Source organism: Antennarius striatus, chromosome 20, assembly GCF_040054535.1.
Source record: "Antennarius striatus isolate MH-2024 chromosome 20, ASM4005453v1, whole genome shotgun sequence".
Taxonomy (NCBI): Eukaryota; Metazoa; Chordata; class Actinopteri; order Lophiiformes; family Antennariidae; genus Antennarius; species Antennarius striatus.
The window spans coordinates 12,646,644-12,718,732 of record NC_090795.1 but is presented as its reverse complement, the minus strand read 5'-3'; the positions used below and the strand labels follow the sequence as shown (position 1 = coordinate 12,718,732).

The window sequence follows — 72,089 nt, the reverse complement described above, 5'->3', positions numbered from 1 at the left end:
TGAGTGTGTGTGCGTGTGTGTGTATGTGTGTGTGTGTGCGTGCGCATGTGTGCATGTGTGGTGGTTGTGTATTGACTGAGTTCATTTCTTGTGAATTTATTGCATGTGTCTCCGCTGCTGCATGCATTTGATCCCATGTGTTTATACTGTTTGTGGTGAGGTGAGCGCTTACGCATGTGTGTGTATTAGTAACTGTGTGTAAATATGTTGGGGAGCAACTACTAAAGAGCTTCTGTTTTATGTTTGAATTTCCATTGCCTGTTTCCCGATCTCGTAAATGAGGTTTATTCACAAAAAGGGCATCATTAAGTTGTATCCTATTTTACGTCACAGACGCTTGAAGGGGCAAATTTACTCCAGAAACACAAACTGTTGCTGTAAAATCGATAAACGTTCTTAAATCTAGAATTGCCGAGCTGACTTGCACCTACACACATTATATTAATTAGATGTCCTACTAGGTGTGAGATAAGCCCAGTCAAAGACATGGCTCAGCATCTGTGTGTGACTTGCTGCCTTGTTTTTCACATGATGTATTTGTTGCCTGCACGCAAACTGAATGTCATTTCCTCACTTATTGTCACGCATCTGGTGAGGCTGCAACAGCAAAACCACAGACACCAGTCTGTATTTGTGGAGGTATCTGTCACGTAACACATTAGGCTCAAAAACAAAAGATTGGTTGAATGAAGGGTGGGCAAAATCCCAACACCAAAAAAGAGGCAGAATCGATGGCAACATCCTTAACCAGATACATGACATATGAGTCAAAGTAGAAGTCTACAGTATATTTAATATATTTAAACTCAGGATTAGGTTTTTAATCACCAATCACCGAGGAGATGATATCTTCACCGTGGTTACATCGTCTGTTTGCATGACTAAACAAAAACTGGTTGACAGATTTTCCTAAAAGTTGTGAAAGAACCACTGAAATGGATCCCACGAGATTCAGGATTGGTTTCTCTGTGTATAAACACTGCAGGATAGGGCTTTTTTGATTTATTTATTTCTGCTGTGATGCTACTTGAAACGACAGTCAACATGAAACTGGTTCAAAATGCATGGTAGTGTGTAGGATGACTGTGGTGGTGAGGAAGATGAGGAGGGCAAAGGCAGAGCAGAGGACGAAATGGTGGAAGCTGAAATGGGAAGACTGTTAAATGACTTTTAAGAAGGAGTTAAGACAGGCTCTGGGTGGTCAGGAGGTACTTCCAGATGACTGGACAACTACAGAGTAGACAGGAGTACAGGGAGAAGCAGCATAAGCTGAAAGTGGAGGTAGCAAAGGCCGAACAAGGGGTTTATGATGACTTGTATAGTAGATTGGACAGTAAGGAGGGAGAGACTGATCTATACAGGTTGGAAAGACAGAGAGACAGAGATGGGAAGGACGTGCAGCAGGTTAGGGTGATTAAGGATAGGGATGGAAGAGTATTGACAGGTGCCAGTAGTGTGATGGGAAGATGGAAAGAGTACTTTGAAGAGTTTATAGAAGACGAAAATGAGAGAGAACAAAGACTAGAAGAGGTGACTGTTGTGGACCAGGATGTAGCAAAGATTAGTCAGGATGAAGTGAGGAGCGCATTGAAGAGGATGAAGAGTGGAAAGGCACTCGGTCCTGATGATATACCTGTAGAGGTATGGAAGTTTCTAGGAGAGGTGGCAGTAGAGTTTCTGACTGGGTTGTTTGACAGGATCTTTGATAGTGAGAAGATGTCTGAGGAATGGAGGAGAAGTGTGCTGGTGCCCATTTCTAAGAACAAGGAAGATGAAGGTAGCAGAGATGAAGATGCTGAGGTTCTCTTTGTGAGCAACCAGGATGGATAGGATCAGGAATGAGTACCTGTTGGCTAGAACACGGGAATTTTTTTTGACATTGAAGGTTGAATAAAGAGACAAGACGGATGGAGGTAAACAGAGTGTCAGTCAATGGATGTCCATTATGTCAATGGATGGTTTGGAGCCTCCTCAGAGTCTCATCGTGTGTGTCTCATAACTTTTTTTGTAATGAATGCGGAGCTGTATTTCTTATGTAATAATGTAATGATGGTCTGAATTGCATACCTTACTTACTCAGTACTAATACATTCGGCTCGTTTTGCCTTTCCAAAATGTGACGCAGTAAGTTTTCTGTAAAATTTTAGCTGCATGTGGCCTATGGACTTCATCCATCTCTGCACACCTCAGAGAGAGTTCTACAAAAGTTGCATCAACAAGTGCCTTTATCAGGCCAAACATAGCAATGTTGTTTATCTTCTGAGTACAGAGGTATGCAGAGATCGCAAGTTCTTGTTGATCTCATCTAGCGATGCATGAATACGTGTTTGAGCTTGTGCATCTTCCTCAGTTGGGGTGCACTCTAACATTGTTGGCTTCAATGCTACAGTTTAAGTACAGCATTAAAAAGGATGTAAAGGGTTTTTATTGAAATTTCAGAGTTTCTGTAGATTTGCATTGCGTTGTGGAGATTGTTGTTTTTCACACTTTAATTTTGGGATGTGTTCCCATAAGTAGATGACAATTTCCCTGATGGAACCTTCTTATGGGATTAATAAAGTTACCTACTACTACTACTAGTAATTTCACGGAAGGCTTCATTGCTGTTTTGCTGTGAAGCTATAAAGAAGATGACTTTCCATCAGCATGGGTAGGAGAGAAATTACTGAATCTTCATTTTCTGGACATTGCTGAACAAACTCTTACAAAGCATGATTTAGCTCGGCCATGAGATATACCAGATATTTTCTTAGAAAGGGATGATGACTCTACAAGGCCCAGAATCAATCAGCACTGAAATGAAGTGAAGCATAGATGTAAATGTAGTGTTTCAAAAGAAGTGGATTTGGTCTCGAGTTACTTGAGTTGCGTGTTCTGCTGTTGATAAGTTTAAGAAATGCTGTTTTGCTTCGTTCATTGTTACAGTGTCCTTCGACACAACCACACAGCCTGTTTCCTTATGAATGAACCGTTATTGTAATACTTCAGAGGGAGAGACAGAGGACGTACCATAGAGGAGACAGGAGAGGGGGGCCAGTGGTGGACTTTATCATGAAGAACAGAGTGTTGTGTGATGATAAGATCATATGCCTAATTCCATAACAAATGCTCTGGCTACTGCAATATTTCATTTCATAAGAGGGCCTGTGTGGGACAGGAAGTGCACGTTACTTTTGGGTGATGCTGTTGCACTATTAATAGTCTGTGCAGTTGTTGGGCTGTGGATCGCTCTCCTGCTGATAGGCCTGGGTGTATTCCTCAGCCAGGACAGAGCAACACTTGTGGAAACTAATGTGAAACATTAACAATATCCGGAGTCAACAGTCTTCTGTTCTGTTTGGATATCCCATTACCCTGGCAACTACATATATTGTCAAGGGTACACTGGATCCTGGTGGAAGGTAAAAGCGGCGCACTTCCTTGGTAATTAGTTTACAGAGAGAGAGAGAGACCACCAGTGGAGCCTGAAAGTTAATGTGATGCGTAGGTAAATAGAGTTGCATAGATGGGAAGGAGGCCAGGCTGTTATTGTTTGCACAGATGAGAGGAAGGTGGCACACAAGATGGAGTAAAGTACCGGACATCAACTCATACCGTTTGCTCCAACATGTTTGTGTAATTCTAAAATTCCCCTTTTATCTTCACAGGTTGCAGAGGCAAAGGACACTTGCCCATCGCATGCTTGAGGCTTAAACAAGACTTGAGCAGCTGTTCCCACTGACTCATTCAGAGGAATATTCTACCAACAGAAAACAAGAGCCAGGAACTTCACAGGACAGGCATGCAGAGCATAATTCTGTCATTTAGTTTCCAGTGAGAGGAGAGGGTGGTGACGGTTTTGAGATATTTTCATTTGCAATGGGGTGAGAGGAAATGAGGGAGTTGGAGAAAATGGGGTTTGGTTTACAAGGTTCACTTGTTTATCCAATACTTTGTCTTGCATAATCACCTTGGTGAGCCATCTACTGCATAAGCTTGTAATGTGATAGATTTCGCATAAAGATTGCTGGAAACTGTATCTCAAGCTCATTACAGGTAATCAAGCAGTTATTTTAGTTATACAAGCCAGTCCAAGAAAAGTATCATGAGCCATTTACTTTTGATTAAAAGCTATTTAATTTGAAATCAAAGCAAATTATGCTCAAATTTCTCCTTTGGTGGAAATTATACATTATATGTCATTACATATTGATACATACACACTACTGTAAATGCCATTGCTTCTTCCGTAATATAACGTGGATAAAGTCCATCATTTGTACAGCTATGATATTTTCACTGTACTTCCAGTATCATAATAGTTCCTTTGTACATCCAGGCACATTAATTGGTTTTTTTCTCCATAGATGAAAAAGTTTGCTTGGAACTGCCCTTTTATAGTGGAATCATTGCAGAACTAAGAACATCCCGATGTATAATAGACAACGTGAACACAGTGTGTTGGGAAAAAGAGCAATGACTCACAAAAAGAGTTTGTAGCCACTTAAGAATATCAGGAAAAGTAAAGAAAATATGAATAGATTATTATTTCTCTCTATAGAATATAGAGGTTCACTAAAGGACTGTAAGATAAACAGTACAATGACATTTGGCTGTTATTTTTTGAGCTTCTAATCTTTTAATACCAAAGTTCCGATAGAAAGATATTTTCAAGAAATAAAGGTCTCGTGGGTTTGTTTTGCGTAGTTTCCTGTCTCTGGAGATAGAAGGAAATCGCTATGATCTGCTGACCGTCTGGGTCACGTCATGACAAATCTGATATCAAGATATCATCCAGACTGCATAAAACCTCTTGATATTTGTATCAGTAAGGAAAAACAGCTGCTCTGCACTTAACACTTTTAAGTATTTCCCTTTTACATGTCAAATATTGGTGAGTCAAGCCATATTATACTTAACAAGCAGTCTATCCTACTGAAGGGACGCGCTGCCAGAAAAAACAACTAAACACACATTTCAGCCAATAGAAAATTCGCCTATTTATAATAATTTTAGTGGGGAGGGCAGCTGAAGCAACTAGAGGGAACAGTACAGACACAGGGAGAACATCTACACCAGCTACACCTCTTTTACACACCCTACTCAAGACAGGACTGTTGCATCTTCATTTAGCTTCGTTGTTTAGTGTAAGTTCTGCAAAATGGTGGTGCGAGATGAGGATCTCTAACATAACCAAATCAGCACAGGGTCAGTATTGGACAGGATGGGAATATGAAGCTTTGACAATGAATTATGTGTGCGCCTAGAATGTAAGAAAAAAAAGCATCTAGCATCAGTTAGCAGCAGCCTCATCAGTTATTAGAAGATATCAACCGAACACATCTTCAGATTGTGTGGTCTGGCAGCCAATAATTTCCCTTCAAACAGACAATGAGGTCTACTGTTGTCTAGGGGTGAAAGAGCATGATCGCTTTTGCCATGTATTTACATTGTAAACAAAGCACTTCTTGGTGCATATTAAAAACATCACACTACACCTTGATGATGCTGTGTTGTAACGCACGTCGTGGATTTTTGTCTGAAAAACACAGTGAATGGTTTGATCAGTGCCAACAAACAAAAGAATAACAGAAGTGTCTTTGTTGCAATGTGTTGTGAGAAATGTGTGTAAAAAGACAGACAGACAGGCTGCAGGTCTGGATTCACACAGAGACCCTTCTTGTAATGAGGCACATTGTTGTCACTGCTCACCCTTAGTTCATGATTTAATCCAGGATGGCAACATTCTGCATGTCATAAGGATCTGTACCTTACCTCATACACTACATTAGTGTGTATCCAGTGTGATTTGACACTGTCTCCATTCTGCAGTTTGTAGCCTAACTTCATTCGAGCTGCAGCTCATATAGTGTGTGACTGAGTCCACTCAGCGCTGACACAGCATCTGAGTGATGGAAAAGACAACTAAGTGGACGGGCGCCATATGCAATGAAAAGCAGTGGCCTCAATCAGAAGCCATTCATTTTCGACTGCTGCACTGCATTTATTTCATTTCCTGTCTCACTTTGTCTTCGCAGTAGGAATAATGTGCCGGGTAATAAGAAGGGAAAGGGATAATGGGAGACTCTGGCCCCTCTCTCTGTAATGAGACTGTGGGATCTCTGCTCGAGAAAACGGAGAGACGTTTTCCAAATGCTGGAAAAACCACAAATATAGGGATATTGAGAGCTGTCAGATTTTGGTGTTGGTTTCTTGTAGCTGCGCAGACAAAGAAAATGAAGACTGACACTAAGGTACCGTGTTTTGTATGACTACAATATTCCTTTTTTTTCCGTTCAGCACGTGGTACGGATTTTGGGACAAAATCCTAATGAAAAGAAAATCCTGTCGTGTACATTTGACCTTTTGCTAGAATGTTTGTCATGTGTTTGAGCACATGAGCGACTCCATTAATAGATGCGAAGCACACACTCGTTTATTACATACTCTATTGCTCATCATCAGTCCAGAGTGAGCTCAGCAATTCACTGATGTGTTTTTATGAATGGATATTGGAAATTGAATGGTGACATGGATTTGTTTTTTTTAAATTGAATCAAATAGATGACTGCCCTGAGAGTGATGGTTTTCGAAGCACATAGCAAAATCGCTTCACATGGCACAGTGAGTCTTTGTCCAGCAAACAAGGCAGGAAGGGATATTTTCCACAACTTGAAGTCATTTTGCCCTTTAATAAATCAACTTTCGTCCTAGTGGGGAGCTGTGGCCTTGCAGGGCTGTATCCTGTTTCACTGCTTGTTATTGTATAAACAGACTTTTTTGAGGCACATACATTTCTCAAGAGGCAACCATTTTTGCTGAAAACCCACCGTGTTTAGATGGATAGGCCATAAATGTATAGGTTTTCAAAAGTTCCTGTGCAATTACAGAGGTATGGACTGCTTCTCTGTTTAAAAGTATAGATGATGTGACCTTCAGTTGCCTCGCCTATGTGAATCCCTACATATGTATGGATGTATAAATGAGAAAATCTGGCCACAAATTGTCTCCATGTGGGTCTGATTAATGTGAGTAGGGGTAAAAGCAAAGACCCAGAGTCCTGTGGAAAGTGTCCCACAGTGGGTCCCCTCTCAGCCACCACAGGCCTCAGAGAGAAGGGAACACCCAAGATGACACCTTCCTGGAGTGTACAGTCTTAAACAGGATATATCCTTTCTGCCGCTAAAAGTAAATCCAATCCAAACAATGTAAACAAAGGATACCATGTGATAACCTAAGAAACTGCTAAACAAACAACGGTAAAGACAAAAGTCTAACGACGGAAATGACTTCTCCTCTCTGACTCTCCTGTGATGTCATAGTGGCAGGTGACCAAATGAAACACACTATATCTTTAAGTGAAACAGATTTTCTGGGTGTTAGCTTTATTAGAAACATTAGTTATAATGTTAAAGTCAAAGCAAAGCTGCAGATTTGAGCAGGAAAGTGAATCGTTCCAAAATACACAGCTACTCCACTGAATCTCTGACTAATGCATTCCTGAAATCTGTCCTGTATTCAAGTCATTTCTGCCATTAAGACACTTATGGCACAATAGCAACACTAAGACTGTTCTTTATGCCCCATTAGTTTCTTTGCACTGAAAAAACCAATGGAGTCATTTCAGACCAGAGTTCCCAGACGTTGCTTTCTTTTCAATCTGAGACATTTTTGGTTGATTTACATCTTCTGTCTTTAAAGTGCTAACTACCTTTTTTGAAATCTCCCAGTTGTGGTTTGCACATATTCGTCATCAAAATATCAAACACTCGAATTAACACAAGTATAAAACAGGTTTGTGACTCTACAGTTCCTACAGTCATACATGTTTCCTGTAGACACGGAGCTTGCAAACAAAACCATGTCCAACAAGGCCTCCCACTAAGTTCACATAACTTAATAGGTTACTTATATAGCCTGCCAAGTAGCCAGCACAACTGAAATACCAGAACATGTTTTAATCCTGCATGGGTTCACGTGCCTTTGACTAATCCTTGTGTGTTTGCTTGAAGAATCTAAACCTGGCCATAGCGTGACAGCGCCTCTGCAGATACTCCGATATCTCTAGATTTGTCTTCCTCCTCCTTTCTCTTGGACGATGCTGGTTTCTTGAACATGTAATCAAATTCCACAGCAGGATTAAACACATTTGTTCTACTTTGTATTTTCATCTGCATTCACAGACATCTAGATGTGGCATCTGATTGATAAAAATGTTTCTGTCTCTCGCAAGAGTTTCATGTCGTCTGTGTGCTTCTGATCCTCCGAGTATCCGAGGGAAAAGGATGGCAGAGGAGACGATGGTGGTAGGGCTGATATGAAGAGGAAGACAAGGAAGGAGGGGACAAGAATGCGTGAAGGCCACATGTTTTGACAAATATTGTGTGCTGGTGTGTGTCATACCAGATACGATCAGGACAGCTGAGCCTCAGCCAACTTCACATTGATAGTAAATCAGAGTTAAGACTCACAGGATTAGACGAACAAACACCCCATAAGTCCAGTACAGGGTGATAACGTGTGTTAGAAAGAGTAAAATAATTCATTACATCCCAAACTCTGATTTCATTTCCAACAGCTCATTATCGCAAGATCTTTCTTTCTTTACTTGTAATTGCATTTGGGAGGGACTGGAAAAAAAGGAAAGGGCAGACTGATCATTTGCATAAATCAAGCAAATATCCGGATTAAGAGACAAGACGTATACAGCAAAAAAAAAAAAAAAAAATCATCTGGGGAAACTCAAAAAAGTCTGAAGGTTTGTGCGGAGTGGGGGGCTGGAGGTGAGGTGGTTTCCACAGAAATGAATCCATATCTGATTCTCCCTGCTGACAAACATTCTGCCAGGTCGAGGCCTGTTCTTAGGAAAGACCCACAGAAGCCACATCTCTCCTTCTCTCTCTCCGTTGTTATTTGAGGCTTTCCTTGGCAGTGTTCAAGCACAGGATGCAGGCCATTTGCTGCAGCAAAGTATAACCGCATTGTCTGAGCTTGGACGGCCTAATTGCCCCACAACAAACAAAGTGTAAACTGAGGCTGATTATAATTTGAGCCCTGAGCCTGCTGATTGTAGAGGGGCCCTCCAGCTTATATTTCATTAAGTCCTCAGGGCAAGCACACTATAGGGAAGGAGCTCTTATGGATATATATTTACCCGCATTTCTTGTGGTGAGTGGTCAAGCAAGCTTAGAACTAAAATGAAGGTCTTTTTCCATTTCTACTAGCAGCAAATAAGTATATAAGAGCAGCGCCGGCGCACAGACTGTTATAGGAAAGCCACAGCGTTATGAGCGACTGTGAGGCTGAATTCAGAGGTGACACATTGAAGGAGAACAGTTTGTGACCCAGTTTCAACCCACTGCAGTCACCCAGACCAGTTGAAGCCCTTGGCTTCAGCTGCGAGGCTTGATCGCTTCCTCATGTCTTCTGCTATTAATAAACAACATCCTGGACGTCAGGGAAACACTTCACACATCTTTTCTTTGTTTCTTTCCAACAAGGCCTGGTTTAATGATGTCCTAATGTGTTTGCACAGTGTCCCAAAAAAAGCAAACACGTTCCCCCTTCGTGGCTCCCGTTTTCAGCCAATCATGATCTCCGTGTTGGCCTTGGACTGCAAAGCAGGCAGAGAAAACAAACTGCGCATCCCATATATGTTTGCATCCAAGATGTATTTGCAGATGAAAATTGATGAATAGATCTACTTCACATACATTAATTTGCTATTTCAGTACATGAAGGTTTTTTTCAAGACAAGAGAGATGATTCTGTCATCGCTTTAAACAATGCGGAGCGTATTTAGAGAAACAATGCATCGGATATGCATCTTCAGGCGCTCCTATGACAACCAAGACGGAGACTGTAATCACATTCCTAATCAAATTGTATCAGTAAAACCATTTTGTCTTGACGCCAGTTAGAAGTAGCATCAAAATCCTCAATATCATTCCCAAGTTTCTGATATTTTTCCTGTCTTTATTCTTTTGTCTTCCGTAAAATGTCAATTTTACTGTCTGTCTGCTGGTGGGCCACCATAACACGAGTAAGAATACTGTTAATTCCCTTACAGGTGTAGTCCTTTATAAACAAATAGAGTCAGAAGAAAAAATATTTAATCCGCGCTGTTTATTGTGTTAATTGGCAAAATACACTATTTATCAGCTGTTTGCAATAACAGAATCCAACATCTTAAAACAATAAACAACATTTTAAGTAGCTCAATAAACAGATATAATGAATTTCTCCCAAATATTATACAAGAATAAATTTACTCCTACTCAGTCTCAGAATGATTCAAGCTCTTGATTTCCAGTACTTTCAGACCCGTCGGCCGCTGCGACCTGCTGCAACGTGACTCTTTCAGGAGAAAAAAAAGCATTCAGATAATCTAGAATGCTCTGAAAACAAGCCCCTGGTGGACTTTTAAAGCACATTTGTGATCATTTTACATCGTTTGAAAATGTCAAATGATTTCCAAACAGCCACAGATTTCCAATGCTTATATCATGATGTTTTTTAGGGGGTTGAATGATGGAAAAATACTTAAATCAAAGATGCTAAAACCACATAAGATGTTCTTGTGTATATCCTTACAAAGAGCTGATAAATAATATATTTTACCAGTAAACCTCATGTACAATGAGATTGAATAACTGTGCTTCCAGCTGTATTAGAATAAGTATTGGCCATTGGGACATAGGCAGAAATTAAATATTCATCTGGAATTTCTTTAATCCATATAAATACTAATTATTTGAGAAGTGTGTGTAATACTGGACTCGCAGGAGATCACAAGATAATTTTAAAGAGGAGAAATAAATGATTGATGTAAATGAGGGATACAGTTTGCTATTATTGGAACAACTAAACATAATGTAGGAGGTTAATGTAACATTATACCAGTTAGCATTAAGCCTAAATGTTTACAGCCGTATCAGTTACAAACACACGTGTTCACAAGGAGACTGAAAAAAATATCAAAACGACGTGTCGGTTCTTCATGATACAGAACCATGTTGTAGTGGTGCAGCAGTCTGCACTCCTGACCTGTGGAGGACACGTACCAGCCAGTGCGGTGTTCCTGGTCTGGGGAGGGATGATGTTTGTACGTCACGTCACACAAACTGTCACATTTAGAAGAAATGCAGAGAGAGAATTTAAGTGACAATGAGAGAAGAGAAAACGAGACTGCAGAGCAGAAAGCAGCAGCTCAAAGAACTCTTCTCCCAGAAGCTTGCTGTTGTCTCTATTATCCTGCTGCCCCCCTCCCATTCTCTGGGGGGGTTATTATTGTTAATCATCTTATTACTGAAGCCTGAGTCAATCCCAGGTTCTGGGCCAGATGAAAGGTCGGCCACTGAGCCCCGCAGACACGGAGCCGTCAACAGATCAGACCTGATGCTCCGTGTGGCTTTGATACTGTAGCACACAAAGGAGGGAAGGCCCTGGATGGATGACAAAGTTTGATCGCACTTTTCAACCGATACCTTGACCCTTTCTTTTCAAAGTCACACAGTGGGCTCACTAGATGATGCATCTCTTTGTGACCTGACGTTTTGTGTTGCGTGAGCATGTTGGTGCACTTCACCAATCCTACTGTCATGAGAGGGTTCCATAAATATGCATGTATATAACCTGACAGACTGGGTTGTGAAGTGCGGTTTGTAGCATTGTGAAGTGTGAGATCAGTACTGTAAATAAATTCAACAACGTCCTTCAGTGATGATGAATGACTTCATATATATATATATATATATATATATATATATATATATATATATATATATATATATATATATATGTTTAACTTAATAAAGAGCAATGCCATAGAGACACGTTTCCCATCTGAGTCTTATTTTTAGATAGGATGTTTGTCTCAGTTAGTTGTGTGCACCACCAATACACCAATGTAATAATGCTGCTAAGCTAAACTAAGGTAAAAATAGACAACATTGTTCATGGTAAACATAACTATAATTCAACACAACTAGTTTTGCTGTCAAATCTTATTCTTGTTGTCCATCTGAAGAAATCAACCAGAACATTATCAGAAAAACCAAACGCCTGGAATACATTTGATGCTTAGATTTTTATCCCGTACAAGCAAAATGTAAACAAAAACTGTTTTTATTGAAGAAACAACATGCCAAAATAATGTTTCCAAAGTACACATCTATATTAATATTTAGTATTTGTCCCCTATTAAATGATGAGCCATCAATGATGCCGTCTCGTTCCTCAAAATAGCAACACACCAACATGGACTCACAGATTGATGCAACAAAAATTGATGCTACTAACAAACATGATGGGTGTGAAAATAACTGCATTGGTTGTGTTCCCACCACACACTGTTCATGTCAGTGAGAACAGACATTTCTTACAGCATAAATACTTCTCCTTTATAAAACTAGACTGACAACACTTTTTTTCTCATTGTCGTCAATCTACTGAGGGGTGCAGATGTAGGGGTCAGATGTAACCCATGGATACTGTCGAAGTAGGTTGCAGTGCATCTTGTGTCTCCTTTGTTTGTTTTCAAAGTTCTTTGATAAAATCTCATATCACATTTCTTCTTTACAAGATTTTTTTCTTTTTTTTTTAGCTCTGTTGGTCTTCACAAATAACATTAGCATTACTAGATAACACATCAACCCAGATCGAGTTCTTAAAGGCACATACTTCACTGTCTAGACTGCAGACAAACTTGATATCTTCTATGATACTGCCTGGAACCAGTCTGCTTTCTCACACAGCGGCTGTTTGGTTACCGGACTCTTGCAGACACCCAGCAGGAGACCCCCTTCCCCTGTGGCGCGACGCTGTGAGGTGTGAATGAGTTTCCGTTACGACCCCCTGACCTCTCCCTGTCTCAGGTCCTGCAGTCAGTTCAGGGTCAGAGGTCATCTCTTCCTTCATGAACTCCCATAGCGCTTGGTAGTGTCACACAGCCTGGGACTGGACACGGAGTGAGGATTAGCCTGCATTTGATTGATCAAAGGAGCGACAGGCCTGATGCTGATTAGATAAATTATGCTGTAACTTCTGTTCCATATCTGTAAATATGGTTAGAATCTACTGACATAAAGCAGATTTTAACAGCTGATTTTTGTGACTTGATAACAGTTGAGAATTGAAGGATGTAGAAATGAAATCGGGTTGAATGAAGACGAAACAGGAACACGCAGGATATGTGCTCTCTGCCACAGAGGAGAATCTGATATGAGAGGCAGCAGTCAGCCAAACAGACGTCTGGCCTGTCAAATCAAACTGAAAAGCTGCTGGCGCTCTATTTTGTACACATTCTCCAGAGCTGATATGGAGGCTGAGAAAGCCCCTTTCCTTTCTAGCAGCCTCTGACACAGGACCTACTCATGATCGCCACCATTAGGACAGAGACGTGAACTGCATGTGTGTGTGTGTGTGTGTGTGTGTGTGTGTGTGTGTGTGTGTGCATGAGGGGAAACCACAAGTCTGGTTGTGATTATCTTTTCACCAGCAGGATCATTCATATCCTTATGGTTTTAGGGTGTGCAGGTTTATTTGGTCGGGTCATTAACTGTCAATCGATGGCGCGCTCTTTTACAGGAAAACAGCAGGGCATGAATCAAAGATAGTTTGTTGAGTATATAACAGTTTTTCTTTCTTAGAGAGCAAAAAAGAAATAAATTTAAAAAAAAAAAAATCAGCTCTACATGTATGTGATTTGGCATTTAACACATACATGTTAGATGCCAAGTCACAACGTCAGCCTTTGGCTTGCTGACATGTCATCTCTGTACACTCAGAGACAGAAAAGTATTTCATATCTAAAATGACTGGATGGTGTTGACTGTTACGACCTCTGTCCACTCTCCAGGCTATTTCTAACCAAGCTCCAGTAAATGCTGACTGGATGGGACTGTGTTCATGCATTTTTCAGATATGACACAAGTTCTTGGAAGATAAATTGATGGAGAGATGCAATAGTAGTGATGACAGTATGTGAGATACTCTCAGAATAAATCTAAAATCTTACAGAAATTAGAAAAATAACACTGTTATGAATTACTTCATAAGACTGTATTTATTATTTCTTCAAAATTTCAATGAGTTTCATGAAACAATAAAATCACATTAGACATACAAAGTTTCTAAAATGAGGACTCATTTTCCTGACAGACACGGCAGAATAAGAGAATGATGTGTCAAAAATGAAGAATGTTTATGATCACTGCAAATTTGTTTCTGGATAACAGATGATGGCATTTATAGGTACTAACTTAAAATTTAAATAAACATGTTGAACACAGAACACAGTAGCACAGTTCAGCGTGCCAGTGCTCTTCTTGGTGGGGGGATTTGATTTGATCAACGCTGAATAGTGGAAAAGCAAAGAATACTTTATTCATATTGGAACATCAGAGTGTCTCAAAATCTGTCATCACATTCAATTCTTTAAGTTTAAGTCCTGGTGGCTGGAAATATGTGACATCACTATTTTTTCCACAAAATCCTGCCTGGTTCCAATTAATTAAGGCGCGAGCTTGGAAAACAAACAAGCAGAAGTTTGTCATACCAAAGAGAAACTGAAAAGGAAGCTGAAAATAAGAAATTTCACATCTCAGACAGACTTGAGCTGTGATCAGAGCTAATTACCATCAGCTTAGTTTAGTTAGGTTAGGTTAGCTTATCAGGCTGTTTATCATCCGAATTTTCCATGACTGTGTCCACCAATTTGTTCCTAATGAAATAATTTTACATTTTTAAGTATATAAACAAACGCTGGTTTCTCTCTCTGTTTTAATGGTGCTTTGGTGATGTGAGATCACAATCACTCCGTTAAGTGTGTGTTCATGATTTTGGCTCTAAACAAGTAAAACACACACAAGACTCTGTTTCAGTAATAAAAACTCTCCTTTCATTTTTAACTTAATTTCATGATGTTTGTTGAATTTTTGCAAAGTCATTCAATACTATCCCCACTGAAAAGGACTGCAGATCCAAAGCATGAATTGGAAGTGCTGAGCTAAACCACAACTTTGGCGGTACGAGTTATTCTCCTGGAGGAGTCTCAATGGACTGCTAACAGCTCCGTGTGAGGTGGAAAGCTCTTGTCTATCCTCATCTTTGTACGAGGCAGAAACAAGAAGCCCAAACATTCATCAAACTTTGGATGTGAATCATTTCTTTTTCTTTTTTTAAAAAAAAAAAATATTGCATCGACTTTCAATTTGTTAAAGCTGGGGTAAAACTCAACATCTGTCAGCAAACTAGAGGCTGGCCACCAACATAACCTGATTTTTTTATTATTATTTTTTTTACTTTTCATGACTCATCTAAAAACACTAACTTAATTCACTTTAAATCATATATTTTCATCCTGGTTCCTGCTACTTTAACCTGGGTTGAAGACACTAACAGCACTACTTATGTGTCCTCACCAGCACATCACACCATTGTGTATTCCGCATTAGATCATCACATCCTGTGACAGCAGGATGAGCGGGCTCCCAGCAGTCAGCGTTTAATCCCCTGAAGCCCTCCGTCCTCTCACCACCGCTGTCCTCAGCCTCCCCTGCAGCTCCGTGCTCCCTGACCTGGACTAGAGAGGCTTTTAGTGAGTGGAGATTGGGAGTTTATCTGCGTGCTCACGGCTGACGTGGAGCCCCCATCAAAGAGCACTAATGTCTTCAATGGGGGGACACTTGCTTTAATGAGCCAACCCCTGTGGCCTGAGGATATGGAGACACTCTGTCCCTCTCCACATGAGGCAAGCATTAGACATTTACTACAACATCTCATTACACACCATGATCTAACCACAGCCTCTGGGAGTGTTGGTAAAATACAATGTCTGTACACTTGTTCATAGCTTGCGCTGCCCACTCAGTCTACTGCTCTTTCTGTTGTCTCTCTTTTCTGCTTCTTATCTTTGTCCTTACTATTCATTCTATGTATGGCGCTTGTGTTTGCTCCCCACTCTTTGTTTTCATCTTTCTTCATCATCTTTACCACACAGCAGCTGCAGACATGACGGTATCTCGCGCCATATCGTCGTGACGCCATGACGCCTAACCTTTTGCCTCCCCTTCTCGGCTCGCCGTCTGTAAGAAATGACGTTAGGACAGCAGCCGCAGACTCATTTTGTCTCGTGATGGCCAAGGACAACACATTCCACTCTGTCGCAGACTATATCACATTTATGTTCCTGTTATACTTGCTTCAGTCCACCAGTTTGGAAATCTGTCATCTCTTCCTAAATATGATCTGATTTAAGAGACGGGGGGTAGATTTTTGTCTGTGTTTGATAACCTCCTTCAGAGCAGCGTCACACAGAACCCAACCATCGCCATCAGCCTCAGAAGTAACGTGGATGTCCTCACCCCATCTCGACCCTACATGGTCACATTTATACAATAGGTAGTTTCATTTTTACCCCACTGCAACAGAATAACTGGGAACGTTTGTCACAATAAGCAAGTTTTGGACAATGGACCTGTATCTGCTGAAAAATAATGGTTTGTCACTGATGGCAGGTGATATAAAGACTAATGCAACACATCCAGGTTCAGAGTTTCTAGTGAATGGGAGCCACATGGGAGACTGTGTGTGGCACAGATTTAAAATGTGCTGGAATAAAGTGAAACTCAGGTGGTCATGTGGCAATTTATATACACAGATAGGAACAAATGCACATACATTCACACACAGACAGACACACACACACACACGGCGCATACACAAGGGAGTCACCAGTACGGGTTGCGTAGGTTGAGGCGCCCCAGCTGCCGAGGCCCCTGGTGGGGTGAGGAGGTCAGGAACATTACCCACCATTTGTAAAGGAGAGAGTAGGCATGTCCAACAAGTCCCACCTGCCACTATATTTATGAAATTACTCTCTGTAGCGTTTGGCTTCCATCAGGCTTGACAGTGGGAACCCCAACAGCCTATTAGCCTGGATCTGTATCTACAGTGTTGGCGGCCATTTAGAAACCCCAGAAGTCCAACCCCCAATCAACGGAACACCATACCAGGCATGCTGTAGTATCAACAAAATACCTCACCTACTGAAGGGAGCAACAGTGGCTTTTCTATCTGGAACACAGGTTTGTTCAAGATACATGAGTATAATCAAATAAATACTCTATATGTTTTCTTACCAGGGGTAGATGAGGAGATTGATGTGTTATTTTAGCAGGAATAATTCAATATTTTTTGGCCACTTTTAGGGGCATATGGAAAAAACAAGCTCAGTGATCAAGCCGTATACATTTCAGTTTGCTTGAAACTACAAAGACCATCTATTTCACTTCCTGGAGAAGAGGTGCTCTGAGTTTATAGATCTGAGATGTAACTTTTCTATGTTTTGCCTTTGAACCAACGGGACTAATTATACCAAATGAGTCCCTCTCTTCAAGAGCAGGATGTGTAAAAATGTTGACCTATGTGTGGGCTTTAGGACTCATTCCTGCAGATTCTAATTTCTATTTTTCATACAACACTGGCTGAAGTTCTGCACAGTAGGTGCACAGTGGGATCACTGGTAAATTCCCACTAATACCAGACCAGTCAGTTTTGGGTGGGCCATTCAACATTACTGATCCTTTTCTCCTCTGGTTAATTTAACAAAATCACTAAACGCTTCTCTCACATGTACAAACACACACATGGTCACAAACACACACACACACACATGCATGCTGCTGAGGCTCTTCCCACATCATATATTTAGATATGTAATCCTGTGGGAAGCTCACAGTGAATGGTTCAGCTCAAAGACCCCTGGCTGTGTGTACAATAAGGGAGACTTATTGAAACAAGGCTGGCACTGAGAACCCAGTGGTGGGGGGATTTATTTGGAGAGCAGCAGGGCACTGGCTAAACTTTGATCAACACTCGTGCTCTACCTCCCCTTTCTCTTTCTCCCAACCACAGACTGGCCAATGAACACTGCCGCCCACAGGGGGTGACCCCGGTATCTTGGCAACAAGGCCAAACCCGACTCCAATTCTCTGTTGTGGGCAGGACAGAGGGCCGGCTCTCCCTCCACTCTCATTATTTCATCCACCATGAAATACCTTCACAAGGACAATGATGTGTACAGAAAATAAGAGGCAGGCTGCAGAGCACTTGATCCAGGTTTGTTGGTTTTTGAAACTAATCAGAGAAACTCTCTGCAGTGAATATAGTAATTACATCTTCACAAGTTTTGTGTATTCCTTCGCTTTCCCTTTTTTCAACTCTATGATTCCGACTGATGTGATGTGAAATTAAAATTATAAAGGAAGGTGTACTAAAAATTTGAATCTCTATTAGTTTCCCCTGCATTAAAAGATATTTTATATGGTATTTCTGTATTATAATACCTAGAAATTAACATGTATTGTGTTGAGTTGATTTTCCCAAAAGCGTACAATAATCCTTCAACTATGATGTAAATTTAATGGCGCATTTCATTTACCGTATTTTCCGCACTATAAGGCGCACCTAAAAGCCTAAAATGTTCTCATAATCCCGTAGTGCGCCTTATAATCCGGTGCGTCTTATATATGGATTAATATTCATATTAATATTGGTTAAAAACATGATCGCTGAAAAAAAGCCGGCAGTCTGGCCGCCAGTCATACCGCACTCCGCCACCAGAGGCGCACCCTCACAAGGCACTCGGGCCCACGCCCCCTAACAACGGTAGTCAAGGGACGTCACCGAAGTCCCTGCTCTGACTGAGCTGAGCAGACTGTAGGAGCATCGGTGATTACGTAGCAAAACATAAGGACCTTTCAACAATTCTATTAATAAAGTTTGACTGACGGACTGATCTCAGTATTTTCTAACTATTTGGCGTCGGAAATAACCCACTTTAAACTTAATTGGTCTAAAAAATGCCATTGTGCTGGAATCTGGAATCTAGTGAGGGTCCATTCTATTAGTCTGTGGAAACACACAGAGAAACTGGCATAAAGGTGAATGAAAGACCCTCAAAGCTGAACTTCCAGCCTTTTCTGAAATTTCAAGAGCAGAGTCACTGCTAGACAAAGATGCCAACGGGTGTGCTGCAATTGATTTACAAATGTAGTTGATAGCTCTGGGGGGGCGGCGGAGGGGCGCATTCAGGCTTGTGTATTCTGTCTGCAGCGACGTGCTGTGAGATTCACGGCGGTGAGACACTGACGTTAAAGTCAGTTCTAGGAGTAAAACAGCGTCATATTTCACAGTAAATTAGCAGCCTGACATTAAAAACTAGTTAAAAAATTGTTGAGGACACACAGCAGTAAATAGCTGCACCTCACCTCCGACTGGACTACGATCGAAACAATATTTTATTAATAAACGAAGACAAACGTCAGAGCTTAAATATCTGCTTCGAACTTCAGATCAGGAAATAATCCGCTCTGTTCGCACTGACTGCACTCGTAATGAATTTAACCAGTTTTTAACGTCAGGTTTTTTAATATGCGTGTTGACTTCTTTCTAAGATGGCAAAGTGATCAAGTGATCAGGTTTCCTTGATGAGGCTCAGAATGTCTTATTGACATAACAGTAGGGGCCATTCAGAGGTAGTCAGGAAGTCATGATTGCAATCATGACTGCCTGAGCAGCGCGGCTCTCTCTAGTGGACGGATTGCGCAACTACAGCCGCTGCAGTTTATCAAATAAATTTTATTTATTTTTATTGTGTGCGCCGTATAATCCGGTGAGCTTTATATATGAAATAAGTTATAAAACAAACAAATTATTGAGGGTGTGCCTTATAGTCCAGTGCGCCTTATAGTGCGGAAAATACTGTAGTTGTCTTTTGCTACTGCTTTGAGAAAAGAGTCACATAATGAGAAAGGAAGTGAGACTTAAAGTGTAAATAAATTACACACCGTTCTGTTTGGGACACATTACTTAGATAGATTTTGAGGTTTTAAATCTGAAGGTAAATTAAACAGCTGTTCAGAAATTTTTTCAGCATTGAATAAGGTCTTTTTTCAGAAAGGCCATTCATGAAATTACAGCTTGCAGGACATTTCATTTCTCTTTCAACCATGATTCATGATTAAAACTAACAGCTTCTAAATTAATCTTGTGGAGAGATTGTTTTGGCAGTGAAGACACGATGTATTTCAAAAAAATGAAGTATTCCAGACATCATGAAAGTAGAGTTATACACATTATCCCAAAGTTTGCAATATAATTTGGCTAACACATCTGACCATCCTGGGAAACCCATATTTATTACACATCACTTAATGTGGTTGAAAAGATTGATTAGGTACCTTCCAGCATAGACAACAGTTATGTTTTACTTACTGGTGTGAGCCTTTATTTTAATGACCAATCCATCTTAGAATTCACCTGTACACAGAAACCTCCTGCTCCACCATCCAACACCATTGGAAAGCTTCTTTGTAATTGTGGAACTATGAAGACTGGATTATTTTGACCTTTTACAAAACGCAGTCCAACAGTCACACCCAATTTATTTGCACCGGTCTGACAGTAGCTTGGTTTAGAGTTTTTTTTTTCTCTCCTCAGCTTCATTTCAATCTACATTCAATTTCCAGTTTGAGGGGAGACCGACTGAACATGTGAAGCATTTTCCTCATTTTTGTATTTCTGTCCATTGAGACTACAAAGACATTCTTTGGAAGAAATCAGGGAGGCGGTAGAATGAGTTCATGAAAAGGCTATGACAAAAAAAGTATTTTACCGTACCAAACTTTCTGGTAACGCATATGAGCACTTTTGTCTTTATAAGTGGCCAGAGGAACACAGTGAATCAATCCAGTTGATTTAAAGCACACGGAGACATCACCTCTCCACGGCGATACCCCTGTCAATTCCATCTACGGTACCCCTCCATCTCAGGGCTGCAGGACCCTCCTATCAGTCCTCATCTTCCCACGCCAATTCAATATCTGATACACATGCTGAAAGCCTCAGCCAAAATACAATTACATTCCCTCATGAGGAGTAAGTGATGGGAGACTTGGGTGAAGGGCTGCATGCCTATCATGCACATTTAGAGAGGTCAGTAGGTGCTTCTACATGGATATTTATACCCAAATACATTTCAATAAACCATGTGAACTGGAACTTCAAATTTGCTTATTTGTGTGTCTGTCAAAAGTTTCTGCCAGGCTACTTTCGACTTATAACTGAATCGTATGTGTATGTTAGTATGTTAATGTAACTTTCATGCTGGTCTGACATAAAGAGCAAATTCTCTGAACTCATTGACACTGGCATCCTTCAATCATCATCCATAATCCCCCAAAAAGAAAAATCTTCCATCCCAACAGATGCTCCTCTTAACCTCGCTTAAAAAGGCCTTTGTGCAAACTTGACCTTGTGGTTCTTACTCTCATAACACCCCTACTTTTGGCTTGAGGGCAAATGTACTGGTGAGCTTAGCTAGAACGATACTTGTGAGAGTGGAGTTGGGAGAGACACTTCACTTGTTGTAATTTTTGTCCTGGAGAAAGAGAAGAACAGAGGCAAAGGTCACGAGGTCAGAGTACTCTGCGAACTCCTAGCCCCAGCGACAGAGATGAAAGTTAGCCTAAATAATCCTGTAAAGTGCTGAGACGGAGCAGAAATTCCCCTGAGGGTGACCTCCACCCCTCTACTTTCTTTGTCCCTCCCGGCCAAAATAGCTATAGACACTTAAGTTCACATCCATTAGGCAAATTACCAATTAGAGGACTAGTGAAGGTGACCAGCCGAAGTTTGTAGAGAGTGGAGTTGATGGGAACAGTGGGTGTATCACAGCCAAAAGGCTTACAATGACATTTCAGACTGGATGGTTTGTCACTGATGGACTGTTGACTGATTAGTTTTGGCATGCTGTGTTTAATCTGCCCCCTCTCCCTCCCCTTCCTTCTGTCGACCCTAGTCATAGTCGTTAGATAAACAGTCCAAGACATATAAAGGGGAAACTTAAGAGACTAATGGAGCTAAAAGCCCCAATGAAAATGAACACCAAGCTAATAAATGTCATGTTTTAAAGAGCTGAACAAACAAAGACCCTAAGACAGTTTGGTTATGTTTACTCACTCGTACTTACAGGACATGTGGATGCATCACACAACATGAAGTTCTTTAAGAAACTCCTCATAAAATTTCCTGAAAGGTTCAATTTGTATGTGTTTCTCTTTCCTCCGATGTTAGTTTTTCCATCCACAAAAGTCAGTGGCGAGTGCTGTTTGGCTGCTGGTACCTTGCATCTTCCCTTGCTGACCACTTCATTTTTAAGTATTTTACATGAGTCACTACTTAAATCACAGCGCTATACAGCATTATGCACCACAAAACCTTTATCCACTACAAAAACACTTCCAGGCCAGTAAGATGTTAGATTCCAGTACATTTACTGCTTTAAGATAATGAATGAAAACATTCTGTCACACTTTGCAAAGCCCCTCAACACCCACCTCATTCTCTCATCTTTTAATCCAACATAGAGCCTGTTTCCCTGTAGCTGGTCCCTTCCCACGAAGGGGGATTCAAACCCAGCATAACCTTTGACCCCAGCAGCACGTCCATAGCCCAAACAACTCACCTCTGTTACAAGCTGCATGGTTTAGATTACAAGAAGAAAAGTTCAAGTTTGATGTGGATGGGTGGGTTGAGAGGTACGAAAAAGAGGGGGTGAGGGGAAACGGCTTGAAACCTCGCTGTTGGACCTGCCTATTTGATGTCTGCCAGGCAGACGGGCTCTGTCACTCTGGCTGAGTTGGGCCTCCTTTCAGAGGCGCTCAACTTCAAAGGGAGGAACTCATCTCTCCCCTGTAGTGATCCTGTCCTGTCCGGGACCACCAGGAAGAAAATAAAGACTGAGGAAGGGGAAAACAATGGCATCTCTGATTCTGAGAGACAAGAACTATATTCAGAAGACATGAATTGAAATGAAAGCAGAGAGCAGTACTGTCATAGTCAAAGGCCTTGCATATGGGCCACCTGAAAGGTGTCATGTAGCATCAGCAGCACTGGGGTCTGGGGAATCTGGCTAGTCGTCACCGTTACAATATCATCTGACAGCAAATGGCACAGTGGGAACCCAATGGGACTCCATCCATCGCATTCTGGGCCAGGATGCTGCACTGTCTCCTACAGTAAGCACCAAGACGCCAGTGCATTCAAAAACACACTGTCAATATTATGCCAGTGCCTTAGTGGGGATTGAAATGACTTTCCATTCTGAATCTCTGACGTGGAACACCTTGGTATTCCAGTCTCCCACAGCTTCCTTCCCTCTACAGTGAAGACAGGGTTTGTGTGCCATGCTGAAGAGGATTTTCCAGAGGGAAAGTAAAAAATGGAAAAATAGAAGTAAGCTTCACAGTCCTTAACTCTTCTAACAAAATGTTCAGAAGTATAGCAAAGCAAAGTTGCTTAAACAAATCCTAAGGTGCCGACAAAGAGTAACTCTTTATTGTAGTTCTTCACCATCATATAGATCTCAAATGTGCAAGAAAACGAGGTGATCTAAATTGTTTTAATGATCAGCCACACAACCATCTATGTGCTACGTTAAAGCAGTGTTTCAGCCTATCGAGCCCATGTCCTACAAGAATATCCAAGTGAAAAGTGGGCATGGTGCAGCACTCACCAAAGGGATATCAGCTTCTTTGAAGGAGGGTGACGCAGCACTGAAGTACTATGAAAACACTTGTGCATAACCTGGACATGTCTCAAATACTGTTTAAGTAGAACAAAGTTGGCTCGTAGGCTCGTGAGTCCTGTGCTGTTAAGTGTTGTAGATGATGCTAGGTGTGGATCAGTTTGGTGTACCAGAAAAAAAACCCCACTGAGTTAAATGCCAGACTAATCTAGTTGTGTTTGTTTTTTAGAAACAGACTTAGACTGAGACATAGTAAATAAATGAGATAAAATGTGCAATCTTAGTTGTTTTTGGTACGACTAATCTAAGCACCCGCTGGTTTTATTTTGACTGTCCTGACAAGAGAGTAGTCAGTCTTTTAAAGAAAAAAACAAATAACTTTATTTCCAAAAAATATAAAACAGTTTCTTTAAAACAAGATAAATATATGCAGTGAGGCTTTTATTATGCCATTTTTATTAGTGGATGTTAGGTTAGTGATATATAAAAGTTATGGCATGATTTTTACTGGAAATGGTACAAACCAGTGCAGATCCAGCACATAACAAATATAACACCTTTTGGTTGACACTATACTGGAAAAGTGTGCTCTCCACTTATTTCAGTGACACAATATTTTCATAGATAACTATGATGTTGCATACTTAACTAAAAATGAACCAGCTTTCGAGACAGAAGGTCCGCACCCGCCCACTGGGCACAGCTACACCCTCTTTTACAACAATCTACCCACACAATGGGCACTTTCTTTGGATGAAAGGACAGGCGGGGTTGGGTGGTGGTGGTGCTGGGCAATGAAGGGTTGGGGCTGGGGTGAGAACAGGACAAGGGGATGACAGTGCTCCTCTGAGTGTGTGTCTTTTTTTTTTTTTTTTGGAGTGGAACAGGAGGGCACCACGGAGGGACAGAGCAAAGGCCTGTGCGTCCTACACTTTGATGCAGATTGTGTTACACTGTACACTGCTCCCCCAGAGTTCAGAGGGAACCGCTCATTTATTTTGTGGATATTTTGAATGTCAGGTTGGCTTTCAGGTCAAGCCCAACACGGATGTTTTCGCTTATTTCTCCACACAAGGCCGAGGAGTGGGCTTTTATTTTGCTCATATGGAAACCATGGTATTAATCACCCTGAAATGTAAAGCTCTCCGCAGAAGAAGTATTTACACCGGTGGAAAGCGTTTATATGAAAGGTTGCTGTCTCAGAAACTTTTGGGGTCTTTCGTAAGAAGTGATCTTAATTTAAACCCAGGATAAATCTGTATGTGTACACAATTATATCACGATGTACACAATCTGGAAACTATAGAAAGGCTTTAGGTCAGCAACAATAACACAGAGCAGACTTTGCCTGATGAGGGAACAAGATAACGCCTCACATGTTAAAACGGATTTCTGGGCCAACACAACACCAACAATGTTGGCTCTTTTCTCCTTCTCTCAGCCTCTCCCTGCTAAACAATGTGTGTATTCACTTTGGTCTCGTACCAATGGAGCAAACCATGAGTGACCTTCCATGCAGAGAGGGCATTTTTTGACATGAGGCATCGTAGAAAAATCAAAAGCCGGGATTTATTGAGTAGATATGGTCGCATTCCACAAGGTCTCTGTGTGTTGTTTTAAAGTACAGGCAGGGAGCGAGGCTGAGAGGCGACTTGTTGGTTTTGCGCTGATGGTGCATATTAAATATTTTTAGAGTGCCTACTTAGATTTAGCGGGCGGACGGAGGGGTTTGATCACTTTAGTGCAGCATCTATTTTAATAAACTAAGCAAATAGAACTTGGACAAATCGGCCTTTGTGTGGAATCATGGTGGTTGTGAAAAATGTATAATAATAACTCCTACGACAGACTGAGAAAATTAAAATGTTTAAGCATTTTTGGCTGTGTATGCAGACCTGTGTGGGAAAGTTATGTCCCGAAACACTCGCTCTTACTCTAATCCTTGACATTTTCCGACACTGTTTTTTTTGTCTTATTATAATATAATCCTATTTTCTACCCCAGTGTGACTTCCTTCCTGAATAGTATTTCTTAATTAAACTGGCCCTGAATCTGGGGAATTAGCACCTTTATCACGCAGTTCTTTGCACGCCAGTAAAACTAATGGCTGCCATTAACCACATTACAATGTTTCTCAGCAAGTCCTGTCCTGCTCCATAGAGACTCCAGAGAGAAACTGTCATCTATGCCTTCTCTATGTGTTAATAACTGGACCTTTGTGTGCAAAACTGTCTGTTAGCTGGAATCCTGAAGCACTGTTTCTGGTATTTAATCACAGATAGGAATTTGAGAAGGTCACTAAGTGATGGATCTCTTTCAACTAATAATAAAACAAGTTCTGCTGCCCCAGGGAGCAGGGGGCCTCAGTCTATTAGAATGATCAGTCTTTAAAGAAGGATTATAAGGATCACGTCAGTATTTTACACTTTTGATGTCAAATTAGTATCAGTTCAAAATGATTAATCACAAAATAGAGCACATACTCCCAAAAGTCTCGACTCAAGAGTTAAACAGCCCAAATGTTCAGTGTAACTTTCCTTTGTTTGTGACCCTGACCCCTCCTCAGGGGCCCTTCTCCCACCTCTTCATGACACCTACAGTGAAAAGCCTTATTAAAGGGCTGGGAGAGGAATGGGGGAGATCCCCAGCAGCTAGTTGGGGAAGGCACTTTTCCCCTCTGAGAAGAGCCCAGCTGACTCCATCACTCAGAGGCATGACTATCAGAGGGAGGTGTGTGATGTGGATAAAGAGAGAGATGGGGTGTCAGTGCAAGCCCATATTGAAACCTGGACCCCCCTCTGGAGGTAATGGACAGACAGGCTCAGCAGAACTGGGGCCCCCAAAGTCCCACAGTAGACTGAAGGTGGAGAGAGGGCAGGGGTGCATGGGTCAAAGATCATTAGGATCTCCAAATTCAGGGGTTGAGAGGATAGGATAGAAAAAGATTTCAATCGCCTGCACTTTGCAACCACTTACTCATAGGTGAGACTGGTTTTTCATCTCTAGCATTAAGACATATTACAGGAACAGACTTCATGTAGGAAAGGATCTTGGACTGAAACTGTCTCCATTACAACCCCACACTGTAGCATTATGTGAGGCCATTCATGCATATCCATCCCATTCATTTGTGTCGAGGCTTTATTAGTGTATATTTGTACCAAGATGTGTAGTCAGTAAAGTAATAGTGTGAAGAAAAGTTTGAAAGTTATTCTACCTCATATACCTACACATTATGCACATTGTGTATTTGTTCATTTACATTTATTGCTTGTTTTGCAGCAGAATTACAAATACAATGATTCACAGAAGGATCTCTGTGGGGCTGGAGGGAACTCCAGAGGTGCAGAGTATCTTAGAACCTGTGCTTTAAACCACATCCGGACCTCCTTTAATGTTTAACCTAAGTGCCAAACAAAGATCAACCGTCAACTATTTCAATAGTTTGTTGCAATAACAATAAAGACTAATAATGTTGCATATGTATTTATTTAAAATGTTTTCTCATGTTAATATAAAAAGGGCTGTGGGTAGCCTTGTTGCTGCGCAGGAAGTCAATTCTGGGTTTGTGTACCTCCGTGCAGAGTTTGCATGTTCTCCCCGTGTCTGCATGGGTTCTCTCCGGTTTGTCCGGCTTCCTCCCACCTCCAAAAACATGCACTTCAGGTGAACTGGCTGGTCCTAAATTGTCCGTAGGTATGAGAGTGTGTAACGTACGTGTTTGTGTGACTTCCACGCCCGGAGTGTACTCGGCCTCTCTCCCCAAGTCTGCTGGGAGAGGCTACAGCAAGCTCGTGACCCGTGACAGCGAAAGAAGTGGTTAATGAAGATGGATGAATGAATGACTAACATAAAAAGTAATCCAGGTACACTTTGCACTGAATCTCTCCAACAATTCTCTACTTGAATAAAAACCCAACTTGCTGGAACTGCAGGCCAGTTGTTGGCCCCCCAGCATTGCCCACTGTGTCAAACCACAATGTTGTCGTTGGATTGCTTTACATTGTGCTTTGTGGTCCTTTATGTGATTTTCAATCTCTTCACTGTTTTTCTTCTCTCTTTTGACACTGGGAGTGTGTTCCTCCTCCCCTCTAATGCTGAGGCTGTCCTCCAGAGCACCTTTCCGGTCTATGGAGTTCTTTCCATTCTCTTTTCCTGAAATAACAGCCTCTGTCTTTATACCTCATCAACACGGTAGTTGTTGTTTTGTGATTAATGCCGTAAATTCTGCTGTGATATCACTTCTTTGAATGACAAAACACCCTTGTCTGTGAATAGACACATCCATTACTCAAGTAGAAGTACAGTTACATGTGAAAAGCTGCTAAAAGTTAGAATTCAACTTCAGTACTTTAGGCAAAATGAAAAAGTTCTGAGTTCAGCACTGAAAAGCAGGAATAAAAGCAAGTAAAGAGAAGACTTGAAGGACATATCCATCATCATTTTTGTGCAAATGTACATGGATTTCATCTCATTTAAATAGACTTTAATATAATGTTAAAACAATGGGTTAAGAACTTTCTTTAGGTCCTTCTATTGCTGCCATTCATAGAGAAAAGAATGTCCTCAGCAAGAATGAAAGTGGATAAGAGTTACTGACATCACTCATTTTTACTTTGTGGTTACATTTCTTCCATATGTTTCTTGCCTCTTTTGTCCTCTAACATGTTTTACATTTTCCTCTATGAGTATGTCATCTTACTTTGACTGTGTGGTATGCACCAATGGATACATGGATTTTCTATGTGTCCATTTAGATGAAAATCAGTCTGTTCTGGAAAGCATGCAACAATTCAAAATAAACATATTTTGCTAAAATGATGCCTCTTTTATGACAATGGAGGTAGTAGAGAGTACAGATATATCTTTATGCTTTCACTAAAGTAACAGCGTTTCTCAAACATGAAGCCAAGTTACAAAAGCACATTAGAAGACAGGGAAAAAAACAAAAAAAAACCAGCGCTCTGTGGACAGATTTGTGATGTGGAGCCAATATAGACAATATCAGGATCTTCCATTTACAGTATCTCCCTCAATTTCTTACTGAATTTCTGGCATGCTTAAAACAAACCCTGCAGAGTAACACAACTCCACTCTTTGGGTTAGATGCTGTCAGACCAGGTCTAGAATATCTGCACAACATGGAGCAGCTGAGAACTGAGGGTGGCCTGCACACATATCAGCAGCCTGCCACACATCTGATTCTCCTCAAGAAGCATAAAATCAATCCTGATCTGTACATTTGAACACACACAGGCACAGACACCCAGTGTATCTCACCATAACCAAACCCGAGTCTCAGTGTTTCAGCTTGTATAAATCTTGTCTTCTCTACTGTTTTATGTCCAAACAGGTCAAGCAATTACAAGAGCATGAATTTATCAGCTGTCAGCACACAGCAACTGGAAGCGCCGGGCCAGGGAACTTCCACTATATTTTATTCCATGTCATCATAGAGGCAGCCAGCGTAACAACCAGAGAGAAATGGAGCTGAAGATCCAGCAGTAGAGAAAGTTTTTGCTGGTGGTTCATTTAATTAAATATGTCTACAGATTGTTTGCCACCAAAGACACCATCGCTGGAGAACTCTGTCACCAAAACTACAAATCATTTGAGAACATCTATCCATTTTTTGGTCTGGGTGGTTCCAGTTCTTTCCAAAAGCAGCAAAAATATCAAATTGTCAACATTTTCACTGCTTCTTTCCAAATTTAACCAATTTAACCAATTCCCAAATGCAACATGACATGCTATAATTTACACTATTTGTAAAATGCTGTATGAATCACATTCATGAAATGTATTTTCTTTTGGCAGTTATTGACTGCAAATGTAAAATTTAAAAAAAGTGGCAGGATAGAGTCTACACCAATTTTATTTTTTTTAAATTGGTGTAAAGTTAATTTGAAAGACTGTGGAACCAGCGATGTTGTTTGGCCTAGAGACAGTGTCACTGAGGAAAAGAAAGGAGACAGAGCTGGAGGTAGCAGAGATGAAGATGCTGAGGTTCTCTCTGGGAGTGACCAGGAAGGATAGGATCAGGAATGAGTACATCAGAGGGACAGCACATGTTAGAGGTTTTGGAGATAAAGTCAGAGAGGCCAGACTGAGATGGTTTGGACATGTCCAGAGGAGAGATAGCGAACATATTGGTAGAAGGATGCTGAGTTTTGAACTGCCAGGCAGGAGGCCTAGAGGAAGACCAAAGAGGAGGTTTATGGATGTAGTGAAAGAGGACATGAAGGTAGTTGGTGTGAGAGAAGAGGATGCAGAAGACAGGGTTAGATGGAGGCAACTGATTCGTTGTGGCGACCCCTGAAGGGAAAAGCCGAAAGGAAAAGAAGAAGAAGGAAGAGTAGATTAGCAGATTGCTAAAGCTAGCTATCAAAATAGCCATGTCTTAATGATAACCTTTTTAAAAATTTCAATGGTTGACATAATTAATCAAATCAAACTGGCTAAAGGTTCGTGCAGCTTCTGGCATTGAATTATTGGCTTTCTATTTGTTAGCTTAAGTGGCTGATGTAGTTTACCCTTTGCAAACAACAGGACATGCAAAGCTACACCAAAAAAATACATAAGGAGACACATACTCACATGCAAACTTGTACAATGTGTGTTACTGTAAACTGTTTTTATGACTTGTGCTGTAGAAGGCTGTCCTTGTTTCTTTGGGATCTAAAGTCCAAGTTTGTATTTTTAAACCACTATGCTAACACTATTCAGCTCCATCCTTCCTTATCCCATCGTTTAAGGAGTCTGTTCCTGTGTAACGTCCTGACCGCAGCACTTTAAATACCCTAGCCTTTACCTTGCTGAATCAGCAGGGTTGTTTGAGTCTCAGTAATGCGTACATGATGTCTGACAAACAATGAGACTTTATCTTCCCACTCTTTGGATCTAAACATGTTTCCCAAGAGCCACTGAACCTTGTTTCCTCTCAATGTTAATAAAATCCATTACCAAGCCAAACATCCTCCTCGAATCACACTCACACACATTCAGGGCTCTGGTACCTCTTGGTTGAAAGAAAACAGGAAGCGATGGGGCTGTGGGATGGGATGGTCCCCTTGTCTCTGGCGTGTGTTTTGGCTGGACTCCTGTTCCATTCTAGCTTTTTGTGAGTTTAAAACAGCTACATTTACCTCAGCACACCAACAGATGATCAACGGAACTGAGGCATCCAAAAATACACATATCCTCTTCCCTGTATTCAATGGCCTAGCCTTCAGGATGTGAGTGGGTCAGTTCCTGAATGCCATGTTTTTAGTACCTTCCCCCTCTCCCTGTTTCCTCACAAGGGGCAGTTTGATTTGTTTCCACGTATCCCCACGATTCAAGAATCTTTCCCTCTTTTGTCCGCTGCCCCTCTTTCACTCTGTTTCCTCTGTGAGACGCATAATCCGGCCTTTATGAAACCAATCTCCGCTACGTTATTGGGGCTGACATTGGTTGAATGATGTTATGCACACTGCTGCAGCCTTGCAGATCAAATGCAACATTAATGCAATGTTTTTCCCTCATCTTGGCCTTTTGGCTGATTTTTATCACCTCAATGGGAACCACTGTGTTTGCCTCTGGCCTGACCCTGACACGCTGTCCAACTGTCAAGGTTGGCCGTGTGTGAGCAGCATATAGATGACATACGATGTGTTGGAGCCTGTACCCAGGATGTGTTCAACAAGTATACCAATGGAAAAAACAAACCCCCTGAGAAAGTTAGCTTTTGGCTCCTTAGCACATGTGGCAGATGTGGTTTTCTGGTGCACAGGAAACATTACAACTAATGCCCATCTTTGATGACTTAGTCATTTAGCAAATCATCAAAATCTGCTACTCAAGTATAGGTTTGCATGAAAAACAATGCCGTATTGGAGTGGCTGCATGGCTCCAAAGATGGAAAAGGCAGCCAGTCAGTCAGTCAATCCACCGTTTTGGTCCATTTTTAAATAGTTCAACAACTACTGGGTGGATTCCTGTGATTGGAGAAGACATTCATGGTTTGCAGATGATTAATGACCTTGATGATCACCTAACATTTCCTCCACTGGCACTTTGAGGCTCCCATTTGTGGCTTTGGATGAGATACAGTCATTAGGTGCATGAAATTTGGTTCACATATTCGTGTTCACCCACAGATAAATTTCGTGCACTTTGCAGATTAAGTGACTTTTAATAGAGCACCATCATTAGGATAAAATAAAATATCTTTTTTTTTTTTTTTGTAAGTATCTACAGTAATTATGACAACTGAATGAGATGAGCATCGCCATCATCCTCGGCTCTTATTGGCAAGCAAGGATCTTATTTGAATCTGGTGAACATGGTAAAGGTGTATTTCATATATCATCATTGTTATTGTTGTGAGCATGATACTGCAACATTATTTGTATTTAGCCTCAGTATCAGAGCCACTACTGCTACAAAAAGTTAATACCTCAGAATGAGATACTTTCCAAATCCTTTTTGATAGTAATTTTATTTGAAAACAGCACGAAGACAAAATAAGGTTGTAACTCATCAGCTTCATCAATTTTATGCCAGCAACAAATCTGAAAAATGTTTGAACGGATTCAATAAAAGAACAGAAATGTTGCTCAAGGACTCAATCAGATGCTTTCAATCACTTTTGTTGATCCTATTCCAACTTTTTTCACATTTGCTGCTAACATGTTGCAGATAAGGAGGTCAGCTGGTAAAGAGTGATGGTTTTGGGATTTTTGATGAAAGAGATATCCTCCAAAGGCTCCACCGTTCACAAGCAAGGAAGGTTATTTGAGGACTTAATTATAATTATGTCTGTAAATGTTTTCAAACTAGGTACTTGCCGAATAAAGGGTTAAATCTTGCACTACTTAAAAGGATCTAAATAGCTCTGTGGAGCAACTTTATACATGGGTTCAAGAAATGGAATATCATAGTTTTTTTAACATAATTTCCCAAGTCTTTTTGAATTCAGGGTTGAATTTGACATTTTAATAAAACACTTATTTTCAATACATTTCCATCCACTATCCACTATATCTATAAAATACACTAGTAGTATATAGACATATTGACCTGCTATGTGAAATTGATATTATTGACTTTTTTACTGCTGCTTCTGTATGTTTCTACATTTGTGAATGATATATGAATTTAACCCTATTTGGATGAAGGTTATTAGTACTATTGTTAGTTTTGTAGATCATCTGGTGATTAATTCAATCTTTCATTCGCGCTGTGTTTTTTGTCGCTGTCGATACAATGGACCTATTTTAAATTGTCCACTGGGATTGGCCAAGTACAATGTAGATTTTTTAAATATTTTTTCTTTAATTAATTGCTGATGGTATAATGGTGCCATGTGTTTCTGTTGTATTCCTTTTTGATTAACTTCTCTTGGTTGTTGATGTGTCATTTTGTGAACACTTCCGACATTGTCTTGAATAGATCTAGCTGTGAGAGTGTGCAGACTAGTTTAAGTATCCAAAACTAGACTGAATGATTCACAATAAAATGTCTCTGGATCTGGAAGAGGGACTGAATGACTGACAGGAAGAAAACCCCTCCGGTTTTGCTTGGGAAAGAACACACTATAAATCTATCTGGCTGGAATACAGGGACTGCACAGTCTTACAATGTCTCCAGTTGTTTGCATACATAAACGAGACAAATAGTGCTGTGTGTTCTCACATGTGTGCATGTGTGTGTCCTAAGAGTGTGAAGGGAAGACAGTCTTCTCTGTTAGAACATTATGACCCTCCTCATGCCCAAAGAAAAGGCAGAGGACAGCATTGTCAAGAGGTCATGACCCAGACACAAAAAAGACAAAGTGGTGAATGTGCCACACTGTTAGGTGGTGCCTAGCTAGTCCCGTGTGTGTGTGTGTGTGTGTGTGTGTGCGTGCGTGCGTGTGTGTGTGTGTGTGCGTGCGTGCGTGTGTGCGTGTGTGTAAGAGAGAGCGCGGGAGAGCCTGGAGGAGGAGGAACATGCTGGTGAGGAGAGAGGAGGAGATGGAAGGCCGGGGAATATCTGTGGTTTCACTGAGCTGCATGCCAAACCTAACTCCGGATACAAACCCGCCCAGGATGCCATTTTTCTTTCTCTCTTTTTTTTTTTTTTTAGGAGAAACAGACCTGTGGAAAAGTGGAATATATTAATTAAAAATGTCAACATGCAGGTGGGCTGGAGGTCAGCCAAGGTTTCCAAAACTTTGAAAAGCTTGATTTAGGGGGCCTGCTCACAAAAGAAGTGAGGCCTTCATGTCATGTGGTTCAACAAGTATGAAAATAATAGATGTGAATTCAAGGAAGGAGCTAGAGAATAAATCCATAGTAATAATGATGTGTCTATCTCCACTGCTGTCACTGAGTTCAGCACATTTCCTTCTAATGCGAGCTAACCAATAAATGGAAAATGACATATCTGATTATAAACTTAAAAGCAGGAACTCTGATTGAGTTTAATTGCTCATGTAGCTACATCATGCGCATATAATTTCCTGTTGGAAAGCTATTTTTTAGAAGGCCACACAAGGCCTGGGGGAATAATAGACCTTTTCCTCTTCTTTAGTTTATTGTTGTTGCAGTTGAAACATAGGAGGAACCATGACATTTTTTCTTGTGATTATGAAAAAGCTTCAGTAGTCTGCATGCTGTGCGTGCAGCTCTTCTTTGGACAAGACTCCAGCATGTAATTAAAGACATCTAAAGAGTTTGGGTTGGCTTGAGGCAGAGCTCCCGGACAGCAGAGGAAAGCCATGGGATGAATGAGTGGACAGACACATGCAACGATTTAGGAAATTTCAGTGTGGAGGATTTGACAAGCCGCTGAGTTTTGTTTTGTGTCTAAACACATTGATGAAGGTAAATGTCAGTCATGTCAAGTTAAAAGCTTTTCTGTGAATTTTATTTCTTATTTGATCTTTTTGCTCCAAACTCAAGGAGTCTCCAGGATGCACCAAGAAAAGAGTTTTTAAAGCCACAGAGAGGTGGATGAAGCTACTGTAGCATTAGCAATAGATCTGTATAATATCTGTATCATTTAGCTTATAGATGTATAAAGACTGCAGCATGCAGTCAGATTCAATATACTTCAGATTTCTATGAATTAAATTAAATTAACTTTAAGTAGAATAATATTGAAAATCTTTTCTTAGACCTTTGGTTTAAAAAAAAAAATTCAAAATCTTGCTTAAATATCTCTATAATTATAGTCTTAAGAGCAAAATCCTTTTTAATTTTTAGTTAATAACTGATTAATTGTTATAACTTCGCTATTAAGCATTTCTAACTACGTTTTCATTTGAAGAAACTTTAATTTTGCTGAAAGCATAAATTACATGAGGACATTTTAAGTGCTTATTAATATTATTTGCAATAACTCATTTGACTTATCTGTGAAAAAATAACAACTAAGTCATTGACAAAGTCAATTTTTCAATCAAAAAAAAAAATCTGAACATTTTAGCCATCAGTTATCAAGAATGTCACTCATATTTCCAGTATATCAATTATTCCTAAATGTTTTCTCCAGATGACAGCAACACGTGTGACTGAAAGCACCTGAAGAAAATGTGAAGCCAATGTTGCTTTCCAGATCCAAAGCAACATTTAAAACCCAACAATCTCTCATTTGAAACCATTTTTTATAAATGTCTGTGAATAATTTGATCATCTATGACACACAGGACGGACTAGATTGAATGTGGTTAGTATAATCTTATGCTGCATCATCAATCATCCTCTTCTTGTTTATATTTAACTGTGTTCACTTCACAAAAGTGACAGTCACTTGAATTTAAAATTTACTCGAATATGAAACCTAAAATGAAATTTCCTTTTAAAAATAAGAGCTTTCTAGCTTCACATAGAAACATTAACTGACCCTGTATGAGTAGCTTCCCTTTCTTATTGCACCACCCAGTGGCAGCAGACCTCTCCTCGCTCCGACTCTAACGGGGTGATGAGTTCTCTGAAGTGAGGAAAGAGTGAGCAGCGGCAAAGTCAGCGCTGGTAGCGCCGTGGATCAGAGCCAGCCTGCTGTTCAATTCACATCATCGGAAAAAATGTATTAGAGTCTATTTTTCCTCTGCAGACTTTAGAAAAATCACACATTTTCAACGTGCTTAAAGTAAGCCCCCCAGCCCCGGCAGGCAGTATTCATTTATAGCAGCGGGGTGGTGGAAAAGCGTCAGCGGTGTTTATACGTTTCAGCTGAAGGAATAACATAAATCCTTGTGTAAACCTAATCTGTCGGTGGCTGTAAACATTCTGTCACACTAATGGTCTGGGGAGCAAATGAAGACCTCATGGTGGGGCCTCAAGTAAAAGCCCCCATGTGATGAACCCCCCCACCCAATCCTCCCCATCATGTGTCTTAACCAAACTCTCAATAACCAGCGTTTCAGTATGCTCTGGGTGAGGAGGGACCTGGTAAGAACTTCCTTCCTTTGCTCTTAACTCTAAAGGGAACTCAAACCAGAGGGGCACCACAGACTGACCCCCCCACACACACACACACACACAACCCTGTCCCCCCCAGGAGGGCGTGATGGAGGCCTGACACCACTCGCTGAAGGCTAGACCAGGATCTAAGTGTGAGATAAGACAAGCAGCAGGAAGGAGACAACCTAGAATCCCACACTCCCCGACGTGACACAGCCTATATTCATTTTACAGGAAGAAAAACAACATCAACAATATCACATAGAGCATAAGAGAAGGGAATGGGGGGGGGGGTGGAAGGAGGAGAGGAGGGTTGGCAGGAGACCGGACTCTGTTAGGAATCCTTCCTTCCAATGTGAACAATATTTTCATTTGCATGTGAACTCTGCCTGTTTGCATATTTACCTATCCTGTGAAGTCTGGGAAGATGTTCAGTATTTAATCACATATAAACTCTTGACATAAACATCTTCCACCGATTTGTAGTTTAGCATTCGGTGAATGTTTGATCAAATAAACTGCTGTAGAGCTTCAGCCCATTCCACGAGTTTAAAAAAAAAGAAAAGCAAAATTGGCGCCGAAGCAACCCAAACACTTGTTGTTGTCACTGCACACATAAATCATGCGCTCCTCTTCATCTCCACACAGAAGCTGCGAACAATAGTGAGCAAAGAGAGACGATGGTGGAAGCGTCTGTTAGCTCAAGGCCGTCCTCTCCCACACACATTCCTCACAGCCTGTGTCTCTAGTTAAGGTGCAGATAAACGACCACGGCACCGTATGTCAGCACTGAGCAAACACGTCGGACAGACAAGGGCTGGGGAGATAGGGCCACGATTAGGATCACACACATGCAAATGCAAACAGATGCTACATACTTGTGTAAGAGCACAAACACACACACACATGCACCGTTCCAAGGGAATCAGGACACACACACTTTTCACACACCGCATTTCAAACTCCAGTTGAACTTCAGAGAGTTGTTATGCTACTATAACCAGTTGTCTAGTTTCTACGTAATAAACACAACTGAACTCCCGCAGCTGCGTTAACTGTTTCATCGAGAAATTGTCAAACTTTTTACCTGTTGTTGATTTAAGAGGACCTGTTGTATTAAAGTTTGTCATGAGTTTGTGTACGTTCCATATATGAACAGTCACTATTTGAATTCTAGCAGGGAAATTATGTCCAATTAAAGCTACTTAGAAAGATTGTCAACTTGCTGTTTTATGTTGATTTAAAGGTAAGATGTGAATAAACCAAATTTAACCTTGCATAATGGAAGGGATATTATCTAAAATATTAAAATATTATCTAATATATAATAGGTTCTTTACCTAAATCCTCCACTATTTTCACTAGCTAGCTGTTAACTCTGTCTGCCTAAGTTTTGGTGTGTACCTTGGATTTGTCTCACAATGAATGGTGATGAAGATTGAGGGCCGCATGATTGATTCATTTATTTACTCTTTTGTACAATTTTATTTGGAAAGCCATAATTCTGTCTTTATTCAAATTCTGCTCAGATTCTATTGTTAAAATGTAGTTTGAGATTAGAATTCTGATTAAATATAAAATTCTGACATAAAAACTATCAGTGGTGAAGAGTTTTATTTCCTAAAATTGGAAATCATGTCTCATCATTACCGGGGAGTATACACAATGCCATGGATGTTTCTAACACAATCACACATTTTTTTAAAGCTTTATTATTATGTCTTAATAGAGCAACCTGATTCAGTAAATTGTCATTTTGAAACTTAAGCATCTGTGGTTAATAAAAATGTAGAAAAAAATCTATAACTCACTAATTCAATGGCGTTTTGAGCTGCTGGTGCAACCAAGACAAAGTTCTGATGCAATCAATATGTGATCAGAAAACATTTCTGTCATCACGCAGCTCCAAAGTAATTTTCTCTTTCAAGTGAGCATCACAATGGAAGAACACTTTGTGTTACAGGCGTATTGCGTCATTTGTTGTAGATTTCATTAATAACAAAGCTCTGACTGTGCTGAATGTCCACAACAGTCACTTTTGAATGATCTTTGTTTTTCCTGTTGCTAATGGTTGTTATCACTGTCAGTATGCGCTGATAAATCGGGGCGAAATCACTACAGGTGTAGTCTGTAAGTCTAGTGACCATTTAATGAGCCGCAATATGTACAGTCTGTTTAGACTCCATATTTAATCCTCCCTAACACTCCTCCGTTCCCAAAGCCGGGTCACTATAGAAGATAAATCTCCTCAGGAGCCACATTAACATGCTTCCTTGTAGTTAAATGAGATTTAGTGCTTATATTAACAACATTCTCCGGCTAGTATGTGAAAGCTTAGATGCTTGCCAAGTCCTCTGGAATAAGGATTAAACTTAAAGACACAATAAAATAACTATTGCGTGTCCTGTTAAATCTAACCTATATCCCCCTTTATTCAGGCAAATCTCTCATTTCACCTGTATTTATACAGACAAGACTTTGGTTCGTATAGTGGAGAATAAATGTTGAGCCGGATTGTCGGCTCTGTAGATTTTAATAGGAGTGTGAGAAGTGGAGGAAGTAAGAAAATATTGAGGTTTGAGTTTCATTAAGGGACGTAAAGGAAGTCATAAAGCTAACTGTCTTTAATATGAAACAGTGGATGATTAAAGCTAAAGAAACAATTCCAACCAGTGTAGGGAATATTGAGTCTGACTCTGGTTGAGTGATTAACTGAACCGCATCCGCTGGTTAGCCTGGAACTCAGCAGTGGATGGTGGGTCTAGAATGGCATTCAGTGGGGCACATGTCTCCACCAAGGCTGAACAATTCTACACCTGTCTGAGAATAAAAAAATAGAAGGAAATAGGAATATTACCTGGATCAGCACCACACTATATTTTGGTGTATATTCACTCCATAAACATGTGCGGTTTTTTTATATTGTGATTTAAAAATTCTTTCCTAAAACTTTAAGGAAATGATTAGATGAATGGAAAAAAAATAAATCTTGGCTCGGCCTGTTGGATTTGTGCCAGTTTGTAAAACCTTTTCTTGCCATTAGGAGGCAGTGTAACAAGGTAATAATACAATAGCGACATATTATTGCCTCAAGAATCCTACGTGCTAGCTAACAACTGCCTTTGTCTGTCAGAGCTCCATGAAAATTAACTCAAGTTTAATAAAAGTTATGTTATATATAACAGCTAGATAGATAGATAGATAGATAGATAGATAGATAGATAGATAGATAGATAGATATTTTTAGACGCTCTTGACCTCTTTATGCTCTCTAGGACCACATAAAATGATGAGGCAAGCCACATTTGGACCCCGGGGCCTTGAGTTTGACACATGCGGTAAACAGCACATGTACAGGATAGATGGATGGATGGATGGATGGATGGATGGATGGATGGATGGATGGATGGATGGATGGATGGATGGATGGACGGACGGAAGGACAGGTAGATAGATAGATAGATAGATAGATAGATAGATAGATAGATAGATAGATAGATAGATAGATAGATAGATAGATAGATAGATAGATAGATAGATAGATAGATAGATAGATAGATAGATAGATAGATAGATAGATAGATAGATAGATAGATAGATAGATAGATAGATAGATAGATAGATAGATAGATAGATAGATAGATAGATAGATAGATATACTTTATTAATCCCGAGATGACTATAGTCATCAAAAATGCAGGATAAATTTGCTACCAAATAAAATATATTTTTCATTATTATGGCTCTGTGTCTGTTATAAGGAGTACCTGGTGATGATTTAAGTGCATTCAGATGATGAAGATCATTATGTGAGAATCAGTGCATTATATTTTATATGTATCCCACTCATCTCTACGCCCACAGCTCAGACAGACAGGTTTGTGGCTACATGCATTACTGTCTGCTGCCACCGGAGGGAGCCCCAGACATCCTCCTTGTACAGTAGAGGCTCAAAATTAGGATTACAGACGATAATCTTTCACATTCTGTTTATATTTTCTCAAATCTACATACATGAGTTATGAAACTGATCCAGCGATTACCTAGAGCTACATATTCGTCAAAGTTGTTTATTAGCTGCCGCTGGTGTGTACAGATGATCTGAGTCTGTAAACATCACACAAAGAAGCTATGTTCCTCTTTCACTTTGACCTCCCTTTTATCTGAGCCTCCATGACAACACCGTTTAGCTTCCTCCAGAGCCAGGATGTTGAATGAACATCTAAACTCAACTGGTAATCAGCCTCATGTCAAGACCCGTGCTGCTGGGCCCCTACAGTAGCAGCCATCATAGCAATCCTGCTTTGTGTTAGCATTCATGTTAGTGTGATATCCATCTCAGAGGGGTTCCTCTGGGGTCAGTGGGGTGGGTGGGATTCTGGTTGCTTCAGGCACGGTAGAGTTTTCTGTGATGTTAAAACACTCACAGAGCAGGAGAGTCGACATCAGAAGGTTGGAGTTAGTAATATGATACAGATGGAATCCATACCGTTGGCTTAATGAGAGGGACTTGAGAACCACACCTTTGCTCGAGAAGACCACAATAAAATAGCTCCATTCTCCACTACTGTCATCCTCCTCTTGATCGGGTCTTTGTGGTGAATGGAGAAAGGTATACGTGACAGCGCTGTGCAAACTCAAGCCTGTGCTGAATTAATCTGACATTGTATTTATTAAGGGTTTTCAAGTCTGATAAAATATTGCAGATGATTAAATGTGGTTTCTTTGGAAAGCAGTATTATATAGAAAGAAATATGAGAAATGTAATGTATCAAGACTAGTATGATTTTCTGAAGAAATACTGATCAAAGGATTTATTTTCCAATGTTTATTTGATTTAAATGCATCCAGATAAATGACCGACCAACACGACCGTCATCGTGATGTCACTGGAGAGCCGCTGAGCGCAAAGGAACCCAGATTTTACTGACAACATGCACTCATCTGCTAACACGCAGAGTGGGAATCCTTTAAAACCACAAAAAACTTTTGTGTCAACTCTTTTCGTGCGTCTTTGAATGTGACAAGGAAAACATAAAAAACCCTCTGATCAAAGTGCCTCCATTTGATTTGATTTTGTGTCTGTTTGTTGTTTTACTGTTCTTCTCCAAGTGAGCGGCCAATAAAATGATGTTTGAAGGAGTGATGTGCCCTTTGGGCACTGAGTCAGATTTGAATAGCGAGGCCAATCCAGGACAGCCACATCACCATCTGAAAGCAAGCAGCATTTCTGTGGCGAGAGCCGTGACATTTATTTTATTTTAGTTCCCTTCATTTCCCCCCTAATATTCCTGCTCATCATCCAGACTGCAAACTTTGTAAGAATATCATCTTACTCCCCTTGGCTTTAAAATGGGTTATAATTTCATTTTCACACACTGCAGACATAGAGCTGACTTTTTTATGTCTCAGGAGGATGGAGGCTGGAGCATATGTGGTTTATGTGGAATAACATGAGGTCTGCTTGGTTGAAATTAACCAGTCTACCCTCCCTCAAGGAGAACCTAATCCAGTTCTCTGACCTCCTCACTGGGCTTCCATCCCTGCCCACAGACCCCCAGCCAGAGCCAGACAGCGCCAAGAAGAGTGGTGAAACTCACCTCAGAGAATATGTCACGTCATACTCATTCACTCCTGCTTTGCTGCAAGACTCAGCACAGTACAGGGTAAAACAAACAGGTTGAACAGCAGGAGGTGATGGCAGCCAAGTCAAACAAAAGCATCCAGGATGAAGTGTGCACAAAGTTCTTAGTCACAGAGCAAACCAGTTTGGATGAGAGCAAATAAACAAACCCCGTGAAATATGCATGCAACCTCCGATAATGTCTGCATTTACTGAATCATTTATTTAACAGGTACACTCAACTAGGTCTGGATCTCCTTTTCCTGACATCCTTTTGAATGAAGTCATTAGAGGCCTCACCTGCTGCCAGTGTCTCTGCAGCTACTCATTTCTTGGAAATGAAAATGGTGTCTACATGACTATACGTCATGTTTATGGCTATTTAAATGTCAGCGACTGAATGTGCTGCTCTCATGCACGGCTTTGCAGCCGCTGTGCCCCACTGGCCTTCTTGACCATAACACAGACACTGCTTTGTAAACTTGGCTGAGGGGGGCCAGGCCCTGTTCAAAATCTGTATTTGTATGTGATGATGGAACAACTCAAGCTTCAATAGAAACTGTCCCATAAAGCATGCTATGAAAATCAGTGATTAAAATTCAACACCTGAAATGAATAAACCCAACAAATCCAGATGAACTAAAATGATTAAAATAAACAATTGCAGCATCGATGGATTCTAGTCAAGAGAGCACCCCTGCTTTGCTGCAAGAATCAGCACAGTGGAGGGTACCACTATTGATCACCATAGTGTGGAACTTCTTTTAAATCTCAGAAACTTCGTTACTACGTACTGTGCTACGCTCTTATTCTTCTCGTGTTTTGTGCTCTTGTTTTCCATTATATAACAGTTGCTTCTCAGTCTGCTGAATGTAACTCATGGCTAATTGTGTAAACACATTGAGACCGGTCGGTGACCGCGAAGATTCTTTTGGAGAAAAACAGTGTTAACACATGGGACTGAAATCAGTGGAGATGAGAGATTTTTTCGAACAAGATATGATGTTTCCCATCAATCGTCATGGACAATGAGAGATTGCTAGCTAACAACACTGACTAACGCAGACTAATGAAAGAAAAGAGAAAGAATATTGAAGTGTTGGCTGTTCCCTGCTTTATCCCCGTCAACTACCCTACGTCACAGTGACAAGGAGGATGTCTTATTTACAGTTACTTATGAGTGTGGCAAAAGTGGTAATTAAGATAAAAACATGTCTCTCATTTAAATAAAGGCTGAGGCTGTTTGTTAATCGGCGGTGTAGCTTTGGTTACGTGCTATGACAATGAGAATAGCCTTTAGCGGACACACACACAAGTGACTGAAGCGGACCCAACTAGTCAAATTCAAGCTGACTTCAACAGCTTGTAAGGAGCTTCCGGTGTGTAGCTCTGAGCCAGGTTATTGCCACACACTGCTACCGTAGCATGAACATAAATCACAAACACGTGCGCACACACACATATACACACATGACTGAAGTGGACCTAACTAGTTAGTTAGCCAAATGTTAGCTGACTTCAACAGTTTGTGAGGAACCTTCAGTGTGTACCTTTGACTTAGGCCATTAGCACACACCGCTACCGTAGCCTGAACAAACTCTCTCTCGGGGAGGACCACACTCATATCCGGGTGTACAATCAAATATAACTCAGGATAGGTAAAGTTATCAATCATGCAATTTGTTACATCACAAATTGAACTGTTACAAATCCAAGTTTTTCATTTTGTCAATATATCTATTGATGCAGGTCTGGTTAGGGAGGACCACTATGTACATGTAGAGACCTGAAAAAAATGTGTTTTTATGATAGGACCTCTTTAATAAAACGAACCAATACATGTCAGTCCTGTTGAAAGAAATAGCTAACAACTTACTTCAATTTGCTTAATATCATAGTGTCTGGTGAGGTTTCGTTTCTCTTATTTCAGCATACATACATTTACTGCATACACATGTGGGATTACGCTCTTGGCACTGTGTTGTCTTTGATTTCCAGTCAGTCTTGCTGGATTTCGCTTTTACATCGTTAAACGGATCCTAACTATTACAGGTTTATCTTCACAGAACATATTCTACAGTAATGTAATTGTTAAATTTGTTAAAACTATCATTATTTGCTTCTAATATATAAATATGATGTGTGAAAATATTTCTGCCACGTGACTTCTTTCCCATCATGCTTTGTCACACTGGCTGTGTTTTATATGTCACCGTTTCGGATAAAAGACTCATATAATGCGAGTTGTCACTTGAAATGTGTTTAAGAAAATTAAAATATCAATAAAAAATCAAGCGCAGGAGTGAACACAATCGGCACCGTCATTTAAATGTACACAAGTAAGAGTGAGTATAAATCCGTAATTCACCATCAGGTTTCCACGGCTGGTCCGAAGGTGGTGAGATTTCAATTGATTGCTACAGTGAGTTACAGAATCTCTACGTTTCTTCTCTCCCCTCCCTCACCACCGACATTGACTAGCTTTTGCTGTATTTTTTTTTATCAGTTCATTACATGAACTGTTAAAAGCAAATTTATGCAATCGGACAACAATGGCACTGTATTCTCCGTTTGTCTTTATATAAACTATCGCTGCATTTGAGACTGCGATAAACGTGAGCTTATGCACTTCAAAGTGGATGAAACCGAATGTTTATTTGGAATATCTTTGATATATAATTAATGACAGAAATAAAATGTGTGATAAGTAATGCAGAACCATACTTGTTAAACACGTGTTAATAATAAGTAGTTACTAACTCCGTTAATAATACGGAAGGGGATGTAGCTCAGTGGTAGAGCGCATGCTTTGCATGTATGAGGCCCCGGGTTCAATCCCCGGCATCTCCACTTTTATATTTCTTCCTCTTGCATCAACGTTTTTGAATCACACTGGTGCACTTTCGCCGTGCGAATATGATATGGCATGATGAACGATAAAACTGTTTTGTTTGACCTAAGCTGTTTACAGTCTGTGGTCATAGAGAGTTGATAATGACTCATTTTGCAGAGTCAAGAGAACAGCGATGGTGGTATAGTGGTGAGCATAGCTGCCTTCCAAGCAGTTGACCCGGGTTCGATTCCCGGCCATCGCAAAAGTTTTCCTTTTACGTACACAAGCCGTCTTTGTAGAAGAGTGCTCTCCTGCTCACGTTCTGGAATCTCCATTTTTGAACAGAAACAGAAGTACACTCTTTTAGCTTGTGCCATATAGCTGGGGTGTCTGACTGTAATACCTTTCGGCTTTTCCCTTCAGGGATCGCCACAGCGAATCAGTTGCCTCCATCTAACCCTGTCTTCTTGCATCCAACGTTCATTTAACGAGCGTCTTGGCGTAACATACACGTAACACGCGATTCAAAGCATCTTAATGCTTTTATTTAACATCAAGCATTAACACAAAAAAAAACAAAGAAGAACTGAATTACAACGTTTCTTTTCATTTAATCTGTATTCAAACTTCTGTATATATTTGATTAAACCCTTTAAATTAAAATCTTATTTCTTATCCAATCTCGTGCCAACGGCGACACTGTGTATCTCCAGCAGGTGGCGCGCTGATCCTGTTTACATGTCACGATGTGATTTCCGCATGTAAGTGTGAGAGCTGCTTCAGTCAGCTCCAGATACAGCACACGCTTTGTATGATATGATATGATATGATATGATATGATATGATATGATATGATATATGATATGATATCATATGATATGATATGATATGATATATGATACGATATGATATGATATCATATGATATCATATGATATGATATGATATATGATATGATATGATATGATATGATATGATATGATATGATATGATATGATATATGATATGATATGATATGATATATGATATGGTGTATTGTTGAAACACAGAAGTACAACAAATCATTTTCTGGGTGCAAGGGAAATCAAGACAGATTTCCATTGAACCTTGTGGGAAGATGGATTTTAGACACCAGATTAAACGCTGCTAATGTTGGAGCAGAACCAGATAGATGGGTGGATCCAGAACTCTCTCTCCATGCCCTTTAAATTTCATAATTTATGTCGTTTGAGACATTCTTAAATTTCTCACAATAATATATGGATCTTAAAACAATGCACATTATGGAGGTATGAGGAGTAAATTGGTGTGGATCTGCATCCAGCAGCTTGACTATTAAACCTAGCATAGTTACATTATGATTCACAAACTTAATACAATTAATTGTGACTACACTGTTGTTGTAATTAAGTTATAATTATGGATGTTATTATTAATAAATACGTGTATAACTAGCATTTTTCTTTGCATTAAATTGTGCAAAATATTCAGACATGTACCAAACAGAGAGAGAATTATTCATGCAAAGACTTTTATTTCTGAATAATCTTCATTACTGTACAGATGCACACATTTGCCTATTTCTGATCATTGTAATGATCAGTTCAAATATACAGACAATTATTGTGCCTTCACAAACAATTCCCTTTTCACAATAATCTAAAAATACCTTGTTCTTTTTAAATATGTAGCATAACTTTTTGAAAATAAAATATACATTATATGAAAAATAACAGTTGTTTATTGGATAGACTATATAGTACCAAATGCAGTTATATGCAAATACACCTTCTCTCTGACTTTAAGCATTTCATGCACAAAAAAAGAAGGAAAAATGCTGCTCTTACAAAAGAAACTGTACACACTTCTGTATGAAAATAGAAAATATTAAAGCAAGATGTGCACCAATAGTCTAGATCATGTTACAAAGAACTCGCAGTACAAAAAGACCGACCAGATAACACATTACCTGGAACACAGAGGTACGGGTACTGGGCTGGTAACGGGACAAGACAAACCTTGCATGATGAACTCCAGTCGGAATCATTTCATGCAAGTTTACAACCAGATCAACCAGGTTCAACTTCAAATACAGCTGGATCACAGAGCAACAGGGTCAGACAAGCAAACCAGACACTGCACTTTTACCTTTGAATGTTGGTACTAAACCAAGATGTAGATGCCTGATGCATAGCAAAGAGTTTGGTTTGGTATGTTTTTTTTATTATTTGTATTGCTACCCCATAAGTGAAATGAGTGTAAACCAATTGCCAGTTATGCCCACAACTTATAAAGCACTGATATGTAACATTAAATAAATGTTCAGATACTGCAATTAGTATCCCAACAAAATGATCTGTACAGCATCATTATTAAACTTCATTATTATTGCCAAAACAAGCGTTCTGCTTTTATTAAATTGAATTACTGATGTCCAGTTTTAGATCAAGATTCATAAACCGACAACACCAAAATGAAGTTCATCACAGAATCAGTGTGTACAAGGCACACTGCGCTCAAAATAGCTACATCTATCATTCCCTGCAAAAAAAAAAAGCACTTCTGAAATTACACACAATCTGAGATATGAAGAAAGAAAAACTGCACGGTTAAATATAAACTGCTGCTAATGCTGCAAAATGTAGATTTAGTAATGATCGGGACACAAGAATAACACTTCAGTCGGACGTTTGTCATACACCGTGTGATTGCTGATGCTGGGATTGACGGTAGCGGTGAACACAAATTCCTCTGACTGTAATCTCTGAGCATTTGAAGAGATTATCAGGTGTTCACCGGCAATGTAAAGCCAATAATCTCAGCAGTGCATATCTATCACATGTACCAAAACACGGAGCTTTAAAGCGGACATTTAAAACATGATCAGCTCCTTGAAATGGAAACACACTACTCACATGATATCACAAAGGTCTCGTATACAACAACTATATTGCTCTTGAGTGAAACTATTCAAGGACCACAGTGTTTCTCATTGCAATCCAGGCTCTCTGAGTACATTCTCTATCACACAAGTATAAGAATAAAGAGCACAGGGTTTCATTAGTATTACACTCATAGACTACACTTACAAAAATCTAGTCTTTTAACATTGATAAGAAAATATACATTTATTCAGAATTTAAATGTCTTAAATTGATTTATATACTCTTAATAAAATCTTATATCTCTTTCTTATTTACATTTGGTGTAGAATAATACTGATTGTAATGCAATACTTTTGCCTTCTTGGGATTCTCTGTGTTACATTTCTTTTGTTTGTTGAGCAGAAGCACTTTTACATTCATAATTCAACACCCAAGCTGGAGAAGACGCCCAAGTGAAGACATGCATTTCTTCAAAAGCAAAATAAGACAACTTAAAAAAAAAAAATCCCTTTTCTTGAACAAATTAATGGTTTAAGAGGTGGAGAGAATGGAAGGATGAGGTTGAAAAGGCCTGGAAAATTGGCAGCAGCGGTGCCTTTATTTGGCTGTAAAATGCTCTTGCAGCACCAGGACAGTCAGTTCAGTGAAGAGTAATGTATTGGAAGGGCACAGCTGGCTACGCCGTGAGGTGAGATGAAAACCTTTGTTGCTGGAAAACTTGTTAACTTGAGATTTCCACTGCGGTGAAGGCGGTGTCAGAGGTTACACTCTCTCCACTCGACTGGGGTCATAGGAGTCTGGAGAGGAAAAATGAGAATGAAAAGATGAGACGACAGGATCGAATTTAAGTCAGAGTGATGTTATTTGGCCTTAAATGTGGAAATAAAGTGTTCCCTGTGGAATTTTTGACCACCAGTGACACTATGGTGTCACACCTGCAAACTGAGACATAATGCATAGTCCTGTAAATAAATTCATGGTGACACACCGAGAAACACAGCACTGTGTCGGCTGCAAATTTGTTTGTCAAACCTCTAAACTGAAAGGAAGCAAAGTCATTTTTGCAAAAAAAAAATTCAAGAATGAAAATCATCAGTATGCCCACCTGAGACAGAAAGCATCTCCTCATCTTCCATGTTCAAGGGACCGCAGGTCCCACTGCTGAAGCTGAGCGGCAGCGTGATCTCTCTCTTGGGAACGCTGCGTGGTTTAGGAAGCAGAGGAGGCTTCTGCATCCTGGTGCGCTGCTTGGGTTTGGGCAACTTTTCCCCTTCAAAGCATTTCATGGCCACAGATCTACTGAGCTCTGCTGTATCTGGATCTGTATTCTGTCCACCTCTTAACTCCTCCACGAGCTTTACATTGTCATTCTCCACAATCCTCAGCTCTACCTCTCCGTCTTGTTGTTTGGTTTTTAATTCTAAAACCTCTTTACATCCTTCGTTTTCCACTACTAGTGCAATCTCCACGTTCATACCCTCAGATTCTTTTTTAAATATTTGCTGTTTCTTGCAAAGCTCTTCAATTGTCTCTTCTTCCAGATTACAAACTTCTTCAGGTTGTCCTAACTTGTCACGTGTCTCATATGCATTCTCGTGTTCATCCGGGGTTTTCTCCTCTTTCCCTTTTTCTTCATCCAGTTTGTCCTTGTCTGCTTCTCGCTCCACAACTTTCTCCTTTGTCTTTTCCTGAATCACACTCTCTTCTCTGTCGCTGTCCTTCTCCTCAGACTCTGAAGCTTTGAGGCTGAGCTGTCTTATTCGAGTGACCGAGTCCAGCTCTTTCAAACGGGCCATTCTGTCGTTGCTTGACCTGCTGAGTGATGCAGCAGAAGCAGATGTGTTTAGCTTATCTTGCAGGGATTCGATTAGCTTGCACGCTACACCTCGTCCCCTCTTCTCCACACTGCATATGCTAAGTGCTAGCTTCTCGTCGGTGGTGACGGGCAAGGATAGGGGAAGTTTACTGGGTGGGAACTCAGGCAGGTCTAGTACCACCAGGGACTGAACATGAGCATCTTCATCGTCTTCACCATCGCTTTGGTTGCTGCTGTGCTTTTGTCTGTCATGTTTGTGGCCCGACTCTGATTCTGTCTCTTGGATCTGCTCTGTCTCTTCTCCCTGGACAGTCAAGGTGTCTTCTTTGACTTGCTCACGCTCTCCTATCACCTGCTGAGGTTCTTCAGTGTGATTTTGTGTTTTTTCATCTACAGTGTCATTATCAAACTGGTTATCCCCTGACTGTTTGTCAGCCACACCCAAGGCTTCGACAGGGACAGATATACCCAGGATCCTGGCAGCCCTCTGCTCTATAGACTCATTCTCAGGGATACCCTTTCCATATTTGACCTCATACAGGTTGCTGAGGTCTTCTGTAGGTAAAGAATTTGCTTTCTCCTGAATCAATAAACTCTCCAGGTGCCTATCTGCTATGGTTGACTCGTTCTTATATATCAGAGGCTCAGACATGGAATACCTGTCATCACCGTCATCAAGCAAAAAGGACACTTCCTTGTTCAGCCTGGTGATACGGGATGGACAAAGCTTCTCAGGTGAACTGCTGCCTTCACTCCTGCTTCTGCAAATGCTTAAATTTACCTCAACCCTTAATGGTTGAACATTGTCTGACACAGGCGTTTGCTCAGGCTCCATATTAGCTTGAAGCTCTTTAATTGAATTGTGCTCAGGGCTACTGTTTTGTTTGGCAAGTTTTGTCATACTCCCCCACTGCTGCACTGACTGACTAAGATTCTTATGATCATCTGGAGATGGGATGGAGAGTGATGACTGCATAGGCTCCATAGGATCGCCAGGAGTCTCTGTATAGACTGTTAACCCCACATCCCTCAACAAGGACTCTTGGGGCACTGGGATGTCCTGTCTGTAGATCCGGTTTGACTCATTGTGTGTGATCGGTGAAGGAAGGAGACAGTCTCTCAGTAGCTCATTTGATGGTGGAGCTCCATTGACCTGTGACCCAGAAAAAGTATTTTTCAAGTCCATGGAGTCTAAATCATCTGTAGAGGCCAAGGACTCTGATCTGACTTTTAGATTGCTGGTTTGTTCTATATGCATTGGAGGAAGACTGATTGCTTCCCTGCCCGGTTCTGGACCAGCAGGGAAATGTGCTCCTGGTCTAAACTTTTCCAGTCTCTTACTTGCCAAATTCAGACCCTCAATACAGAAACCCACACTGGGTCTCTTGCTGATAGTGTCCTCCATTTCCTTATTAATGCTCTCCAGTTCACCAATGGCATCACAGGGTCGTCGGTTTACTGGTTGTAGGAGAAACTGACCAAAGGTCACTTGCTCTGCACTCTCTGATGGACTGGTGACGGTCTTCTTTGGAGACGACGGCTGCTGGTCCCTCTGATCGTGGGCCTTTGATGGGGAGGTCGGGCTTTGCTGTGAAGGTTGATGTGATGATGTGTGTGTTGGGCTAAGGTTCAGACGGGAAAAGGCGCTGTTGTATGAGAGATGAAGGTCTTTCTGGCCTGCCATGGGGTAACCAAAAGAGGTGTTTGTATCTGTCACCAGACGGCTGTCTGCGGTTGTGTCCAACATTGATGGAGCAGGCTCTTGTCCTGCAGGAGGACTCTGATGTTCTGGACTTTTCACCACTGTCAGAGGTGAGCCGGTTTGGGTTTCCTGGTTACGATACTGGTTTCCAGGCCAGGACCCAGCATAACACAAATCTTTGCTTTGATTTGCTTGAAGTGCCCACGCATCTATTATCTCCTTCCTCAGAGGAGCCCTCTTGTAATTCCTCATTGAAGATGTGCTGCTGGTGTCAAAGTGAGAGTAGTGAGGTCTGATGGGCATCTCATTCACTGACTTGCTGCGTACATTCAGGCTCTCTTTCAGGCCTACAGCAAAAGTTTCTGTGTTGGGGACAGTCAGGCCTAGCATTGTTTCGTTGTTGTTCTGATCCGCTAAGTCTTTGTGAATGTTAGTCGGTGTGTGGACAGGGACAGACACAAGGCAGAAGATAGTCTCACTCACTCTTCTCTTGGTGTTCCTGTTGTTATCTGGCCCTGAATCTGGGACAATTTTCTTTACTTGTGTAATCGTTTCTGCAAAGACCTGATCTGAGAAGTACCCCTGGTGAGAAGATGTCCTTTTTAGCGGCATCTGGAAGGCTGAAGAGGGAGATGGAGGAGGACGTTGGTTTTTGGGATATCTGTTGTTGCAGTTTTGGTCAGTTGCTGGGAAGTTATCGACAGTCTCTTTGTGCAAATCACTGTGCCACCTGTTATTGTCATTGTCTAACTCACGAGAAGATTTGTGGTTACCATCGTCACTCAGTTTGGCAGCGATGAAAGGCCCCAATGGCGGGGGCAAAAAGGCACTGTCGTTGGATGCAGGTTCCGACACGGTGACACTAGGAAGCTCATTGCGGATGTGGCGGATCTTGTCGGCGTCCGTCAAGGAGTTGCCACCCAGGGCTGAGGATATATGACGGATGCGGGGGTCATCAAATGGGATATACTGGATCCCTCCACCTGGGTGCTCTTGGGTAGTATACACTGGGTACAGCTGCTTCTGGCCAGATATGACCCTTTCTCTCTGAGGATCTGGCCAGAAGCCAATTGGATGTCTGGTGAACCAATGCGATCCATCTGGAGCCACCTGTATCTGATGGTACACACCCCCTTTGTACCTACGAGTTAAAACAACACAGTTGTATTTTATCAAAGCAACAATTCAATACAAAGTATATAGGCTACACATTTTCCAATTAAACCAAAGACAATTTACAAGCAATTGTCCAAAATCCGTTTTCAACCCAAATGTTCATCCAGCTGTGGCTGTGCATTTCTTATGTTAAAATGAAGATTTATTTGTTTACCTCTTGTTTGTTATTCATAAGTTTCATGTTTACACAACATAACACTCCCGTTCCAAGCAATTATTAAAAATGTAATGCCAGTGGGTGGCTCTGACACAATTTTGAATTCAAGAACATGACTAATTAAAGAGAAAGTGAAAGCTGGCCTGAATTTTTAGACTAGTAAAAAAGAAATATTTACCTGTGGTCAATAGCGATTTCACCATATCCCCGGCGCCCACCTCCCATTATAGGAGCTCTTTTATATGATGGGGGAGGGATGTATCCTGGAGGCCTAGAGTCCTGTGCAAAATAATCCAGATGGAGGTCACCTGTCGATATGGGAATTGGTGTTCTGTCTCTAGCCTGGGGAGTCACTGAGTCTCTCCCGGACAAGACTTCACAGCTTCCCCTGATCTGCTGGTGCATCTCATATGAGGGAGGTCTGGGGGGCCGAGTGAAGCGGGGCTTTGGTGTCATTGAGATTTGGGTTGCACTAGCTGGCCTGCCATTCTCAGGCCAGCGGGGTGCCCTATAAAGGTCATGGTGTGAAAATGGGTGGCCATTAACCCGCCTGTAGAGGTCCTGGCCGGATGATGCCATGTCCACGTATTGCAAACTCTCAGGCTGCAGCATCCTGGGCAGGGACTGGGATTTCACTTTAGTCCTGGGTTGGACGACCATGCCTTCTGGTGTCCTGGCATGGAGTCGCTGCTGCTCCGCTGCCCAACGCTCACCTTCGCTTTGTGACAGCTGGCGGCCAAAGCTCACCACTGGACGCCACTCGTCTGTCCCCAGGCTTTGGCACTTCCTCTCGGTCACTGTCCTCCATTGATGGAGCGCGGCGTCCCTGTCTCTGGAGCGTGTGTGAGCTTGAACCTGGGCTTGAGCCTGAGCTGCCCAGAGCTGCCTCTCCTGAGCTGCCCTCTGACGCTCCTCTGCAGACAACTCTTGGCCCCTTGCTTGTTGAGGCCCCTCTTGCCTGCTGTACTCCCTCTGCCCTCCGCCGTGAGACTCTCTGAAGTCTGCATAGTCCAGTAGCACAGTGAAATCCTGGCCTCTCCTCCTCCAGTAGGACACATCCTTGGACTGATGGCCTCTGGTGCCATCACAAAACCTGAAGGAAACACAAACGAATAAAGGTTTTAGTGTGCTTCAACCAGTGCTGTTGTGGGACAGTCAAGACATCTATATCAGAAAAGATTTTTCTAACTTTTTGCGTTAGGGTTATCCCGTCTTGTGTTCAAGATGTGATTATTTCCTTGAAAAACTGTCGTTAAGTGTCTTCCATCCACCAGGAAGTTCAACTGCCCCTGGAGTATCATCTCAGGATTAACTCAGACAAACAAGTAGAACCCAAGATTTTTAGAGATGAACAAATACATTTTGGCAAACTTGATGTAAAGTGAAACACATGAAAATGTGTAATATTCAGTAAATAAATATTCAGAGCTATTAAATACCAATCAACAGCAAGCATTCAAAGAACAGAATGAAAAACATCCAATGACGACCTACAATTTTGACAGATTAAAGAAAAAACTACCACAAGATGGAGACAGATGACAATGAGCCAGCATGTAGTGTCTGGTGATTGTGATCTTCTATGGGAAATAATGAACATATTATATAATGGCACACTGTGGCTTTTAGTCCCGGATGTCCTCCAAGGCAGATCAACCATTCAGAGCATATTTCATCGTCAAAATCTCACTTGTACAGATATTTAACTTCTGATCTGCGGCCAGCATTTCATTTAAGCCAGTGTCAAGAATGTTGTCTATCTCTAAAAATGTGTTTAATGGCAGATCTGATGGACAACAACACCTAATAACCGGTCTCTGTGATCATTTCAGGCTATTTATGGACAGACTGACAGTGAAAACACGTACACACACCATCTTGTAGCAGAGGCCACTGAGCGTCCTTGACATTTCTATCTATAATCAAGAAGGGCCAGTGATGTTTGCTAGAGGAAGGGGGGGCTAGCCATGTCAATCTTCTAAATTTAAGGACATCTCATGTAAGATGAGTTACCATCATTAGTCTAATTGGGTCTAAGTAGCACTTCCTAATGGGAGTGCTAAGATAGGCCTGTTCCTTATCTAAACTAAAGCTGCCAGGCAAAACAGATTTGGATAAAAGGAAAAAAAAAAAAGAGGGACGAACAAACAACAGACTGAAACCATTGAACATATGTTTTAGCAATTCCCAATCGAATGCTCTGATAGCAGCAGACATGAAACAGCAGCGACATGAAAATGCGGATTACTGGTCTAAGAGAATAAAACAGAAAGAAAAAAAACCACTATAACAACCACGGACATTACTCAAGGTCATCTGACTATTTTCTGATGCTCTGTCAATGACGGGTGGCAAAAAGGATTAGGAGAAAGATGAGGGGCAGCCAAACAAAATGTAAGGAAAGGGAGAAATTTCCTGACAAGCCTGCCTAATTTTGTGGACATGGGAACAGCTGTATTGACTTTGTCTCTGTTACAGCAAACTAACCCCCAGAATGGGTGCAAATAGGCAAACCAAACAATCCTATTTTCAGGGTGAGTGTGGGGGGGGGGTTGATTGGCTGCAGACTGGTGATATATCTGGAAATATCCTATCCTCTAACAGTCCCTACCCGGGGGGGGTTTCAATTGCATAATTCCAGACTTAGCTAAATATAGCTTATCCTCCATATACATATTCAAATAAACCCTATATAAATCCTGTATTATTGATGCAATGTGTATTAAACTCCAGGAGTAGATAGAATGCTTGTGAAACAATGGAAACCATTAGAGTTAACTGGTTATATTAAGGAATAGAATGTGGTATTAAGACAAAACTGGCAACTTGACTCGGCACAGCCAAATGGGGCGCACAGGTTTTTCCCTAAAGCTGTTTTTAGTCCAGCTCCTAGGTCCCATGTGGAAGATTAAGAATCAAGCTCACATTATCTCTCCTCCCCTCCCAGAGACTCGATGTGGAAAAGGAGGATGGAGGGAAATAGGGATGAAATGAGTGGAAGTTACTCACAAGGGAAATGAAAAAGAGATTGGAAACCAGGCCGAGCAGCAGAGTTGGGTGGTTTCAATTAAGATCAGTTATTTCATTGAGCTTTTCCATTCCAGCAACATATTAATGATCATTTATCAATATAGAGTGAGGACTACCATAATCAGGATGCGACATGCACAAAGAATCAGGCAAGGTACCCATCGCTCAACCACAGCTGCAGCACAAACTATTCCTTACCCGCTGTCTGAAGTCAAAGACTCTCCTAAGGAGTGGGTGTCAATTTGGCCCCGGCCCTCGACCTCGCGTCTGGACAGACTCCGGTCCCTGGGGTCATTGTTGTTGTTGGGACAGCCACCATAGGACTGGGGTTGTCTGGTTCCACCACCATTCCCATAGGGCACCCCGGACCCTCTTTCATAGCCATTCACAGTTTTGGAACCAGGCATATTCTCCAAGATTTCATGATGCTTGCTATAGGATGGCGGCGAGGAAGGGGGTGCCTGGTTGGATGATATGGTGGAGGCTGGGGCAGGGGTTGAAGAGGTGGGGGCATGCTTGGGCAGCTTGTATCCATGAGAGATGAGGAGGTCTTCCACACTGTACATGGTGGCATTTGTTTATGCTGGTGCGTTTTGTGTTTTCTTTTTCTTTTTTTCTCTCTTTTTTCCGAGCGAGGAAGGTAGGTCGTTGTCAAGGCGTCTCTGCTTCTTCCCTGTGCGCAGCGGCAGGATCACCGGCACAGCTGCGCAACTGAGGCCATCACTGGGAAAAAAAAAAAAGGAGACGGGGGTGACAAGATGACACAATAAGAAAGACAGATGAAAGAAGGTGATGGTAAAACCATTATCCCAGCCATGTGTGTCCACTTTTGTCCCAACTAATGTGGAAAGTTGACACGACAGAAGGAAAAAAAAGACCCCGAAACCCCAAAATTCAAAGGTATCACGGCGAAGCGATCAGTCGCTTTCCCAGCTGTCTGTCCCCCTCCCTCCTCTCTTCTCCAGTCCTCATAGCAACAACCCTCTTTCCATTCCATCTCACTCAGAGATCACTGGCACCAAACCCACACATGTCCGAAAGAGTATCAGGTGCCGCGGTGAAATGTCACTGTTTACAGTGGGCTCCCCGTAGTATTCCACACAGTGGCTTTAAGCTATCTGTTAGCAGCCAACCACTGCTAGTGTTTCACATCAGCGAGGCAACCAGGGGGGGAGGGGGGGGAATTGTGTTCCTCCCCATGCTCACCTCCACATCCTCCCTCTCAACATCTTTTCTTCATTTCAAAAGTATTTTTCTATGTAGTCTAAAAGGATCAGAAAGTTCTTTCAGCTACATGACCTAAAATAAATCTTGGATAAAGACGACCCAAAACATTTGCGGTTTTTCTGCTCGTCAAATTTGAATGCTGGTCGTCTGCTTTGATAGTCAGTTGTGTCTGGAACTTTATTGATTGAACAAAAACGCCAATGTGAAGGTGTGATGGGAATATTACCGTATCGTGCAGACGATGCTGTCGGTCAAGAAAAGATAATCCGTTCTGTGAGTGAGCGAGTTTGCAGAAAGACATGGTTGAGATTGTGGAGGTAAAATATGACTTTGTCTTTCTACTCACTAAAAACGACCACACATATTAGTATCAAGGTCTGGTGAGGAATTAATAATTCCACAAAAGGGTGCATCTGCTCACAATGTAATGCCCTTGATGAAGTCATGCGTGCTGCCTTGTCAACAGGACAGATGTTGTTGCGGCCCACTCATCCAATAGTCTCCACTGGAAAGAGCCGGCCAACAACCTGCCTGTCCTTAATAAGACATGGCATTCAAGAACAGCAGGAACGGAGACTCGCTGCCAGAATCGAATGCTATTCAGACAGTTTAAAAGCAAACCACACCATCATTGCTGACTGGAAGAGCCAGGATTCTTGTTTTCACCTCTGACAAAGAGACGGTCGACACACCCTCCACTGAAATACATTTAGCTGCAAACAGATTACAGTTTGTTTTGCTTCTGCGCAATTGTTTAGCTATGATAGGCCATTCGAGATGAAAAAAAAAAACATTTATGAAAAAAGTCTTGACTCAGAGTGCACAATCCCTGCCCCACTTTGTGTTCTCCCACTGTCTCCCTCCTCCATGTACCTGAACCCTAGCCTACTAGGTGATTAACGGGATCCAAGACCGTGAAATGCTTCTCCCTTTGTACGTCTGGCTCCCTAATACGATTATCTTTTTCATTTAAAACCTTAAACCTGTTAGTTTTGGTGGATTGACTCTTGGCTCTTATCCAGTTATGACTTTAGTTGAGTTTAACTCTTTCCATTTGCATTTTGAGTAATCTCCACAAGGAGAGGTCAGCTCTGAGTTTGATAGGGATGTCCTGGAGAAAGTGTCACTGGAAAAAAAAAATGGTATGCTTCATTTGCTTCCAGATGAGCTGGGACTTATTTCATGAACTTTACTTGACCCTGTGCTCAGCAGCAGGTCAGAGGATTTGTTTAGTGTGTCATGCAGTACATCTGAAATACTGTACATATCATTAAAATCTAACCCAGGATGGTCAAATGACACGACCCAAATTATCTCACAAAAAACATCCAATACTATTAATTACTGCAGTTTATTATATTAATTAATTAAAGACTAACCAGGTGCAGTAATGGAAACCCATACCAGAGCTAAGGATCACCCACTGAAGGGTTAAATAAGTGAACTCGGGTCAAGGGTCATGTTTATTAAGTGGATAATTCCATGTTGTTATGACAGTCACGCATTAACCCTTCTGAACTGCATATGTTGTCAAAAGTAGCAAGAGACTTAATCCGAGGGAGTTGCTCCTGGTGTCATCACTAAATGAGGATTATCGCCATCATCAGCAAAAGTGAAGATTTCCTTCTGTAAAGTGACCTCCCCTCATTCAGTCCCCTACCGATACTCCACCCCCGCTCCTTCCTTCCCATGACAAGCTCGGTTTAAATACTGCTAATGCTCTTACGCAATGGAATTACCCATTTTATATCAAATAAAACCTCAGATTCGAGCGACGGCACGCAACAATGGTCGGCTTTCATCCCCCAAAACACAACAACATTGTGTTTCCCTACAATGCTTTCTGTGTGTGAAAAAGACTTGGCATTACAGGCTCTTGAATTTGTGAAAAAACGTGCAAATCTGCTAAATTTTAATGACACGGCTCATTGAAAGAGAGAAACTGATGATATAGTTTATGGATAACATATGCTGCAAAGTAAGCTAAAAATAAGCACAACCACATGAGCATCGGCCAACGTCTCTCCCAACATCCCCACGTCGGCCACTGTACACACTCCTACAGTACAGCATTTTCTTCTCTATGCAATGAAACAAGCAAGACAGATGCTCTTGAGGTCACAGAATCTTTGGTCAAGGTCTGGCTTGGTTCATGGAAACAGAAACAGGTATTTTTTTTAGTCACGTCAGGGGGCCTTGTGCCCTTACTGGTGGCTACACCGGCGGCGGGCTGCAGGGGCATGACGGTCTGCAGGTTGACAGTTTGGTGTCAGCTCCGTATTCGTGACCAAACTGAGCCGAGGGCACCGTGGGGAGGAAGGGAAGCAGAGGGATAGCATGGGTGGCAGGCGGCACTAGGATGGACGGCCAGATAAAGGCTCGGAGGCAAGAGAAACGGCAGACAGTGGGCGTAAATAAATAATCAAGATCGAAAGGATGCGTTACAGATTATGTAAATACTTTATAGATCGTGAGCAGTCGTGAAAGTTTATGAAAATAAACTGTACACTAAGCATCAAGTGGGGAAAAACAGATTTTATGCCCTTTGGTCAAAACAAACTAAGAGTTATTAATGTTTTGCTAAAGAAAAACATAAAGAGGCTTTAAAATAGCACATCCCGTCTAAAAGTAAAAGACAAAAACAAATCTGGATTTAACGGGCTCCAGCCTAGAAACACCACTACAAAGACGTCTCGTACACCAGAGCCTGGAACAAAAAAAAAAAAAAAAGACGATTAGCCTGCTTCCTAAAATGTTCCACAAGAGCCGCACCTCTCCACCACATTGTTCCCGGTCTCCTTGGATCCAGAACAGCCGACCCGAGTGGGCGTTCACTTGGCTTCGCTCTGGCCTGCATCTGTTCAGACTGTGCATGCATAGAGGCTTCTCTGGCATGACAGCCCATCACATCCAGCAAACAGCAAAGGACCGCAGATTGTTTATCCATGTGACATCACTGCATTCAGCAGAGGGGCTTGTCTCTCTTCCTGAGGAAACGCGCCGTCGAGGAGAGCCGACGGTGTCGCAAGTGTTTCCAATCAGGCTTCTCTGCAGGCTCCTGTTTTTGTCCCGGGGGAAGCAAGTTTTTCACGAGTGCTAGAAGAATAAACAGCCAAACAACCCCAGGCCATATTTTACCCCCACCCTGACCTCTAGAAAGCACAATGTTCTCCACGTCAGGTAGACTGTAACTCAGAGACATAAAACACAGTCATATTATCTGCGGAGCTATCTGCTCTGTGGACACTCGCCATCCATCACGAAAAAATCCCACCAGGCTCAGGAGAAATGAGTTTAGCACAGTTGCGACATATTATAACAATGAAAAATAAAGGTTTAAAATTTGGGATGTCGTGTATGAAGACAGCAACTGTTTAACACAGCAACAAGCAACAAGAAAAACATGTTATTGACCACAACAAGAAGAGACGTCTCCTTCATGCTGTAAACCATGAAGCATCCAGGCCTACCAGGTCGGGGGTGAGGCACCAGGCAGCGCCCATGATTCAAGAGGCAATTAGCTCGCATGTTAGGGTTTAGACGAAAAACACCCCATGCTTTTTTCTTCTCTCTTTTTTTTTTTTTACGATGTATCCCATAACACTAGTTGTTTTTCTTCCTTAAATGACAGTGCAAGACAATAACAAGTGGGCAGCTCACACGTTCTCACTGCATCGCTTCAATCCAAAACTTATTACAGTTACTCCACTGGCAGCAAAGACAAAGGCAGGATGGGATGAGGGGTGTGTTGTTTTTTATTCCGCAATATTTCAATACATCATAGTCTGAAAGAGCATGGTCTGGTTCTGTTTTGTTTCTGTCAAAACGTGGTGGAGCCAAGCATTTGTCTAATTCTCTATCAGCTTTTCCCCAAGAAAATGTTCTCATACAACTGACTCACGTGGGAAGAATGGAAAAGCTGATATCTCATTAATGCAAAACTCAAGGCAGTGCAACAAACAGTAAGACGCCGCCGATGTGAAGGTAATTATATTAATGGACTCGTTTCCTATTGTATGGAGGCTTAGCTCAGTTGATCTGACGTCATGAGATTTCCTTCATCTAAATGCATCCAGAGCTAGCCAGCTTTAAAAATGATCATTTCACACAAGGGGGCGGGGGGGGAAGAGAGGTCAATAGGTTTGCTAATCCACTGAGACACAGTAGCCTTCACCTGCATTGAACTGTTCCCAACCCATGCTGTTTGTGAGCATGCCAAACTGGCTTCATGGTAATTAGTGTCTGTCAAGGTCCGGGCCTAGCTGGAGATGACAGTGGCATGGTTTATCAGCCAGAACCACAGTGATCAAAGCGTTACCACGCTGTTGCTTTCTGCTAATCACATGGACTCGGCATGCCTTGCACACATTACAGAGGGAAGGGGTACAATCATAAATATAAAAACACAAGCCAAGTACAATACGCCTCATCGGGAAAGCTAAAAAATAAATAAATAAATAAAAAATCAACCTCTTATCAAAAAAATGTGTTTTTCTTCTTGTTTTGACAGCTGAATGTTTCAGCTTCGCCGCGTAGAATGATATATGAGTTTGACATTATGAGGCTGGAAGTGTAAATTTTCTGAGCTCATTGAAAATATGATTTCAAAAAACCCCGTTAACATGACAACGGCCCCGCTGAAAACTGAAAGGTTCTGCGTTCGCACGACAACACTGCAGAAACGATCCTCCATGCACATGCATCTGCATCGATTAGCTAAAAATACCGTAGGACGCATGCGACACAGCAGAATACCACCAAAAACAACTGCATGCAAATGTTTTCTGCATTAGAGAACATCTATTGGATGGATTTTGAACAAAGGTGAATTGTGACGTTTTTTGAAAGTTTACCCGACTACGCACGATATAGTCGGTCCTGATGAGCCCAAATTCTTTTTCACAGTCTTCACTCATCCCATAATTAATAGGGAAAAAAAACACGCTACCTTTTCTTAAAACTCCATGTTATTAAAGATTTTACAAAAACTAAAAAGTATGTTTTTTTTAATCACATCACACAACGTACAGCTACATATGCTGCAGATTACAGGTGGGATGAAAAGGTTCATTCACACAATTTAACTGTGTTGTCATAGACAGACGGCCTGATGAATGTTGAAAACTGTTATGTAAACACATGAAACCGATGGTCAGGTTTCTCTCGGGGGCTTCATCAGTGCAGTCACATTAAACTGAACGCACAGAAAATCAAGAGGCGGGCAAAGCCTGGCCGTCTGCCGAGCATATGAACGGCCACCGGCTAGCGTCCAGCGAGGACGCTGGAACGTGTAATCTCAGGCCTCGCGTTCGAGACTGCCCGTGTTCTCGCTCCGAGAGGCGCGCTTGGCAGATGTCAGGAGCTGTCACTTATTTCAGGCTGGCTTCATCTGCCAGCCTCCTTCCTCCTGCCTGCGTCACCCCAGCGCTGATATCACGTGTGACATCACAAAGGAAGCTCCGAGGGGATCCCTGTAGCCGGGCAAACATCAGATGGCTTCTGCTAAAGCTCCCTACTGTCAGACATACTAATTTTCTTCATGCACTTGGCCTTGAAATAACGCTAAAGGAAGACAGGGTGCACGGAAAGGAAGAATGTTAAATGTGCTGAACAACTAGTGCGCATGCATGATTACTGGAAAGGGAAAGTTTAGCCCCGGGAACACCAGCCGGCCCATGACATGAGGAAGTCGGCCCAGCCCGTACTTATCACAGGCTGCTAAGAACACTCCTGAAAGTTGAACTGCTATGACTCATCTCGTGGCTGTGGAGGGGCCCCTCCAGTTTCGCTGACCAATCCTTTCCTCCGCTGCTGGAAGGAATTAATGAGCTGCTTCCCTTTCCTAATACGCCCCCCCCTGCCCCTCTATACCCCAACCCCTCCTCAGGGCATCAAGCAGGGCCCTGTGCTCACACACCAATCCAGTCTCATGGATGTGTGAAAGACCGAACCCACACACACACACACTCAAGACTTTTTCTACCTTTCCCCGTGAAAACGCACATCAGCTGCTGCTGATGTCTACAGTATTTTGTCTTCTGAGCCTGTCAGCTGCCGTTATCTACAAATCCTCCGCACGCTGCCAAGAAAATGCTGCTTTACTGACATTTACTAACAGCTTTTGATGCAAACTCACTGAGCTAGAAAAGGTCTGAGCATGAAGGAGGAGATCACTCCTGGGCAATGTTAAAGCTACTTCCAGAATAAGCGGCACAATCCAAACCAACAGACCTGCAGCCACCGATCAGGGATAAAAACTACACAAACATCTGGAGTTGACACGATGCTATTTTTCACTGCAGAAATAGTGATTACATAATTCAAATGGAACACATCAAATCTAGGCTTTGACAGTAGTATCAAGAGGACCCCAATGAGCGCGTTCCCACTGCAGTCAGAAGTGACCCACTTCTGGTTCTTCTTAATTCTGATCATTTGGCTTTGACTGCTCGCTGTCATCTTGGTATCTGATCACATGTGACATCAGTGTGAGCAGATCTGCGGCGTAGCATCACGTTTAAAAGGTGATTTTTTGCTTCTGTGGTGACGTGTCAGCTCTTCAGGAGACGCAAACATGGGCTGAATGAAGACTTTTCATTTTTATCTATTAAAATGGCAAATTTGTCACAGTCTTTTGTTTTTAACTGTCTAGTTCTGGTGACTAGATATGAGCATGCTCAGTGGAAGACTCTGGAAGACTCAGATGCATAGATGATATCGGACCACATATAGAAGGTTGTCAAACTGAAGTGACTCAATTTTTATTTTTTTTTCCCTGATGTCGAATTTTTCTGCATCCAATTTGAATCTCTTTCTTGTCCCATCCTAGACTGGATACAAATCTGATTCATCATCCAGGGCAAAATGTCATGCAAACTCACTCCAGTACCTCGACTTGTGTCACAAATACAATGCCTTCTGTTGCTGGTGACACAAAGAGCTCGTGCAAGAATATATCGGAGTGCCTGCCGGCCAATTCTTTGGACTACAGTATTTTCCACACCATAAGACACACCTAAAAGCCTTTCATTTTCTCAAAAACTGACATATAATCCAGTGCACCTTATATATGAAAAAAAATTACAATGCGCCATTTGTTAAAGGTGCGCCTCATAGTGTGGAAAATACTGTAATGTATTCACATTAGAAACAGATAGTGTGCACACAAATCCTAATAAAAACCTAATCTGGGAAAACAAACTAACAATGAGGATTACAATGGAAGCGTTGCAGAAATCGGAATTTAGAAGCTCAGACTCCACGTTCTTTGTGTTCACACTGTCCTCGAAAATCCACATCGGAATCACACGTGAGGGAAAAACCATCAAATTTGGCCCACTTTTATCCAGCAGTGTGAACACAGCCTAAATAATACTGTGTCATCTAAAATTAAAGTCAATCTCTTACAATATATAATCTGAGGCATCAGTAAAGAAGCAAGAGTGTCATCCATCCAGTCTGCTGTGCTATTATTAGACACCAGCAAACAACAAACACCTTTAGGACACACCATCCAGGAGTCAAAGGTGAACGTAGAGTCCACACCAGGTTCAATCCATCCCACTCCCCGACAGGAGCTGACGGGGCGCGCAGGAAGGAGAAGGGAGGTCAAGCAGCAGCCATCATCCAGCAAACGGCAGGTGTGACAAAGTGACAGCATGAAAACACAGACACGCAAACTTCCTGCACCAAATTTGCCCAAACAAGGGGGGGGGGGTATTTGCAGCTAATTCCCTGCGCCGTTTGGCGTTCCGAGCAGCCGGAGCGCTCCGGTCCCGATCCCGGCTGTTGTCATGGTGTGGCTATGAGATGATTGACAGGCTGATGGTGATGCTGGCCCCTGCTGATGGATCACCACTGCGCGCAATTCACATCCTGCTGGAAAATCACACCAGATAGTGTGTAAACATCTGTTTTCTCTGGAGTAAAGAACGGATCCGTACCTTGACGTGAGACTGAAGACCCTCAACGCGTCACCAGAGATCCTCGCCTGAATTTACACCCCGCCGCTCGGACTACATCCAGCGCACGTCTGCCTCGTACCTCCAGCTGCAACTACCGCCCATCGGCGCGTTGTGGAGGGAAGGGAAATAAAGACCAACTTCAATAAGTGACGGCTGTCGGGGGCAACACCGACTGGCGACTGAAAGCGATCCAGCTCCTTTTAATCACCCCCCCACCCCACCACCCCCGGCTATAAATATCTGGTGAGGTAGGAACATATGAAGCTGCGTGGTTTTGGTGGGAGTTTGGCCTCTCTTCCACCGCGGACGTTTCCACAGAGCGGCTAGCCCCGGCTAGCCCCCACCAGCTTTAACCTTCAGCGGGCGAGAGGCGCGTCCGCACACGGGGGTCGTCGGCAGACGCGCCTCAAGTTAGAAAATAAAAAAAATAAAAAAAGAAAACCATCCCCGCCATCCTCCCACTCCTTCACCTTCTAATGTGGCGTCCTCAGCGCGCCAGCCTCGGTTTAAACCCCCTCCCGGAGGAGAGGAGAGGAGGAGGAGGCGACAGGGACAAGCCGGACCGGAGCGCAAGACGCAGCTGGATGGAGCGAGTTGGACGCAGGAACACCTCTGGCTGCTCCCGGCAGCAGATGCTGGCAGCCTCATCTGACGACCGCATGTGTGTGGAGAGGATTTTTTTTTTTTTTTAAAATAAAGATTAAAAAAAAAGAATTAAAAAAAAAAACCAATTCCGACCAATGGCTGGGTCTATAGAGGCGCGTCGCCCGACCTGGAGCGGCTCTTACCTGTGAAATGCTTCGCTGCGTTGCCGCCTCTCTCCAGCGCTCATCCCCGCCGCTGCTCCGGACGCACTGAGCTGAGATCTGCTGAGGGAACAGCCCATCTCCAGCCAGAACACCGAGAGAACGTCCCTCTGCTGGACGCGGGGGAGGCAGCTGCCCGGTTACCCCACTCATCCAACTGTCTGTCTGTCTGTCTGTAATCACATCTACAAATCTATTTTACACACTTTTCTAACATCCAGTCAGTCATTTTTCCAGCAAACACTCCATGTCCAGGTTGTCCTCCTTTGTTTCTGTTGGGGTCTGGAATCTGTAGCATGGATCACATGGCCTCGAAGGAATTATGATTATTAACTAGATTAAAACAGTTATTCTGTTAAATTAAAAAATATTAGTATATCAACTGATAATGAAAGTAACCATTACATGGGGACTATGCACATTTTATGCTCAGAATTGCAGCACAAGGCTTACACCAACATTGGTATTATCTAATCTTATTTATTACATTTAATCAAATTTTCTTCTAACTTTTTTTTTCTTTTTTCTTGCCAAAGTCTACTTAACTCCCATCTGGCCTTCCCAGCTGAATGCTACGCACCTTTTCCACCTCTTAAAAAGAACAGAGGATGCTAAAAGCACCATAATATTGACACAGATGTTGCATATAACTGAATTCCCCTGAAACTGGAGGGAGGCTGGTAGCCCCCTGACGGCCCAGCTTGTGTATTCCCTCAGTGGAATTAATTTCAGCGGACCACTAAAACACATCCCTGACTTTGATTTAGAGCCACTTTGTTTTTCCAGTTTGTCTTAACTATGAACAAATATGTTCATGTTTACATTAAGGCAGCTTAACTTTGAATTACCTACGTCTTCATCATCTCCTTTCCTGTAAAGCTCAGGATTGTTCCAGTTGTTGACTTCACATATCCTGTGGCTGCTAATTTATGGAGACAAACATCCATAATGACTTTTAATAGAGTCTTAGAGGCAGTAGTGGAGTTTCCTCTGATGCTTACACACAGTTTGCCTAATAAAATGAGAGGAGATGGTGACTACTGTGTCGCATGTTGAAGGAGGTAGAACACGGGGAAAAATCCAAGGAACCGGATGAGAACAATGGGATGGATGTGAGATAGTCGGGTCACAGACATATTATTTTGCTTGGCCTGCGACTCACACACATCCTCTCAGTGTCAGTGACAGTCAGCTGTCCTGATGCCCCTGCCTGTGCTGCTCTGCACCAACACTGGGACCATGTCTGCTTCCAGGCGTTCCATACACATGCAGCTCATATGCAGTTCTCTGAAACGTGCTGCAGAGCTGCTGATGTCACTGATCTTTTTCCCAGAGGTGGTTTTGAGCTCCAGCGTTTGGGAGCTTGGAGAAGAAAAAAAAAAACGCTGCCCACTGTGGGCTGCTGTCGTTGCCGTTTCCCCAGATCTCCAATGTAAAATCCGTGGATGTAAGTTTATATGCGACTATCTCCCTGCTCCTCTCATCAGTCAGAAAACCTTGGAGTCATTAATTCATTATTCTCACCAAAAGCACAATAAACTGGGTGGTATAGTAGGAAATGACAGAAGTCTGGGCACATTTCATATGTGGCTACATTTTGTATGCATGAAGACAAATATCTGGGACATCTTGATAGGGTTTCAGAACATTTGGCACAAACCAGATTTGAATTGTTTCAAAGCTTGGAAAACATTTGTTTATGCACATCTCGGAACAGATTAAAAGGAATACTTTGGGGAAATATGCTTATTTGGTTTGTGCTTCAAAGTCAGAGGAGACATTGCTTACTACTCTCATTTATACTGTCTTAGAATAAAGACTGGAAAGCAGTGATCCTGCCTCAGGCTGACGGTTAAACACAGCAGATCTGCCAATTATCCACACTAACGTATAACCTTCATTAAAATAACACATTGTTTGAACAGTGCTAAAGATTTGTAAAGGTTATTGCAATGATAAAACACGTTGATCAGACTAGCTGTGTCCAGCTTTTATTGTGCTTTTGCTAAGCTATCAATGTTTGGCTATCCATGTTGTGCCCGTTTGACCTCATATTCACAAACAGATCGAACAGAGACGCTGATCTCGCCCAAAGAAAAGTTGAAAATGAAAGAAACTTGGGCTGAAGCCGTCCCCGAAAACTTTATGCATGGATTCTAAAAATCGACGAAATCCAGAATATTTTTAATTGCACCATATTTAACTTCGCAAGAACGAGCCTTTTCAGACATTTTCTTTTCTTGGACATCGATGTCAAAAAAATCTGTCACATCTGAGTTTGTGCAACTCAGAGCAGATTCAAATAAAAATCCAGATCCACCAGATTCAACTGGTTGGCTGATACAAATCCAGCAACCATAAATTATGGTTACAGTGCAGTTTGATTTTGAATAAGGCTTGATTGAATTAAAGGAGACTTGTGGGCCTTGGCAGTGGTACTCCCTCCACTGAGTACCATTATAGTTCAGTCTGTATTTGATTTTGTAATTTAGATGAAAGATGATATTTCTCTATATGTTATGTCTCCCCTCGTGGGGGAGCCTTTAAAAAACACATTACTTGAATGTAAACTCACTGCAGGTATTTAAAACCCCCAAATAACAGTAAGGAACCTCTTCACACCCCCTTCATTGAGCCCAATCAGGGCACATATTATGTACGTTACCCCTACTGGGGTGAGTCTCACGCCTGTGGCGGGTGAAGAAAGAGGCTTGCTGCAGTCGCTTTAAATAGATGAGCAGGTAATGGGCTTTAGAAGCCTGTAATTGTCACAATCCTACTGTGTGGCCACCTTTTAAAGCTTGGCATGGGCCAGACAGATTACCATCAGGGTGCTGCGGTGCTACCTGGCAAACACAATCCTGTCTGTGATCACTCTAATTTATGGCTACTGGTGCACCAAGCGCCGGCTCGAAGGCTCTGGACTCAGCGTTTGTATCGAGTTCCCTGACAAATTTGTGATCGTTATTTATTGTTGATAACAAAAATGAATACTTGTTGAGCCATTTGAAACATCCAGGGGTTGCAAAACCATTTCCAGATGGGTTTTATTTAACATCATCTTTATGGCTCGCTGCACAGGGAATGCCAAGGAATGATTTTTTTTTTTCTTCTCCTGCTTCTAGTCTATCTTATTTCAAAAGCTGAACGCTGTTTCATACAGAAAGAATGTGCAAAACTTGGCTCAGCTATAATAATTGCACATTTGTGGGCTTTGTGGATCAAAATGGTGCATATCCCATCACAATCCATTTACAGAGCTATAATTAAGATTATTTTAGGAGCACCAGGGTACCCAGTGGTCACTGCATCCTCTGCTGAGTCTAACAGAACCACAGGAGCTGCCCTGAGCACAAACAATGGCAGCGCAGTGTGACGTAAACACAAAACTGATTCTGTGTCACATTCTTCTGCCAGTCAACATTACGGATTTAACCGTGAATCAACAGCAGGAAACTATTGTCAACATTTGGGATGAGTAGTGATTGTGAACATGTGCTCCTTGTTTACTGCTCGGTTACACTGTTGTCTCTAAAAAGACGTCTGAATATGAAACTTATTCCAAAATAAAAACACGTTATCCACCCATCACATGCTACGAGGTGATTGCTTTTCAAATGCGCTGAGAAGGACTGCAGCTATTACATCATATCCCAAAAGTGGTTATCTAATGTACTCAGTTTCTTCCTGCGGAAAAACTTTTATTTTGCTAGGATGAGATCCCACAGCAACGAGCTGAAACAGCAGAGAAGTTCGGAGGGGGAAAACAATGATGTTCGAGGCATTAACAAACACACACTCCCATGGTCACTCACAGAGTCTTTTTCAAATATGATTTCAAGGCCTCTTTCCACGTAACACAGCCATCATCAAACCTGCTCTACACCAACAATGTAAATCCCTAAACAGCTGGGTTTTTGACGGAGTGAATTGCCTACCGTAACTCAGGACAGATGTGGAGAGGGCTTGACTGTATGAGGTCTGAGCCTCCCTGGAGGTATCGCACCACCCACAGGCATCTGCTCAGGACATCTGAGGATCCGACCAGGATCTTTTTTTCTGTGTTTTGGTCCAACAGTGGACTGTGGTTATTGTTATAAGGTAAGAGATCTATGGGGATGAGGGCACACAGGCCACTCTGAACACATGAGGATCATGTAAAGCCCTCTGACCTCTGAACTCCCGGCGTGAACAGCTGCCTCATGTTGATGCAGCGTTTCACTTTGATCCACCTTGATCTGGATTCATGAAGACAAGTGTGGTCATATTTGGCAAGAGAGTTACTTTTGGAGATAGCATATTCATCTGACTGTTTTTATTATCTACCTGTTTAGCTGAAGTATTCTCCCTCCGGGGCTGGACGAACTCACTGCAGGGCTGTGAGGCAAACAGTGGGCTGTGGACCCCAATTAAACCAACTCTACTCAATTAATAAGCGAATCAAGAGTTGATTTGTGCGTCATGTCAGCATGTCATCAACTAAAATACTACTGTTTTAGGAAGAAAATATAAAACAGTGCTAAAAATGTGAAAAGCCTGAGGGTATTCCGGTTTTAGTTTATGAGTAAAGAAGATTATCGCAAAGTGAATCTTATCTGACGGTATTAAGTCTGTCAGGTAAACACAATTTTATAACTACATTACAAATGTGTAATGATGCATGCATTCAAATGGCTATTTTTATGTAATTCTAAGTTGTTTTTCTCTTTAATGACGTCCTCATTTCCCTTCAAACTGCTTATATCTGCTCCTAAATAACATCAGGTCCCAGAATGCCCAAAACAGGAAGCATTTATTCAGACAAGTCCTGCATTCAAACACTGGTAGATTAGAATCATACAGCTGGAGACACATCAGGCATATAATCTAATGTGACAATCTAATCTGAAATCCAAAGTAATTGTAAATCAGTTTATATAATCCAATATATGAACTGTAACTGTTGTATATTGATTGTTATAAATATCACATTAACCAATAAACTACCAGCTCCAATAGATGCAAATAACTACACAGCTTTTCAATCAGTTTTACATCCTGAACTGAGTCCATGATTGGAGAAAAAAAAATCACCTGCGAATCAATACAATAAAAAAGAGGAAAACTTTTTGCATTTTTCTTCTATCATTATGGTAGACAAATATTTTCATGCTAACATGCTAAGCAGATGAAAACCAACTGAAACTACAAGTGGTAAGCGAGAGGAAAAAAATGCTGTCTTGCCTCACCCTTCTATTGGGTGTTGTAAATACCTTCCAGTTGTTTTATGTAATACTACTAAAAAAAAAAAAAGCGAACAAATGCTTTAAATAAAAAACAGATATCAGTGAACAAATAATCTCTGTATTGGAGGCAATGAGAACATTTGAAATGAGACAAAGGGTGTTACTAGAGGGGAATTTGAGTTCTTCTGATGGGGGATGTCAAAGAAAAGAAGTTTAGAAGTCAGCCTTGACAATCAGATTGACAGTGAGGAAGAGCGATGTGTCTTTCCTCTTTGTTGAAAAGTAAATGAAGTATGTCTATTCTACATTGAATTCTGGTCTTATATATACTTCTGTGGGTGAAAGAAGTGTTATGTCAAGAATGAAAGCATTTTATCTCACTCCATCGGCGGAAATGTCTCCATTTGTTATGTCTCTCTTAGACAGATATTTCTTCAAGCATCTTTCTTTTAGTTGACAGACCTTTGAGCATGGCTTGGATAAAAAAAAGAAAAGAAAAGAAACTGCAGCACATTGAAGAAGCAGTTTGCATCAATGCAATCCTTGTAGTTAATTGCTTGTTTCAGTGGATCTCAGATATTTAGCCAAGCACTGCAAATAGTAAGCCATCTGGCTGCGGACCTCATCAGCCTCTCCTCTCTGCTTTACTAAGATTCCATTTAATCTGGTTTAAGCTGCTTGTTTAAAAGTGGTGAAATAATTAGAGGGAGTGGAACCAATGAGGCAATGATACACCCATTCTCTCTCTATGCTAAATGAAATTAATCCAACCCTTATTCTGCTGTTGCCAGGCTGAGATCTCATTAAGGAGACTGCAAGGTCATCAGACCCCTACTGGAAAAAATAAATAAATCTTATTTTCTCTTTACATTTGATCGTTTTACTGAAGCCAAGTGTGATCAGCAGTTTAATGTTTTTACTGAAGTGCACAACAGGATGGACACATCAGATGGAAGCACCAGTCTGGTGCTCCCTCTGCAATGTGTCACGTTGTGTGAATGATAAAAAAAAAAAAACCTTCCATTACCTGAATGAGATAAGATGGAGATGTTGTGTGAAGCCGGTCTGTGTTTGGTATATGAGTCATCCAGATAAGTGCTTTCATGCACACATCATGGCTAATTTGACATGTCCACTTCAGGGCTGCGTATGCCAGGGATGACATCAGAACGCTACACACCACTACATCGACTCTCTTGTGTGGCCGGCTGCACGAGACAGTCGATGTGAGTGACGGCTGTCGCCCCGCATGCTTTTACAGATGGAACAAGGGGGTAATGGCAGAATCATGGGTGATCCAATCAACATTAACCATCTGCACAAAACAGGGCCTCATAAATCATTCTGATTAATTCATTTCACCGATGAATCATTTGGATGACAGATCTACTCGGAGTGTGTGTACTCGGACGGATCACGCTTTTGTAAAATGCCTGCCAGACTGGGTCGACAGCTCAGTGAATCACCCTGTGTGTATTTTGCCATGCCAGTGTGTTATTTGTACTCCTCCTTGGTCCTCTAAGTATCACCGTGCTGCTATATGGCAACACATACAATCCCAGCAACACACACAGACAACACAGACAGCATTACACACACACCTACACACACACACTGGGTATTTCTCATGGGATCTGACTGGAGTGCAG

General features: G+C 41.6%; 1 protein-coding gene and 2 non-coding genes across 5 annotated transcripts; 2 read left to right on the top strand and 1 right to left on the bottom strand.

The window, feature by feature from the left end:
* The first annotated feature begins 44,398 nt into the window (after positions 1-44,398).
* Positions 44,399-44,470, top strand: trnaa-ugc (transfer RNA alanine (anticodon UGC)). Its single transcript has one exon. It is a non-coding gene; the product is annotated as a tRNA-Ala (tRNA).
* A 173-nt stretch (positions 44,471-44,643) lies between these two features.
* trnag-ucc (transfer RNA glycine (anticodon UCC)) lies at positions 44,644-44,715 on the top strand. The gene has a single exon. It is a non-coding gene; the product is annotated as a tRNA-Gly (tRNA).
* Positions 44,716-46,911: 2,196 nt separating this feature from the next.
* On the bottom strand, positions 46,912-65,853 carry jcada (junctional cadherin 5 associated a). 3 transcript variants are annotated; one of them, XM_068343860.1, is made up of 6 exons: positions 65,198-65,853; positions 64,880-65,057; positions 55,417-55,941; positions 52,367-53,281; positions 48,443-51,996; positions 46,912-48,134 (listed from the first exon to the last, which is right to left on the bottom strand). In XM_068343860.1, the coding sequence occupies exons 3-6, from the start codon at positions 55,782-55,784 to the stop codon at positions 48,100-48,102; spliced, it is 4,872 nt and encodes a 1,623-aa protein (XP_068199961.1). In that variant the 5' UTR covers positions 55,785-55,941; positions 64,880-65,057; positions 65,198-65,853; the 3' UTR covers positions 46,912-48,099. The 3 variants fall into 3 exon arrangements, with proteins under 3 accessions (XP_068199961.1, XP_068199959.1, XP_068199960.1); XM_068343858.1 differs by lacking the exon at positions 64,880-65,057; XM_068343859.1 differs by lacking the exons at positions 64,880-65,057; positions 65,198-65,853 and adding an exon at positions 64,389-64,824.
* Positions 65,854-72,089: the final 6,236 nt, after the last annotated feature.

Excerpts from the sequence above, each read along its gene's own strand:
- jcada (XM_068343860.1), bottom strand. The coding sequence starts at position 55,784 with ATGTACAGTGTGGAAGACCTCCTCATCTCTCATGGATACAAGCTGCCC. Across the intron at positions 51,997-52,366 it reads GAAATCGCTATTGACCACAG|GTACAAAGGGGGTGTGTACC; the intron begins GTAAATATTTCT and ends TTTAACTCGTAG. Across the intron at positions 48,135-48,442 it reads GGAGATGCTTTCTGTCTCAG|ACTCCTATGACCCCAGTCGA; the intron begins GTGGGCATACTG and ends TTTCCTCTCCAG.